The following is a 72,089-nucleotide window of genomic DNA, read 5'->3' as shown; positions in this document are numbered from 1 at the left end:
TTATATATGTACTAAAAGAAATGTGCCCCAAGTGGTTCTGCTGAGACAGACTTCAACTGAGATTAAAATGCATATGTGCAGCTTTAGGATTTGTTTGTTCTCAAAATAGGCATTGATAGTTGGGGTGAAAGACATGCAATAGCACAGTCTGGATTAAAATTCATAGAATCACAGAATTGTTGAAGCTGGAATATATACAATTTAATTGAATATTCATAATCTCTCCTACATTTTTTCCACCCTCAGTTAGAACTATTTTTTTTTTTTTTTAAAGCAGCACTCTTTTAAACCATAAAAATCGTATTTATAGCCCCTCAGTTTCTGGCAGGTGTTACACACAGCATAGTCTTCCCATGCAAGCAGTCAAGCAAAGGTAGAAGAGGGCTGTTCTGGCCTGGGCTAGGTCACACTCCAGCTTCAACAGTAATCCCAAACCACTTACAAAAAAAAGGTGGCTTCAGGCTATTCACCACTGCAAAACATGCAATGAATGTTGGGAGCAAACACAAGTTTTACAGGAGGAGTTTTCTAACTTACAGAGATACCTGCCTGAGATTTGCCTTTCAATCTCACAGTGGACCTCTAACAAGACTCTACTAAAGCAATCAACAGCAGTCTTTTCTTATAAATATGAGAAGCAGTGTGACGGGACATGCGAGATTATATCTCACTTATGCGACAGCTTAATGTGGCTTCAATTTAATCAGAATTTCCACGAAGGGGTTCAGATGAGAATATTGTTTCCTGGTCTCTGCTGAAAATGCGAGTGTAACACCACTGACATATCTCAGCTGTGACTTTCATCTTTCTTCCTTTATTACTTTCTTCATCTTCTCATCTGCTTCTTGGCTGACTTCCTAGCCATTCCTGCAAACTTGAGGGAGAAAAAAAAAAGTTGTGATCTTACTGTATTTGCCATTTCCCCTTTCAAATCCACCGTATTGTCACTTGAGATGCTCACTCTCCCTCTTGTTCCCGGTAAGCGTTTTGCCACCAAAGGCAGGACAGCTGCCACAAGGTCACTGGACATCACCAGTGCAGTCTTCCCACTTCCACCCCACTATGATGTCCTGAAATGGAGACATGGCAAAGCCCAGAAGGATGAAGGGCCTAGAGGGGAAGACGTATGAGGAGCGGCTGAGATCACTTGGCCTGTTCAGCCCGGAAAAGAGGAGGCTGAGGGGAGACCTCATCTTGGTCTACAGCTTCCTCATGAAGAAGAGCAGAGGGGCAGGTGCTGATCTGTTCTCTCTGGTGACCAGTGAGAGGACACGCGGGAATGGAGTCAAGCTGTGACAGGGGAGGTTCAGGCTGCCATCAGGAAGAGGTTCTTCACCCAGAGGGTTGTCACACACTGGAACAGGCTCCCCAGGGACGTAGTCACGGCACCAAGCCTGTTGGAGTTTAAGAAGTGTTTGGACTGTGCTCTTAGACATATGGTCTGAATTTTGGGGTAGACCTGTGTGGTGCCAGGAGTTGGACTCGATGATCCTTGTGGGTCCCTTCCAACTCGGGATATTCTATGGTTCTACGATTCTATGAAGGCTACCAGGTGAGGCAGAGCCTCGCACAGACTGTGAGAAGTACACGAAACCAGAAGACAGTCCAGGGATGAAAGAAGGGCACAAGCCCCTTCACCTCACTTCTGGCCAGCTGCTGGTTGCACTGGCAAAACACAGCCCACAAGGCAGGACCCCCAACCCTCGGTGCACACGGGCGCGCCCCCATTCCCCTCATGAAGAACGGCTGAAGGGCAAGAGGGGAAGGCACTGAGCCCTCGGGAGCACAGCGGGCAGCCCCCGGCTCTCGGGGAGGGACAGCGCCGGGTGGCTTCGGACCAGGTCTGAGCAGATCTAATCTGACGGGCTCGCCTCGCCCGGGCACGCACGACATGGCGGGCGGGGCGAGGCGGGGCGCGGCCGTTGGGGCGGGGCGCGGCCGTTGGGGCGGGGCTCGGCCGTTGGGGTCGCGGCCGTTGGGGGCGTGGCGTGTCCGTTAGGGGCGTGGCGTGTCCGTTAGGGGCGTGGCGTGTCCGTTAGGGGCGTGGCGTGTCCGTTAGGGGCGTGGCGTGCGAGGGCAGGGCCGCGGCGGGCGGGCGCAGGTGCGCAGGTGGGGGGGCGGCGGCGGCGGCGGCGGCCGTCCTGCGGCCATTTCCCTGTGTCACGGCTCCGTCTCCTAGCAACGGCCCCGAGGCCGGCCGGCAGCCCCGCGGCGGCGCAGGAGGCGGCGGCTCGGCCGGGCCGGCCCCGCGGCGGGAAGGATGCGGCATGGCGAGGGGGCAGCGCTCCCGCCGAGCTCCCTGAGGCGGCCGGCGACGGCGACGACGGCGGCGGCGGCGGGGCTGGGCCGAGCGCCGGGCTCCCCCTCGGCCCCGCCGCCCGCCCGCCCGGGGCCGTGAGGGGCGGCGAGGCGGCGGCGGCGGCGGCGGGGCGGGCGCCGCGCGGGGATGCCCGCTCGGGCCGGAAAGTTTCTTCCCCGCGGTGTCCGCCTGGCCGCGGACTCCTCGCCGGTCTTCCTCGGTAAGTGAGCGCGTCCCCCCTTCGGCGGCGCCGCTGCCATTTTGCGCCGCGGTGGGGTCCGTGGGAGACCCCCGGGGGCAGGTGGCGGCCCCGCGGGCTCGGAGCAGGAGCCCTTTAACGCCTCAGAGCCTCCCCTCTCTGCCCCTCCGCTCCTCACGGACGGAGTTAAAGCGGCCCCCCGCCGAAGCAGCGCCTTGCTCGGCGTTAAAACTGTCTCTGGCCGCTGCCGGGTGGCCGTGGGGTAGCCCTGCAGCGCCCAGCCCAAGCACCAAGCGGTCCTCGGGGACTCGTGTGAGGAGCCGGCAGCACTTTGCCGGTGCCCGGAGCTCGCAGCCGGTTCGTACCGATGCGGTCTGCATCCCCGGGATGTCTCCCCGAGCCCTGGGCTATTCTGCTGCGTTACGGTCGCTGGTAATGGCTGGGGGTCGTACGATGCTCTCCACTTTTTCTGTAAATCGGAAAAACTAAGTGCCGAGCGCTGCCGATTTGCAAAGGCTGCTCCGAAATGATTGCCATCTGGTTTTGTCGTCGTAGAGGAGACAGGCTCCTGTCTCGTGGGGCACTAGAAAGAAAGGGACCAACGAACCGGCAATTAAAGCAAATCATGCCCCGGTAACCACACTTCTCACCAACAAATAATGCTTTTTTTTTTTTTTTTTTTCTTTTTTCCCTTTTGTTTTTTTAAAGTGAATGGTTCAGTGATAGGAACGAGAAGGCAAGTCTCTGCTCTTTGTTTTGAGTATGCAGTACCTCAGAGAGTAATTTAACAATGTCCTTGCCGACAACAACCTTCTTTTCCAGGGAAAATACAAACGGAGTAAATGGGACACAACATTATTGCATACGTGGCAAATCAGGGAATAGAATAGAAAAGAAATGAGATTTAAAAGCTGAAGAGGGGCACGATTTTTTTTTAGGTGCTTACTTAATCATCTTTCAATGCAATGAATAGAAGTTTATAAACCAGATTATATTTGGTGCTGTTATCTTTTGCTCCCTAAAAAAAAAAAAAAATCAGCTAAAAAGAGAAAGGGGGGAGGGGAACCTTCTCGGCAGCATGAAGGAGGATTCTCTGGAAAAAGAATTGCAACAGCGCAGGAATTGTTCCTACATGGTGCATTTTGTAGCTCAGATTGCTGGGACATGCAGACGACTCCTGATGGTCCAGGGAAATGAAAGCCATAAATGCTAGCTGTTTAGTCCCCTGCCAGTTTCTCTACAAGCAACCCTTGCTGTTTCCCCCAGGTGATTCACAGGGGTTCGCTCCTCCTTTAATAAGACGTGACATGCTATCTCGTACTTGCCAGCCCCCTTCTCCCCTTTCTGGGGGCGGGGGGAACTGGCCGGGGTTACATAACACTTACCTTGAATGTCGCACATGTTCCCAAACCAGGCGGCCGTCCTGCTGATGCTCCCCGACCACAGGCGGGAGATGGATTTCTGTAATGTTGCAGATCGAATGCAAAGGAAATGGCTAGGAAGAAAGTTTGACAGGGCACCGCTTTCTGGTATTCAAATGTTTCCCTTGTGCATTTCACAGTAATTCCTTTGCCACTTATTTAGGAAAGGCAAGCAATATGTTTAATCCTCCCTTTTCCCCACAGCAACATGCAAGTAGTGTAATAAAATAAGTGGTATCCGTAGATCAAATATATTGCCTTCCTGCTTTTATTTCCCTCCTCCCCTCAAATCCAGTCCCTGCATGACATCACTAACCACAGTTGCCGTGTAGCATAACCTGACCCCATGGGAATGGGGCTCGAGGGTAGGGAAGCTGTCAGCCACCTCTGAATCCTGGTGCTTTGTAAGCTCCTTCTGAGAGCAGCAGGATCCTTTTTTGTTTACACCAGCAGGTACCATCCCATCTATCGTTTACCTGAAGTATAAATAAACTAATTAGCTGTTTGCCAAGGCTCTAGTGGGGAACATGGCTGCTTCCCTTACCAAAGTTGCCTAATTGTCTGTCTCATGGGTCTGCCAGTCTCTTTATCACACACAGGAGCTGTATGGACAAGGGAGATCACCCTGTTGGTGTCATCCCCTGTCCCATTTGTTGAGGGTTTTAACTTTCAGGAGGTTGAAGGATAAACAGGAAACAGCGGCAGCTGTTGTGCTGTAGGTCTGTCCTCGGTCCTCACCCTTTTCTCTTTTTTTACTGCAGGAGCTGGAGCGGCTGTAGGGAGCAGTGCTCTGGGTAGCCAGCCATGATCGCCACTGGAGGCCTCCTGAGGATCTCAGCTAGGAAGCAGGACCCCTTGCGACCCCAAAGCCAAGCTCCCAAACGCAAACGTAAGACCAAGAAGAAACGCAAGAATGATGTGGTGGTGGTGAAAGGCAAACTCAAGCTGTGCTCCCTCTCGGGGCTTATCGCCCTCTGTGGCATCCTGGTACTGCTAGTGGGCATCGCCTTGGCGGTAGTGGGCTACTGGCCCAAGCCCAGCCAGGTATACAGAGAAGGTGGCGTCAGTGGGGGCAGACACCTGGCACCGCAGGGTGGCACCCCCAGGAACCGCTCCCGCAGCCAGGAAGGGGCACAAGCAGACATCCATCCGGAGTCACCCCCCAGAGCCAGCTCCTCCACCACCGCTGCCGCCCGGGGGTTCCCGCAGTCCCGTCCCACTTCCTCATCCCCCCAGGCCTCCGTGGGTTTCCTTTTCCGTCTTTTCTCAAGCTACTTGCATTCAGACAAGCTGAAGGTGCTGGGCCCCCTCATCATGGGTATCGGCATCTTCCTCTTCATCTGTGCCAATGCGGTATTGCACGAGAACCGCGACAAGAAGACCAAGATCATCAACCTGCGTGACCTCTACTCCACTGTTATCGATGCCCACAGCCTGCGGGCAAAGGACGGAGGCACCCCGGCCTCAGCCCCTCTCAACGGCTTTGTCAACTACGTGCAGTCCCGGGGCCTGGAGCTAAAGCCTGGTGGTGAAGGCCTGGGGGCCACAGCCATGCTGGCCAAGAGCTCCTGGCCGCCAGGGCTGGGTGCTTCCCTTTCTCCACCTGACCTGGCATCCTCGCCACGGCGTTCCTCCTTCTGCACCCCACCGCAGCCTCCCAGCCTGGCCGAGGCCGTGTACAGCATCTACCGGGAGCGTGCTGCCCTTACTGGCCGCACCTTCACCAGCCCACCCTGCAGCCCACCGGAGAGCTGGGGCCAGCGCAGCACGGCCAGCTCCATCGTTGGCTCTTCACTGAGTGCTTTCACCCTTCTGCCCTTGGCGCAGAGTGGTGGAGGGGGAGGCTGGCGGAGGCCCCCTGGTGAGGGGGGAGCCCGGGAGATCCCACGGGGGGAGTTTGAACTGAGCCTGACTGACCTTAGCAGCGGCCACGTCAAGGGAGGCTACGGGACAAGGAGGCACAAGCTGGTTCTGAGGCGGCAGAGCACCAGCTGCTTGCCTGATGCTAGGCGTCCCCTTTCCCCCGAGCCACCTCGGTCTCCAGCTGTCAGCAGGGGCCTGGACTCCAGCCTCTTGGCAAAGGCATCTCCTAGCTACTCCAAATCTCTGGATCTGGGGGGTTCACCCCCCTCCACTCCCCCTGCCGTCACCAGGACGGACTCTCAGAGCTCCCAGTCTGATCCTTCCAGCAGCAATAAGGGCTACAGCCACCTGGAGGAGGCTGGCACCTCCTTGGAGTCAGTTGCCAACATCCCAGCCAGTAAAATCCAGGACTGTGAGGAGGAAGCGGTTGAGAAGACAGACCCCCTCAAGGCTACCAGCAGAGAACAAACGGGGGAGCAATCTCAGCAAACGCAAAGACAGTACACAAATAAAGAGAAGCTCTTTATGATTTCTAGGTCGCACACTGCATTAGGGCTGGAGGATGGGGAACTGGAGAGTACTGGCATCTAAACGAAACAGAGAAGGCACGAGGACACCTTGCAACCCTCCACACCTTTCCCCACTTCTCCAATGTTTTTGTGGACTTAAGAAACCAATCAATATCCAAAGAGCTGCAGTATGTCACCCTTGAAAATTGAATTCAATAAATCCTGTACGTGACTTCAGGAAGAAAAAGAAAATCCTTCTGTCCGATTGTGATTGTATGTTCCATGCAAGCCAAATTGTATTAAATATCCACAGTCCAGTAAGTTCTTCGGATCAGATTAATACAATTTCGGACAGTATAACTGTGCACTTTACTTGTCTTGATTTCCAAGTGCCCCTTCTCCTCTGATTTCTTTCTTGCTGATTTGCCACTAACTGCTTGAAAACTGCAGGCACCTTTTTAAGCTCAAGAGCAACGTGGTCTTCAGATCAAGAAAGCCGAGCTCTCTCTTTGTTTTGGTTCAATCACTCTAAAAAGTTTGCAAGGCCTTAAGGATGACGTACCTTGACAAAGAATGAGTTTGTTTAAATTCTGGAAAAATGACATTTTAGAAGAGACTGGAGCAGAACAGAGCTCTGATAATTTAGCTAAAACCATTACATTCCTGAATCCAAAATACCTACTACGACGTGATACTTTATTAAGTATTATTACACATGTATTGACTAATAGCATTAAAGGCTTTTTTTAATAAAACATTTACAAACAAAACTGAGAGACAAACAGTCCTTTATTTTGGTAAGTACATACAGAAACCAGAAACCTCTGTTTTTATACTGTGAATGATTGTAGAGATGCTACAAGGCTAAAGTTTGTTTATGCTTTTAAGTGGATAATAATAATTTCGGAGTAGTTTCAAAACAAATAGTGGTTCGGACTCAGAGAAACTGCCCTTTAGTTCAGTCAGCAGATTGTGTCTGCATTTCTAAGAGTGCTTTGTGACAGTGGAAGAAATGTGAGATTTAGACATGCAAAAGAAAAAAAAATTAAACGTTTGACCGATCAAAATTCTATTTTTGGTGAGTAATGCATTAATCTCAAACTGCAGCATGTATTTTTCTGGATTTTTCACTTACAACTGTTGCTTTAAGCCTTCCTGCTGTTAAGGGTTTCCAATTTTTGAATGCATGTGCATAAGCTTAATTTTAAAGCATAATGAAGGTCCTGAAAATCTCTTAGCTGTTCTCCCTGTTGAAGTCATGGATGTTTCTCACTGACTTCGATGCGGTGACAGTTTCTTCATGAGTGAGAAAAGCAAGTTTCCTTAAGGCTGGGCTATGCAATATCATCTGTGGGCAGATTTTTAGTAAATTGATGAGTTGTTTCATTTTCATACCTGCAACATGACAGCCATTCTTTTATTTTGCTAAAGCATCTAGCTTTAGCAATCAGAAGATTTGGTCAATATTTCAGATTCTAAATACGAATGTGGCATTTCATCGGTACAATAGGAGAAACTGACATTAAACAAATACAGTGTGTAGGCAGGAAATAGTTTTTCTGTTGCAATTAAAATTTTTGTTATGGTTTCATGTTTTAAAATGTTTAGTTATAGATTTAAATACTTATATTACAGTACATTGCAAAATCAAATATAACTGTCACAAAATGCAATGCAAAGAGTAATCCAGCAAAATTCTTTATTAAATAAGGCTAATTAAAAAAAATATATATATATATATATATATATAAAATAAATGATTTGCCGTGTCAGAATTCCAAAAGTGGGGAAGCAGAAAGTGCTTGTTCTCTTGAGCAACGGGGACATCCAGATGGCAATATCTTTTCTCCTGTCGGTGGCAACCAGTAAAATGACAACACGAACATCAGTACGACATTTTTTGCTGTCAAACTGCTAGCACACAGCTGGCAAAAAATGTTTTAAAACTGCAGGGACTGGGAGGGGATTGATGAGGCCCCACATGAAGTGGTTGGCCTTCCCTGTGAGAAGGCAGCTTAGCTGGAACTGACGTTCACGCAGTTCTTTCATTTCAGTTCCAAATCAGCAACGGACCTGCGCTTCTGCTCAGTGCTCCTCCTGTGATTCCCAGCAAGATTTATGAGATGTATCTGAGCAGTGTTACCTGGTGCTGACAGAGATGCTGATGGCAGCGTTATTTACACAGATGAAGACACCCTGTTATTTTCCACATGAAAACTTCATAGAGGTGCAGGGAAAGAGGCTAGTCGTGGAGGCTGCTTCCTGGAGGATGAGGTCCTCTTGAAAGCATAGCAGGTTATTTTTATTCTGAAGGGCAGACAGAAGTATTTTATATATATACATATATATATGTATTCTCAGTAAATATTTCTTCAGTCATCTGAATTTACAGTGTGCTCTGAAAAAAAACCACACAACTTTAAAAAGCCTCTGGGTACTCCTTAGACTAATTTAAAATAAAGCAGTCCAGTAATTCTTCTGCTGATTAGTTTTCCACAAAGCTTTCTGAATAACAAAATTACAGTAAACTTTGTATTAATAAGTACATTTTTGGCTTTTCCCTGTGTTGCCAAGAAAAAGGAGATTTGAAACATGAACTTCCATCAGTCAAGCTGGATTTTTAGAACAGCAGCTAGAAGTGATTTGTAACATACGCATTAATAAGCAGATAAAGCCTCTCTGCAAGTAATAAAAAAAAAAATCTCTCTCCTTAGTTTTATGAATGTATTAATCAAATGTATTTGTTGAACAACATACGCAGTGGTGGATTTGAAATCAGAAAATTTTGTTTAAAATTCAAGATGGGCAAATTAGTTTAACGCATCAATGTTGGCAAATGGGTGAGAAATCCAACCCTTGTGCATGACGTGTGACTGCTCACAGTACCATCAGCTTTGGAGAGAAAGAGAGGTTGATGAGGAGCTGAACCTTTCCTGATGACACCAGCAGGAGACGCGAGTGCTCAGTTTTGTGCATTAACCTCTTCTTGATCCTCTCCCAATTGACCCTGACTGCTTCTCAGGACTGCCAGACTGCTGTTTGGCTATCGTTTGCTCTTTTTACTCTTGCTTATGCATTTTCCTCCAATCTAGTCTCTTCCTTTTAACCTTCTTCTTCCTGCCACCAAGTGCTTCCTCCACACGCCTTGTCAAGAGCTGAGACGTTGCTTCTGCTTACCGGTATCTACCTGCCTACGTGTTGCAGAAAGAGAGGTGCTCGTGTACAAAATACTTTTTAGGACGGAATTGTTAAGCTGGAATACCCAGACATAAATTCTTATTATGGAAAAAAAAAAAAAATAGCTTTTGGTACAGAGATGTTTCCTTTAGCATAGAAGAAGTGCTATGATGCTTATATAAATTTTCCAGAGGAAAAGAAAATTTCTGCCTGAACTCTCAGAATATTCCCATCACTAGGTACAAGGCTGCATCTGTGCATTATGAGTATAGATGCTTGGACAAGTCTGAGGACATAGGCCAATGCCCTCAACGTACTTCAGTTGTGCTGCTGTTTATTATAAAATCCTCAGGACTCTAGCAAAGCTGCTCACGTAATCATATTGTAACCCAGTCTGGCTCAGTTTTCACTGTCTAACAAAATATTTAAAATCCTTGTCTTAACCTGGCTCACTTGGCTCAGCTGATCTGCTGAACGCTTCCAGAAGCAGCTCAGCTGACAGACCTCAGCAGGTGGCAAAAAGGGCAGGAGTAGCAAAAGCGAGGAACGAGGGGGAGACAACATCACCCCCCATGCAAAAGTGTCTCACACTTTTGGCCAAGTGGTGAAACGGTTTCTGTTTCCCAAATCAGAGGAAAGGAGTTTGAATGCTGTATTGTGAGGGGGTGACACAGTGGTTATCAACCACACATAAAAGGGAAAGCAAATGTTTGTCTTGGGTGGGATGTGTTCAGATATAAATACAGACGCGTTTAGGGAAGCATCCAAGGTTCGTAAAAGGTATTTAATGCAAGTTTTGATACGCTTAAGTCTATTAGGAACTGTATTTGTAAACTGTAACCCTTGTATCCAACCGTTGCCATATCAGTTGTTCTACTACAAAAGACAATAGCCCAGATTTATTGCACTGTATTATTTAGATACATTTTTTAACAGCCTTTTCAAGAAACATGCTGTCCAACAGTGAGTAATAGTGCATGTACAAACATCTAATTAGATAACTATTAACCTAGTTATAAGTCTGCAGGCTGTGATAGAATACTTCCATAATAGCCAAAACAGTTCCAAAATGTACACAGAACATGACTTCAATTAAACAATAATTTTTATTAAAAGTAATGGAGTTGACACAATAACTGATAAAAATTATTGGATTCCAATGTGATGAATAGTCTTTGATAAAATGTAGCAGTTTTTCTTTCTAAACAAGAATATATTCAAGTGGATGCAATAAAACAGGACTATTTATAGTGAGAAATGAAAATTGCTCATCATGTAAGTAGATCACCAATTAATGCTTTGCATCATTAACATATTTCAGTCTCTCAAATTTCTCTTTCCATATGAAAAGATGAAGAGAGAAAGAAAGTAACACCCAATCTCTGGCCGTAACCAAGCCAGAAATCAGACTTTGGTACACGAGAAATACAAAAAATACAAGTTCTCGGTGGAAGCTGACAATTAAAATCTTAAAGTATTTAGGTTGTGCCTTTTTTTTTTCTTCTTCTAAAGAAAGTGCATCAAACTTCCCACAGAAAAAAATAAAATTAAATTAAATTAAAATAAAATTAAATTAAAATAATCTACCTTCTTTCTCTCTTCTCCAAGACTGTCACAAGCAATAATGGAATGTTCTTTCCAGTCTGCTTAATTATTATTTTTCTCTACCAAGGATGAGTCAAGAATTCAGTTTGGGCCTGCAAACAGTGAACAGAAGCACAGCGTGTGCAGGCACAATCTGAGAGGATAAATAGGGTCTCAGCCACAGGAAAAAATCTGCCATGGGAGGGTATGCTGTTATCTATTTTAGTTCAGACACTAGCCTGTTTACCAGTTTTTAAATTGCCAAAGAAGAAAGATCTAAGTGCATGAGAAAATGACTCCTACCGTTTAGCTCTCACTGTAAGAGCGGAGGTAGAGGCAGGCCCTGGAAGCCCAACAGAGGCAGAAATGATCGGGTGAAATGGCACTAAAGTTTCTAGGTTACCAGAAATGAGCTGACTGGATCAGGCACTGGAGGAGCATGGCCCCTGTTTGTCTACTGGTCTTTTACTTACATTTTAATCATAGACTATGGCATGTGGGAGCTACCATACCTACTTCTAAAGTTGTTTTTTTTCTCTGTAGTTTTTCAATTATTTCACAATGAGATGGAAAGCTTGTTTGGTAAAATAGTTCCAGGAAAGAAGGTATCAAAAGAGATGCAAACATGAACTCAATGCTTTCTTCTGGCAGACTGGCAGTCAGGCACTCCCGAGGCAGGGCCCTCTCCATTTAAATTACAGAGTCAAAATCTGCCAGTGATTCCTCATGTTCAAGTTACCAAGGAAGAAGTTTGGAAAAGTAGTTTGAATTTTAGAGAGCAGCAGAACAGTAAAAACCAGCACTTAAACTCATCTCATACAGAATTAAAATCTCATACTATTAAAATCTTAGCCCACAAGTCCTTCCCCCCCACACACACACCCTCCTCTACATAAAGGACATTCAGTCTAAGATTTTGAGAGTTACTTTTTTTTTTTTTTCTCTCCACTTTCTTGCCATAGGAGGTGAGAATACATAAGTGATAATCTCAGGCTGGAATGTAGAAGTTGGGAGAGATGGTCTGGATTTAGAGAAATGGTCAATTCCAAGCTAAGTTTTACAGCTAACGTCAAAATTTTAAGAAAAAAAAGTGATTATTTAGCATTTTTGTCTAATATACTAATATATTGTTTTCATAATAGTTTTAATGAACTCCAGTTTTGAAGAAAACAACATACAAGGCCAGAGTATAATTGCTGCCAAGCAACTGGAAGTAACATCACACTAGTTACTGAGATATCTAACTGTATATATATATATATATTATTTTTAATATTTTTAATGGGTACACACAGACAGGGAACTTAGATGGCAGATAAAAATCAGTAAAATACATACTAGAAAAAAAAAGAACAACCTAGGCCAATCACTTACTGCAATAAGTATATGCATGATGGTGGCATGTGCTATACTTCCATATTCTGTGCCTAACTGCAAAGTTTATAGGCCTAATTCAGTAGCCAAAACTCTCATTGCACATACAGGAGAACTTTTTTTTTTTTTTTTCCACCCTGGCAAGTCTTTAGCTTACAAGTCTTTGAAGTGACAGCCATCACATAACCTAGGAGTGCTGTTTGCTCATCACCCTTAGTAAGATTTGGCACGGTGCTGACACATCTTCCCTGGCCTGTCTGGGAGCAAAGTGAGGCCAAGCCACACAGCTTTTTTTTTTTTCATGCAGTTTCCAAGCTGATACAAGCCACATCAGCCATTTTCAAAGGAGCAGAACTTCACAGCTTGAGCACAAGTGCTGGTAAGAATTAGAGCTAGTAATGACTTTGCAAACGGAGGTGGCACGCTACAGGGTGTGCAGTGCAGTTTGCTTTACACCTCAGAGCGGCACAGAAGCCTTCTGTAGGGTCTCTCAAGAGACTACCTGGCAAACTAACCTTTCTGAGATATGGCACATAAAAGTCACCAGAGGTGGCTACATCAGGATAAATATCCAATGAGCTAATGTGGTACTTCTACAACACCATAAAATTGCCTCTCTCTATCCTGAAGTGTACTTTAGGTCTCTCTCTGAGGGCTGTAGCATATGTTTTTTACTTCACTGACTTTACAATGAAAATGCACTTTAAAGAAACACAATTTAGACTCAGGGCCTAATAGAACCCTTTTAAAATGCTTATAGAGTCCCCATTAAAGTAGCATCAGATCACCTCACAGTCCTTAATGTATTTCTGTCTAACATGCCTTGGGAACAGAGAGTGATCATCTTCTTTAAAAACAAGTCACAGAGACACAGGCACAGACCAAATTTATGTTTTTTAAAGGGAGAAGAATGTAGGCACCAGTATGCAATGATGACAGCATGCAAATACCTGCCTCTGAGTGACTTTTCCAAACCATGCAAGGAGCCTGCTGAGGAACAGAGCCTTTGAGTGCCTTTCTTCAAAGAGGAGAGTCCTCCCTCATCTTTAACATAGCCTCTTTCTGCATGCAAGGCACTGAAGTGTTAATCTATTTCATTATCTTTCAGATTCATTGCACGCAATATTACAGGAAATGACAAAACCATAAGATTGTCCTAAAACATCCCTGAAGAATATTTAAGGACAGAGGCACTGCTGGACAGCTGATGCCATTTTGTTTCAAATGGGTAAATTAAAAGGGGAACACGTCCAGAACTGATTATTAGTTTGCTGTGGTAACACAGGAAAAGGTGATGATAGTAGCAGCTCTTTGGGGTTGGAAAACTTAGATCTGCCTACTAGCATTGCCAACCACGCTACAAGCTACCTCGGTGCTTGAAAATGCAGCAGGACAGTTCATGTCCTTGTGTCCATCTTTGCAACTTGTACAGCATCTGGAGCAGCAGCACTAGAACAAGGGCACAAGCTAGGGCTGCATCTCCCCGCATCTCATCAGAGATTAATATAAACAAGCTGTAGAAGGAAGTTGTCTCTTTTAGACCCTTGAACTAGAGTTTTGGTCCATCATCACCTTAATGAATCAACTGAGCTTTTCAGGGAAGTTTTCAGACTAACACGCAGGAACCGTGAGCACACCTTCTTAGCAATGGACTCTGCAAGGACCTAGTGCCCTGCCTCTGGCAGAGGAACACAACCCCAAATGAATGACAGAGCACAGGTCTGGGATCCATGAGCTTCAGCAGTGCTGTGCCTCAGTAGCCCTCTGGCTGGTCCACACTTGACACAGGTGAGCTCTGCACTGATACTCTGGGGTGAAAGGGAGAGGGGCACATGACTAGCTATGGCAAAGTCTGCAGCTTCTAGCTGTCACACGTTCAAAAGGCTTTCTTTCCCTCAAATGGGAGAATTTAGTGCAACAGCTAGAAGATGTCACCTCCCTGCTCCCTTTCCACTTATTTCTCTCTGTGAGAAGCTGGACGACCCCAGTGCCACCAGGGTTGCAGCAGGAATTTTCACCCAGCTTGGCACACGCATCCCTCCCATGTAGCTGTTTGCCTAATGAGGCCAGTAGAGTGAAGTCAGAGGAAGCTCACACATTTCAAGTAATTACACATGTAAAGCAATATTATGATAGTGTCTACTGTATCTTTCATTTCACAAGCACGTTGGTTCAGTCCTCTGCTGAAATAAATGTTGTATGCTGCCTGATAATTCACCAGCAGGTTGAACCAATTCTCATATGGGCAGCAGATAGTTCAACAGCAATGTATTCCTGCAAGGTGCAGTAGGTAAGCATCCAAAATGTACAGTAGAATATCTTGGTTTATTTTACAATTGTAGATAATCTCATTGATGATTTAGATAATCATACTTTAAGTAACTCTGCCACCATAAGAATAGGATAGAATTACGCTTTTCAGCAAACCTAACCACGTATTTTGTTCAATTCCCTCTTAGAGAAATGGTTGGGTAGGAGACAAGGGTCCGATTTGGATCAACAGTGATTTCCATACTCACCAATACTATTTTACAACTATCGCTTACTGAGATAGAAGTGGCATTTCCACCGCAGTGGAGTTCAGAAATCCCCAGGTACTTTGGTAAATTTGAGATATCACAACATTAGGAAATTAAGGCATAAGTTATTCAAGTTATTTTAAAATGAATTGCAGATCCCTCTGAGCACCTGGAATGCATATCAGTTGAAGGGAAAAAAAAGATTACCCTTATTTAGGGGGTAATACTAGGAATATTTTAGATATTCCTAAAACATTTTCTTCAACACAAAAATGGAATACAACTAACAATGCTGGGGATGAGAAAGGTTTTATCAGCAGGAGTTTCAAGTGTCCTGGTGGTATCAGTAAGTAGCATGCCCATTTTGAAAATATGCTGTTAAGTACTCCATGTCCTTACAAGGGATTGCTTGATCTCTTTTGTTTCCTACCACCAGTGATGATAAATGATAAGTTATTTGTATTACACACAGTAAATGGGCACACTATCCCCTATGCAGCCCTCTCTTACGGAGTCTGTGGTTGACGAACATAGACAGTACTTGGTCTTCATGACTCTGAAACAGCCATTAATGCACATTTACCATATTGAAGTATAGAAGTGGTAGCAGGTCTTGTTCTGTCAACGAGAGGCCTTTGAATTACTTGGCTCTGTTTCTCCTCTGACAAGGGCTATAACCTAATCAGCCTTTGTTTAAATGAGTAATTCTTTTACAGTACAGAGTGTAAGCAATTACATTACAGGTGCGTGAATCCACATGCTGCAGCAACACAGCGTATATAAATCATCATGTTTATGCACAACTAAAATGCATTACTTCTACACAGCCCTGAGAACTGAACCAAACGATGAAAAACTGGAATTCTGGTGCAACACATGGAGTAACATATGCACACAGGGTAAAACAGGTGTCCCAGACAGAGAAGGTAACGAGGAAATAGCTGATCTCATCATAGCAGTGATTTAAAGGCATGAGCATGGTAATCAGAGCTGTTTGAAAAGAGAGGTTAGACTGAACCTGCCAGAAGATACTCCAAGAAATAAAAGTGCAGTAAATGAAGGCATAGCCAAGGAGCCTACCCACAGGCCATGAAAGCAGTGACACCCTAAGAGGAGTTTCCTACTAGAAGTACTTCTGCTCCAGCAGACCTCTCAGGCACACAGGTTCCTGTAAGGCAGCAGCAATTACCACAGCAGCAACATCCTTTGTGGCAAGTCGCTGCTTTTAGACATTGCACCACTGTGGCTCTTGCATCATTCTGTCCCCAGTGGGCATTACTCCTTCCTTCAGAGACTGGTGGAGCATCGCCTGCCCTCGCAGACTCTGGCAGACACCAACTTTCAGCAAGGAGCTGGGATGCTGGCAGCAGCAGTCTGAGTACAGCATCCCTGTAACAGAGCCCAACAACCTCAGGCACAGCAATGTGGCAGAAACATCTCCTCCTCCATCCATTCTGCACTGGCTCCCCTTCCCAGCCACAGTAAGGCAGGGGTACACTCAATTATTCTCCGAGTAGGATTACAGGAGCTTTGAGACCTTGTGACAGCCCAGTACTCCCATTACAATAGGGGCTATACAAACCAGAGCAAAATGGGCTTACAAGCAGCAGCCTAACAGTTGCCAAAGTGAGCTCAGAGCCCCCATGAGCTCAAAGGGATGATGAGTGGTATCCTCCCCTAGAGGGAGAGGCTGTCATGAAAGACTCCTAGGGATAGAGAACAGAGCTATTCTTACCCAGCAGTATTCACTACCCAGAACAAGGAACAAAGGGATACAAGCTGGCAATGTCAAGAAGCATCATGAAAGAGGCACAAGTGCAGGAACCCAAGCCAAACTAGATAAATGCTGTGGAGGGAAAGTAAAACAGGAGCAGCATAGAAAATAAACAACAGAAAAAGACAGCATTAAAGGAAGGTCCAATTGCAGGGTAACAAAGCAACTTTGGAGACTCTACAATGGGACAAGGAGATGTGCTTTTGTTTTTCTAGAGGGACAGTGGAGGAAGGGAGGTAGATTTTAGTGTATCTCCTGGGTATAAAGCAGCTAAGAAGAGCTGATTTGAGCTGATTTTAAGAACCACCTTCACAAGCACTGCTAACTGCTTTATATGCAGAATAATATGGGTCATTTAAGCAATGGCTCTCACTTGCAGCTCTTAAAAACCAGCACAGTGCCACTGCAAGTCCTGCAGCCAATGAGGGGAGCAGTAGTATTAGGGTGGTGTACAAGCCGGAAGCTAAGATGTGCATTTAATACCTAATATTTTTTTTTTCCAGAAAGTATTTTGATCTCCTCCTGCAAGTGTAGAAAATATGCTTTGATCTAAATACGTAGGCTTTTTAGAGTCTCTTTATGAGACTTGTCCTGTATTTCTGCTGCACAGGTCAGTGACTAAACTCCATGGTAGGAAGCCAGCTTCAGAGGTGTTAAGCCTACACAATGCTTGGACTTGAGCCCATCTGGGAGTGATTTTGAGAAGGAAACTGCACAATACAATTATATGAAGTCACTTAGGATTTATGGGCCTGCAGATGTGCGCCTTCCTGGCTATAATCCCAAATAGCCACTTCCACAAAGAGAATATTTACCAGAGTTTAATAGTCTTCATCCATCTCAAGACTTGAGTACCGTAAGTGAGCTATTCTTGGCTACGCAACTGCAGCCCTTGAGTTGGGTTTAGGATAACTATGTAAAAATGGATCAGGTGAAGAAATTGTTTCAAGGCTAAATTCAGATTCTGTCTCATGAAGATAAAAAATAATCAAGAATAATCATTTAAATATATTTACACACACTCACTGAATTGAGGGGTTATTCCATTCTACCTGCACCAGTAAAAAAAACTAAGGCTGTTATTGTATGGCATACTACCAAGCAGAAGTTTTGACTAATAACAGCAGAATTTATGCATTAACATGAACTCCAAGAAGAACAGGAATGAAGAAAGGCAGATTGCTTCTCACCCCCCTCTCCTAAAGCTACCTGCTCCTAGTCACAGGATCAGGCATTTTGGGTACCTCAACAAGATGATCACAGGACTTCACAAAGTAGAGCATGGCATTCTCCTGACATGAGGTGTAGGTGAAGGATGTGTTTCTGCTGTTGTGTATAGAGCAAGTACAGGACTATGGGACGAAAAAGCCAGCTAGAATAGCTAAGATTTTTATTTTAACTTAGCAGAGATACAGGGTTCTTGCTTAGTTGCATTTTGCCCCCCAAAATGCAACATCCAGAACCAAACTACCCCAGCTGTTCAGATGGTAAGTGCCCATCTGATTGTCTAACAGCACCTAGTAGCAGAGCACCCGGAATAAGGTATTTATGGGACACTTTCTTCAGTTTTTACATCCTGTTTATTAGAACTGCTTGTTTAATGTATACCCAGTTTAAAAAAAATCAGCCAAGAAATGGGGAGAAGCTACTGTTAAGGCCTCCTTTCAACTTACTTGGAAAACAATTATCACAGTAGTTCAGTTCAACATTAAGACAGTTCCTTCAAAAAAGATCACACAACCAGTGGGTAATATTTAATACAAGTTCTCTCTCACCCTGAAGTTGTACCATTGTTTCAATAACTCAAGTTACATTAAGCTAAACTCAATTAGAACAAATTAGCAGATTGCCTTTATCTTCTACATAAACTACTGGTGCTTGTAAAACAAATTACTTAAAGTGAAAAAAAATAGGCGAGTTAGAGGCTATGAAGGAAAAAAATGTCATGAAAAGAACAGTAAATGCAGGAATCAAAAAGAATAAAGAATGAGTCACATTCACTTCTGAACCTAGATTTTAATGTTGTTTCCCCACAGAAGTAGAAGGGCAATTAATCTGCTTCCTCAGTGCAGTTATTTCATTTTAGAAGCTGTTTCCCACCTGCCCTACCCTCAAAAACACCTAATAATCAACTGTATTTCAATTAATTTGAATGAAAAAACCCATGAGATAACAAACACATGGATCCCCATGTCCAAAGCAGAGTACCAACGAAATTTAGGACTTGTTCTCCATCACGAAGCTGAAAATATGTTATGACTTGAACAGCATTATAGAAACTCATTTTGAATTGGCTGTCATTAAGGACTAAAGAACTGAATATTTGGTAGACATTTTGGTTTAAGTGCTATTTTAAACTATCAAGATAAATTGTAGTGACATAGCTTTAAGTATTTATTTTAATTTAATGTACCAAAACAAGAGTACTATACTCCTAAGATAAGTGAAATTAATTACCCTGCAATCATCACAATAATCCTAAAACAGAATTAAACTTAAATTGGAACCTGCAGGCATTAAACACCCAAATGTTTTTGAGCACAGGTTCACCACACATTTGCTACACTCCAGTGCCATCTGTCTATAAAAAGATAATTAACATTTTCAATAAGAACAAATGCAGTTTATTGTAAAGTGTACTTGGTCCTAGGCCATTGAATCCACTTAAATTCATAAGATGAATGACTCTACTGATCCTCTTTTGAATTAGGAAATCATTAAGAAACACTGTTTCCTCAGTGTATTTAAGGCAAAGTTTTCTGGAAAACCGATTCACACAAAGTGTGCTGATACAGAGATGCAGTACTGAAGCCTCACTCTAACTACTCTTCAAAATTAACCTTGAAGCCTTCCTCTAGCATTGAGCAATTTAGCTGCATTTTGAAGACCCCAGAGCAGCTGTGAATAACTGCTCTCAAATTTGCATTTAGAAGACCATTTGGGGACAGGCTTTTGAAAGCCCACAACCTTCCGCGGAGTGACAAAAATAAATGTTCTGCCAAGCGCTGCAACACGAGGCGCCTGACCCAAACCTCGGCACAGAGCACAAAGTGGGTTCATTAAATGCAGAGCCTTCCCTTTCCTCCTGCTCAGGGGCAGCCTGGTAGGTTTGTCTCTCCCTCTGCTCCCCACTAAAGGGGCACAAATCCAGGTTTATAAGGCCAGTAACAAGCTGGACGGGTTTACGACAACCTGGTGTTAATTTAATAAAGTGCATCCTAAACACTCTGCCCAACGCCGTATTCCCACACCCCACGTACGGAAGCCAAACACCATATGCTTAACGCTTCTTCTGGGAAAAACTACTGGAGGACACTTTTCTCCCCCCAAATATGCGTGTATTTTCTGAGGAAAGATTGAGTTTTTAAAAAGGCCAGATACCTCTTTTCAATGATCGGCTAAAGCAAATCAGAGAGATGCAGCATTTTCCAGGCATCCTGCCGCCTTCACCCGTGCCCATCTCCCCCTTTGTAGCCCCCCAAACCTAGGGTGAGCCGCAGGGGCCTCGAAGCAGCTCGTTCCCTCTCGTCCCAGCTGCAGCTGTTTTTCCAGTAGTGCCATCTACTGGCTTCGTGCTGCCATGAGGCTCCGCAGAGAGATGATTTCCCGTGCAGCAGGCAGGGCAGGCTCTGCTTGGGAGCCACAAACTATCTCCTTGGCTTCAGTGAACAGTACGCAAAGCAAGGAGGCTTCAGCACCAGCAGTGGTACAAAGCCCTTCATCTCTTCCTGCCAGAAGTGAATACCGTTCTGTTTTGTCCTGTCCATCGCTAACTCATGCATACATTCAGGACTACGACATTACTTCAGTTTAGTAAAAAAGCTGCTCTGCCTCATTTCCTCTAAGGCATTTTACAGAAACAGTTCATTATGGATTCCTCTTCCTCTGCTGCCATAACTTAGTGGTTTAGCTAAAGAAAAATACTTTGTATTACAATATTTCTGGAGGGATAAATCAAGCTATTTCCATAAGTCAGACAAAATAATTAAGTAGCTACTATTTGAACTGAAGCGCATATTTCACAGAAGCATGTTAACAACAAGAGTCATACCACTTACAACACAAAATGATTGATTGCTTGTGTCTTTGTCACAGTAATGGCTTGGAGCCTTAAGGTCAGAGCAGCTGTGGGGATCAGGCGAGCAGGGGTCTGTAGGCACTCCTGGGAGAAAGAAGGCAGGCAGGCATAAAAAGGAGCAGAATTGGGGGAAGAGGCAAGGCAGTGTAGGAAAAAAGAGATGGGACTAAGGTAGAAGTGTATATCTGGGCAACAGAAGCGTCTGACAACAACTTTGGTGGCAAAGCAGAGCTTCTGCCCGACCCTGTACGCCAAAAGAACGTTTACCTTTCAAGTACATAGGCTCTCACACACCTGCAGTTTAGGTTCCTGTTTAGACCTAGTCATTTCACCATTTGGATGCAGTATTCAGTAACATTTCCCCTCAGAGTTTTTTCTACTTAGTTTTATTAGTCTCTTCGAAAGACCGTTTTCTGCCAAAAATTAATCAACCTTCCATAGCCCCATCCAAGCCCAATGCAGCTGAGCACCACAGTGACTGCCTTCCTTCCATCACCAAGGGTGGGCTCAGCTCACTGAGGACTACAGCAGCTTTACCCTGAACTTGTTGGCAGATCAGGTGCGCACTCTGTTGCTTCAGTTTTCTGCAGTCTATTATCTGTTATCTTTGCTTTTTCTTGATTCCCTTCCACTCTCAGCAATGCATCTAATCTTACGGGCAGCAGAGCAGGCACTGACTCTGAGCAGATCTCTCCAGCTGCAAGAAAAGTCTTATCTGTAGCTTCAGGCTGTCCATTCACCTCATTGATTTCTTTCTCTTTACTTGCAATTAAAACCTCAGCAATATTTTCAGATTGTTTGTCATCAGCTGCTACTGGATGTGAGGCAAGGTAACAGCTTGCAGCAGTTGCTCCTGTTTCAGTCCCTGCAGCACTACTTGGAGGGTCTTCACTGCTTGTTTCTCCCTTATCTTCTGTCTGCATTTCTTGCTCTTTGCTCTCTTCTGTACCTCTGGATCCCACATTAATAGAACACTCGCAATAGTAGTAACCAGATTCCTGTTTCTTCTTACGCATGGCACAGAGATCAATTTGACTGAAAACCTCCGTGCCAAAAAAACTGTTTTCATATTCTTTATACAGATCCGAACAAATTTTCCTGAAACCCTAAAATATTGGAAGAGCAATTTATAGTATGTGTATATACACAAATTACACACACTTCAGAAAAGCACATGACATATCAAGTAGTATCTTATGAATTCTTTTCTTAAGAAAACTTAGGAAAAAAACACCAACCCCATTAGGGTAGCAAGTACTACCAAATAAAGTAGATATTAAGTTAATACTGATAGCAAAGTGCTAACAGTTGATTATTTTTGTTTGTCTTCTGCTGAATCCCTCACCTACCCTTCTTCCCTCAACAAGCCACAAACACACCAAAAGAACGAGAAATAACAGCAGACCCATTTAATCCTCTTATTATTGAAATGCATTCATGTAATTTTAGATATTTCAAGCAATTTAAAAGTCATGACATTAACTCAAACTACTCCTTAGTTTCCTGAATTGCCTTTAGGTGGAAAAAAAGAAATTCTCCTAAAGTTTACTTCACTCAGTTTCTCATCCCACTGCTACTTTTACAGACTGAAAAAATGCACCCTTCTCCTTGGTGTGTACATTTCACAATGGTAATTAAATTGCATGCTAGAGACAGGTTAGAAATACAGCTGACAAAGCTGTACAGCTGACATACATTAACAAAATAGTCAAAAAAATTTAACTCAGTGGCTTATTGTGAAAGCAAGCCAGACAAAAAAGAGAAAGCCACAGCAGCTCTTAGATAACTACTAAACACTGCTAATATCTCAACTGCTAATATCTCAACAGCCAAACACTACCGTAGTCACAGCATATAAATATAGGTGCAATATAGATCCTATAGATGCATTTTGAATTGCTTACATGTTCTTTTCAGACTTAAAAAAAGGCAGCTTCCACTGCCATAATCAAGGCATTCACAGATTCACAGATTTTTCTAGGTTGGAAGAGACCTCAAGATCATCGAGTCCAACCTCCGACCTAACACTAAGTACTCCACTAAACCATATCCCCAAGCTCTACATCTAAACGTCTTTTAAAGACCTCCAGGGATGGTGACTCCACCACCTCCCTGGGCAGCCCGTTCCAATGCTTAATAACCCTTTCGGTAAAGAAGTACTTCCTAACATCCAACCTAAAACTCCCCTGTCGCAACTTTAGCCCATTCCCCCTCGTCCTGTCACCAGGCATGTGGGAGAATAGACCAACCCCCACCTCTCTACAGCCTCCTTTCAGGTAACTGTAGAGAGCGATGAGGTCGCCCCTGAGCCTCCTCTTCTCCAGGCTGAACAAGCCCAGCTCCCTCAGCCGCTCCTCGTAAGACTTGTTCTCCAGACCCCTCACCAGCTTGGTCGCCCTTCTCTGGACTCGCTCGAGCACGTCCATGTCCTTCCTGTAGCGAGGGGCCCAAAACTGAACACAGTACTCGAGGTGCGGCCTCACCAGAGCCGAGTACAGGGGCACAATCACTTCCCTCGACCTGCTGGCCACACTGCTTCTTATACAGGCCAGGATGCCGTTGGCCTTCTTGGCCACCTGGGCACACTGCTGGCTCATATTCAGCCGACTATCCACCAATAGATATCAGAATATATAGTATATATAATATATAGTAATATATATAGTAATATATAGTATATTATATTATATATATATTATATATATATTATATTATATATATAGTATAATATATATTCTATATATAGAATATATATAATATAATAATATATATATATAATATATATATATATAATAATATATATAATATATATAATATAATAATATATATATTCTATATATAGAATATATAGTAATATATAATATATATCAGATATCAGAATATTTGCATATCAGAAAGCATTGTAATTTAGGACTGTCAAGATGGAAATCATTTCCAAAGGATTATTTCCCCACAAGCCAAGTTCAAGTGCAGCAGCACTGACTCCCCTGTACAGAGATCACCAGGGATGGCCAAACAATCCCTGCGTGTTTCCACCAGCCACAACAGGCTGCCAATTTGAACTAGGGTTTAAACTCACAAAGCATTTAGCCTGTAACAAAGCTCACATCTGAGGGGCACGCATGGAGGTGAAGGACAGATGAATCATTAAGCAACAAGGAACAGTCTCCACCTTCCCTTAACTTAAGGAGAGCACACTAACAAGACCCTGAGGAGCCCCTTGCAGCACATTCCCTCAAAGAAATCTCAATTATTTTCAGCCTTGCCCCCAGATGCTCAGGAGCGTATGTTTAAAAACAACAACAGATCTCTTTACAAGCTTCCTTCCTTGTAACAGCCTTTTTGGCAGGTCTCTGCATGAGTAGGCATGCACCATGGGGGAATTGCAAGAGATAACTGGTGTCACCTGAACAGAAGCACATGTAAAAAGCTTCAAAAAAAATCAAGAACTTGAAGCTATTTAGACACTGTTGCACCTCAGAGCAGACCTGATGGCCAAGTCACTTCAAAGTTTAATTGAACAAATTGCATACCTTCTCCTGTGCCCCTGGATGTACCTTGTGGCAGCCAGAGCCAGGCTGTTGGTTACACAGTAGCCCAAAGAGGGCAGGATTAGGACTGCCCTTTCCATTAAAAAGCCAGAATATTTTAATACAAGTGATTTTCATAGGGTTGCTGCTCTCAACACCCAGGATAGATAGCAGCTACTCACAGACCTGCACTAAGTAAATCTACCTTGAGTAGCATAAAAGCAGGAACAAATGTTTTCCCCTTTCAAGTGGTGGCACTTAATACACAGCTTTGGGCAGTGCCCATCACTAGAGACTAACAACCTGCACTGACAAAAGAAGTCACTGTGCTGGAAAAGGCTCTTCAGCGTCAGGTACATATTGAAGTGGATACTCTTATGAGGGGAGCTGTTCCCTTTTGGCTCTCTGGAAACACAGGTCAGAAAAATTTGAAGAGCCCCTATTTTTATATTTATGCCAGAGGTGTGCTACACATTTTGAACCTCAACAATAAACAGCAAATACCATTGCTTCTGCAGCTTGTCAAGCTAAATAGTACACAAATAAAGCCCTCTCCAACCTTTTGAGGTCTCTAGACGCAAAGTCCAACATGCATAATTTCCTGAGCTCAAACTTTGAACATGTAGAAGTTTTAGAGAGGAATGAATCCTCCTTCCCCACAAATATAAACAAGGTTTGCAACAATGTCATAGATCATGTCTATCTTTTTACTAAAATGTTCTTGAGAAGTAAAATGCAAGCAAACATTAATAACTGTTTCTCAAGCTTCACATAGGAAGCACTGAAGTTGCATGAAGTACCTAAATTGCATCCATATTAAAGGGAAACAGTTATTTATGATATATAGAAAGTAATTACAGCCAGTAGATGGCATCATAATAACTAAAACAATATTTTCTCATACTTGGCATCTTCTAGTATTTAGGAATTTTGGTTTCTCTCCTGCTTCTCCTGCTGTCTTTAAGAATGGGCTATTATAGATGTATACAGTTTTTCTTTAACCCATTACATTTTGCCTTTGGAAAAGACAAAACAAGTACTTAGTATTTTCAATTTGGTATGTCAGATCTCAAAACTTGTATACATTAATATTCCAGTCTGATCTTTGAGGTTAAATCCTGTGTCTAGGGCTGAGCTTTATTAACTGTGGTGAGACTGTATGTGGACATACAGCATCCATACAAGGAGAGTGCAAAGAGGATGCAATCAGGCTCTTTTCAGTGATGCCCAAAACTTTGTTTGACAGTAGTTAGTAGATAGTAGTTAGTTTGGTAGTAGAAGGAAGCGTGAATTACTCTAGACAGAAATCAACAGTAATTCCTGCATTCTTACTATACCTTTTTTGCATTAGACATTGCTGATGCCTGTACTGATGAAATTCTCTGTAGGCAGTATAAAAGCAAAAAGCTCCAACACAGAACTATTGGCACTATCCAACTTTGATTGTACCACATATACAGAAGGCAACTATCAAGTCAATTTGAAGTACTTGAAGTGCACAAATACAAGGTCATTTTCCTCAGCTATTATAACATTTTCTGTTTTCTTCATGCATGCTCCTTTAGTGTTTCAGGTTTGCAATATATTGACCTCATAAATACAAGAACTATTCCTGGAAACAAGCAGGACAATATTCCACTGGGAAATGAGCAATCTAATCAGAGTTGTTTTTTACTTTAATTGTGTGTGATAAACCATACAATGCTGCAGTAAAGGTTAGGAAAGCACATCACACATTTCTAGCATAAATCAAAGCACCAGCCTAGCTTCCAAAGTGACATTAATCTTGTTCTCAGATAAATATTGCTTGAAGCCATCCTGTCCTATGGAAGCAGCTTGATATTGTATTTCCATGCAGATTCAACTGCCCATGGCAGAAGGAAAACACTCTGTATTCTACCATTAGAGCCATATACAATATGAACAAGAAATCCTATCTCTTCTAATTGAATATGAAGAAATAACTGTTTTGGCCAGTTGATATAGAAGCTTTGTTAAATAGATTTTTTTCCTGTAGTTGAAATGAAAATCAGTGAAGCATATAGCCCCCTGCAATATCATTAAAAGGAAGATAATCTCTAGAAGTGATACCAGTAAAAAGTATTTAAAACTTAGTTACTCACCCTTCTTTTTAATCTTGGTGCTTTGGAGAGCTTTAGAAAAGTAAGGTGGGGTTTGAAATCTTTGCTCCCTGAAATGTCGAGATTCATTTCATTAAAGCATTCTTCCACAGCTTCTGGTAAAAAGATAAAATAAGAGATGAAGTAATAACTGAGAGATGGGGGAACATATTTACAAGAAGGTTAGACAAGAATCCCACCATTCTTTTCTTGAAGACAGTTAAAATACAGTATGAGATAAGTAGTTGTCATACCATCAGGGGAAGCAGACAAAATTAGTGAAAACAAAGTTGGGCACGACAATACAGCCTTATGTTGCAAACCTGAAAATAGATCCAAACTTTCATGTTTGCAGTGCTATTCTCTGCATTCACAAAACCTCCTATCACTAGGGTAAGTTTGGGAAAATATGTGCCCATGGCAGCCCTGACAGGAGCAGAATGCATCAAGCAGTGGCCACAATGGGACAGTTCTGCAAAAAACAATATGAGGGGCAAAATGCTTTCAAAAAAATAGCAGCAAGATCCACAAAATAAGTGCAGATCTGCAAAGACAAATTCAGAAGGAAAAGTTGCACAGACATATTCCTTTCCCAGAAGGTAAGATAGGAAGCATTTACAGTGGTAATTTTTTAAAAGCGCTGACTACAATTTTAAAGCAATAAGGTTTTATTCTCCTTCGAATGAAGTGACTGTGAGCAACTCCAGAATTTATATTCAAGGTCTTTCAGCTTCAGACTGCAATGCCCAGAAATACTAAATCAAGTTGATCTATTCTTGGTTGTCATGAACTTTGAAATGGGGGATGCACATGGGATGGGAGTCTCACAAGGATAGCAAGGTGAAGCCTGCAGCAGACAGACCCCCACAAATCGGGGGGACAGGAAGTTAAACAACTGTTGCACAACAAGAAACACTTCAACAGCGAAGAATATTTCCAAAATAACACTGAAATCCTTGGCTAAAGGTGGAGCATTTAGGATGTCTCTGGCATTTTTTTCCTATTGACAGAGGTCTTTATAGCTTGGATCTATAAGGAAGATTAAAGATGTGAAAACCAACACCTGCCCCGAGAACCTGCAACATTTATATGTTGCTTCTTTGCCAGACCCCACTCCTTTACACTAATCTGTTACTCCTAAATTACCCAGGCACTCAGAGAAGCAGGTTCAATGTAGAAATGTGTGTTTAAAGAAAAGCTATCACATATTTGATAAGTGGCTTGCTTGAAGTCACCCTACTTTCATTTTATGTTACCATCTATCAGGAAGTTTAACTACTGTATTTACCAGTTTGTCATAAGCATTTGTATCAAGGCCAAGTCTCTGGCTTGTAGTTTAGCTAATTAATACATTAAGATGTTTCATCTCCGTATTTGTGAGGGAACAGCAGCTGTGACTGCCTGGTCACTTTGCCAAGGCAACCGCTTTATGCTTTCCATCTGGAAAATATATGAAGAATAGGCCCCAGTTGCCTGAATAAGCTCCCAATGCCATTTCAGATACCCTACAGGATGCCCACCTGCCCTCCAGCTGCCACTGCCCTGCAGAAGGGTACAGCCTTACTGTAGGTCCAGTATAGACATAAACAGATACTTTAGGTCATCTAAAAACTGTACTAGGCTATTATGGTTATGTATCAAACCACCCCTAAAGTGCCTCTGGCACTTCATGGAAAAAATATTGATAACACGAAGAAACACTGATAAAGTCTTCTTGTGCCCATGCCACTAGGTCAGAGCACAACAAGCCCCAAAATATATGTGCAGCAGCAAAGTGTCTGATCTCCTTTTAGTAAAGATCTGTTCTCGCACACTTACCTGGGCAAATGATACCCTGGGGGTGCTCAAAAAAAAAGTAAGCCAGAGCTTAACCTATCAAAACAATAGATCGTAGTCTCCTCATGTTCACCTAGCACCACTCCTACCAGTCAGCAGCAACCAGTTATTGCTGCAAAGTGAAGGTCTTACTGCCACGAGCAGAGTTTCACCAGGAAGGCTGATGATGGGAGGAAGGTCAAGGCTAGGAAGTCTCTTCAAGAAGTCAGTTTAGGAACAAGGCTTGTAGCTGAGGTTCTGCCCATGTCAGGATGGCACTTAATTTCCCAGGTATGCTTCAGAGGTTCCAAACCTTCATTAGAACAGACTGAACTGTTAAACTGTTGTTGACAAGTTATCAATAACGACACTGAGGCAGAGGCAGCTGGCAGGAGTGGCTTGATCTTTGCCAGTCAAATAATTTGCCCATCAAGCTGCTTTATAAAGCAACATTTAAAAATCCACATCTACTCCATGAGCAACCAAAATATTCATTCGAATTGGTGGAAAAAAATCCTATCCATTACATAACAATTGATTCTATGCTGAGGGGGAGGGGAGGAAGAAAACTGGAAAAACATTCCTTCACAGATATCATTAAAAAGGATAGATTTTGATATATTTGCATAATCCACAGACTCATTAAACTCTAGGAATGGTCAGAAATTATGCAGAAAGGAGAACAATGAAAGTTGCGTCTCTCTGAATAGCAAAGCCATTGGTGACAGAGTTAACAGCTTGAATACTGGCAGCTTGTCTCACAGTCAAGGAATGATTTTAGGCAATCAGTGAACAATCATATTGCATGAAATAAGTGCAAGTACTGACAGAATATTCCTGGGGTTTGCAATCAAAATTATTCTCTTCCAGTTTATTAGGAAAGAGGTTCAGACCAGAAGGTAGATGCCAGGTTTGTAGAACCCCAAAGATGCAGGTGATCCAGGCAGAGAACAAGAAGGAATCTGCCACCCACTGTTGTAATGGCTTTCAGAGCTAATGCAGCTCCAATACCCTTTAAAAATAATAAAGTAACGATCATCATAGCATACATTCTGCAGAACCAAATTTAAACATTTCTGCAGATGCTAAAATAGCATGCAAGATCAACCTCTATCATGCTATGATTCACTGGGAATAAAATCCTCCATAAAGAAAAACAGAGTAGGGGGAAAACAGCAATAACCAAGGGAAAGGAGTAAGTATTCACTTCTGCATCGTTCAGAAGTGATAGAGGAGAGTGTTAAGATGAGGGGCATCAAAACAGTTAAGCAGTCCCTTTTTCCAATGGAATCAAAGCACATACCTCGTGGGCTGACATGTACGAAAACTGATCTCAAAAGAAACTGCATCATGTGTCTTGTACTTAGTCATCTTTCAGTCCAGATTATTTTGTGTTAAACAGATTTTAGAAAAAACAGTTTGGGCACGGGGAAGGTTTTTTTGAGGCATTAATCCTAATAAGTAGGGATAATGTCAGACTACTTTCAACAAAAGCACAGCTGTTTTGAGTCAAAATTATCTCTGACATCAATGGCACAATAAGGGAAATGAAGGCTAGAGTCAAGCAAAAGGTAACACAGTGAAATGCCTAATTTTATCTAGAAGGCACAAAGAAGCTGGTCATATTATGAGGTATTTTGTCTAGTTACAACACTAGTTAAGAGAAAAATAAAAGGAGAAGAGTGCAGGACTAGTAGTCAAAGCTAAGGACTGGAGGAAGTGTGAAGCAGCCTTTACAAAAAAAAGACTATTCTGAAAAAATATATACTTTGAAGATTATGTAGTGTCTTTGTACTGCATGCCTTTTGAGAAACACTAGTTGAACGATGCTTTTTTTTTTTTGCTTAGTATGAAAATAGCAAGCAAAAAGCATATATTGATTATTTATGCTCCGTTGGAAGTTAAAGCCCAGGACACAGATTAGGTTCTGCATTGCAGGCTAAACCAGCTTCTAAAAACAGAACAGGGTGAAGGGAAGGGGAGAGTATCAAACCCTTCAGAGATTGTGTTCAGATGGAGGTAAGTTGGTCACATCTGGAACATCTTCATGAACCCATCACAGTTTTGGGAAGTTAAAACTGAGGATAGAAGCTATTATTGTACTTCTGTTCCATCTTCTATAATGGAAGTAAAAATTGATCTGCTGATGATATATGCGACCACTATTATTTGTCATCTCCTGTCCCATGGATAATAATTCCATGCATACTCTAATTTACAGAAGGTACTTTTAAACTCAACTGAAGTCAACGCTTGCAAGGCTTCCAGTTTATTAGAATGGATAGGGCACCAATTTTGAGGTGTCTCTTTCAAAAATTATGTACATCACAGGTCTGCAAGATCCTGACTGCAGGGCCTGCTAGAGTAGCCTTGCTGTGTGATCTTGACAAGTCAAATGCCTGTGCATCTCACCCATTCCAAATTAGTGCACAGAACTTATTCTAGCTCTCAAGCTCTGCGGGATCTCAGTTACCAACTTCATATTTAACAATTAAGAAAGAAAGACAGTGAGAGGAAAGGCAGCACATTATAGGCATGCACAGCAGCTCAGGCCAGCACGTCAAAGAGCTGACAGACTGCAAACTTGTTTACCACAAGCAGTAAAGATTCAAGTTAGGTACTTACTTGCAATTCTACTAAGCATCTTATGGTTTTCCTCTGACATTTTCACATATATCACTTGATTGTTAAACTGTCCAATCCCATGAAATGTCATAATGAGGTCTTCACCTTGCAAAATGGCTTCAACTTTAGCCTTGCTTTGCTTCAGTGCCAGAACAGCCCTTCAAAAATAAAATAAACTCTGAAAGAAGGTTATTTTACTATTACACCTGGAAATATTTTTACATTTTTAATATCAGATTAAAATGATTTTGGCAATTCTGCAAAACTATACAAGGTGCAACAAACACACTATATTCCAGTGCTAATGCTTTTGTAACAATTAGCAGATGTGCAGACACTTAAAATAAACTGTCTTTTAACCTCAATCTTAGTTTATACATTAGAAGTGAGTTTTGCTAGAAAAGTGAATGTTTATGTTGTTAACATTCCAGAAATGGCTATGTGAATATAGTGTTGCTAAGCAGTCAAAGGGATAAACATTGAACTTATGTTCATCATGAAATTTAAACCTTTATCATTGCAATTTTCAGCTGGTTCACTAGCTTTATTCTTAAACCAATGTAAATCCATTCTCCCAGCTGAAGTACATCAAACATTTGTCTCCATTATATCTTGTTATTCAAGGACAGTTAACAAAATAACCAAATCTTATGTTGAGAGCTCTAGGTTCCATTTTAACAGAGTTAAGATGTGCACCTTGCTGTGCACAGAAGCATCACCAAAAACTAAGTTACCTAATGATATAATACTTCAACTATTTTGTTTAAAGATTCAAAAAAATATAACTAATAATCTTCCAAAAACAAATACCACTTTCAGTAACTGAATATTCACTAAGGTGTCACAAGTACACCTGTCTACCTTGGTGTCACTGGAAAAGGGATTCTGTCAGACTTCAAGCCCGGGGTCTGAGCAGAAGCCTTCTAATAATGCCTACACCTGTAACAAAACACTGTGCAACTAAGGACCACAAGAACCCGTCCAAGGGTTGCTGTGGTTCCTGTAGCTATATTTACATTTTCTTTAGCATAAAACCTAAAAAGTTTTGACTACCTTGCTTCATTATTTAAAATAAAATCTGTTTTTACATTATCCAAAAAGAAAACCAGCACTATAATCCACATGGCACAAATTCTGTGCCCTTATCCTCTTAGGAAAGTATTTCATTCATACAAAGGCTATTTTAGCCTACAGAAGTCAATATTATAACTTGAATACAGTAGTGAAGACTGGTCATTAGTTAATTATAACATGGGACCTGCTGCTTCTTGAACCTCCTGTGGACTGTGCAGATGAAGATTTGATGAGGACAGCACTGAAGATGGAAAGGGGATGAGTTTTCTGCAGAGGATCTTGCTTTTTCCACCTTAATAACAAGCAGGGATAACTTATCATTTAATACCATTATGTCTAAAATACCATTAATCGCTGTTAGAGATCTCATGGCACAAGTTCTTCAAGATGCCTTCCTCTCATTGCAAGGGGCTAAGCATGCTGTTTCAGCAGTGTAATAGGCTTGAGAAGTGCTTGGCTTAACAACTAAGGCGGTCCTTCACACCACAGCACAGAGCAGTAGCCACTGAACTGGAGCCTATTTAGTAGAGCTCTGCAGTTACATAGAAGATAAAGGATGAAAAAAGTTTTTGGCAAGTAAGATCTGCTTTTCATTAGGTATGCCCATTATTTTTTTATATTACAGACACACATCCACTCTTAAGTTCATTAACACTACTTAGCTCCACTCACCTCTCCAACTGATTGATTCCTATTTTCACTGCTGCTCTCCACTAGCTTTCTATCCTCTTGGATGACAGCCTGCCCATTCAGCAGCACTGGCAGGGATTTTTACTGCCAAATTGCTGTACATGGTGACTTTCACACACATGCTCTTCAGCCCATATAAAGGTTCTCCTACCTCTCCCCTCAGGCCCTCCAAAAAAAGCTTTGAATGAACAATAATGCAGGTCATTTTATAATAAGGCACATACAAATTTGTCACATGTATCTGCATCTTGGTCCTGTTTAGCCAACTCTACCTGTATGGGCAGAAATTTTTTAAAAAACACTTGTACAGAAAAATACACAAGTTCCTTCCAGCAAGACATTCTGCTTTATGTCCAGGCAGATCCTGTGTCTTACCTGCACAATGTTGAGGCCTTATTCTATTTTGCCATTCCCTTGCTAATGTGTGCCAAGGCCCCTGGAGAAAGCATTACTCTGAGCAGATTCCCACCTCTACCTTGCAATACCTTCCCTGATGCCTAAGGGCCTCCCTTCGCTGCCTCCTTGCGCCAGAGACTTGTTTCCCTGTGTAGTACCATAGAAGAAGGCTTAGAGAAGAAGAACAACATATTGGCTATTGGCTTTTCTTGTGCATCCACTCCAACAGCTTTAGCCTTCCTCACCACAGGGTTGCCTTCTGAAGTCATCTTTCACTATCCCCATCATAACTCACGGGACCCTACTGAGAGCCCCCAGCTTTAAGTAGGCAAGCGCACAGCTTGGAAAGGAACTAGTAAGACTTTTGTTTTACTTAATGCAAGGTGTCCTATCAGCTAATGTTTTCCAGCTGATACAAGCATGGCTGATCTGAAAAGCTGTGTTTTCTCGATGAATGTAGCTTTTTGAGTTGATTTATGATAAGAACAGTAATAATAGCTTTCACAGACATGCTGCCTTCTCCCCCACCCCACGACAGATGGGCAGAATTTCAACCTCTGAAACATCCCATTTAGCTCTTGTAAAGAGATCTCCTTACCATGTATCAAGAGCAAAACAGAAACCGATCAGAAAATTATGAGAGGAAAACTGTGGGTAAGCCCTACTGAAAGTTGTTACTCACCACAGAAAAAAGGTTTTCAAATTTACAGTGAAGTTAGCTGCACTTAAATTTTGCAGAATTCTTACTTTTTTACTTCTTCTTCTGTTGCCAGGTGAGCCACTATTATAGTGAGGTGCATAGTTTGAACAGGAAGAAAAGCTCTCAGTAAGTCAGGCTCTTTTGTGAATACAAGCTCTTGGACATCTTCAATTCTGTCCAAAATCTGCAATGCAGTAAACAGGAGACAGGGAAATAAAGCTTCATTGCGGGGTGCCCAGGTGTTGCAGGAAAAATTCAGAAAGCTACAGCATCTCACACAAAAAATGCAGTTTCTAGTTTGAATCAAACAGCAACCCCCCCCCCCCAAATCTATCACATTACATTACTTCTATGTTTCTATTTCAAATTAGTTTTTTTTTTTTTAAACAGATTGATTGATCTGTTTTCCCTTTCAAAGCCTACAGGCTAAATTCATTGCTCTCATGTGAGTCAGCACCCCAGATCTTAAACTAGGTCTGAATCTGACCCTAAGCATGTTTGAATAAAGCTCACAACACTGTAAATATTAATGTGATCTTCATGCAGTAGTCAGTTGTTAATAGACTGTGGAAATTGAATAGCATTTCCATAATTAATCTTATGCCATTTTCTGATTACAAGTTTGATCACAGATTAAACTGATGTCTCTTCCCAAAAGGAAACTAACAGCGAAGAAAGATCAACTCAGTAAACATGTTCTTGTCCAAGTACATATTTTCTAGAGCTGCATGGCCAATTTCTAGCTCTTCTGGGTCCATTTGTGCTTTTTCCCAATTAGCTCCAAGAGCTGGTTACAAAGAAAAAGAATTTTTAAAACAATCTGTTAAGGCTGAGAAACAAGTCACAGGAAGAAGGTGGGATGGAGAAAAATTCAAACACTTCAGGACTAAGCATTTGGTGGAAGCCCTTGTTACAGCCAAGGTGTTTGTAGACTTTCAGATTATTTCAGTGAGCCAGTGCTGACTTACATACCTAGATGCTTACACATGTTTGAGCACTGCTTTATTCTTACATAGGTTGAAACAGCTGGGTCAATATATTTTTGTTTTGCAATCTTTCTACATAAAGCCTTGGCAGTCATTGTGCAGTCCAGCTAATAGTATCACAACCTAAATGGCAGAAGAGATTAGTATAACAAGTTTCTGGTAAGTGTCAGGATAAAGACAGATACAATTAAAGGAATCCATTTGAAGATTAAAACAGTGAACTCCTTCAATTCAGATGCTTACAGTACATTTCTCACTATGTTAATTTCTCACTATGTTAAAATCATCATTGAAATGACCCTTAAATTAAAGCATTTCTTACTGTGACAGGCGCAATTTATTATGGCCTGCTTCTTGCAGTTTAGTATGGCCTGTACTTCTGCCTAGATCATGAAAACAGACCAGGAGTCAAGACATCAAGTTTTCTGATCACACAACCTAAAAATCTTTCCTTCAGCAGAATAGGTTGAGTATTGACCCAATTCCACAAGTCAGCCTTACACTCCTCCTCCGTCCCCCACTCTGAGAACACTCTTGAAAGAAGATCATTTGAGACTCAGTTTGAGGCTCAGACAACTGGGAAACCAAGTCTGAGTCTTGAGTCAAATTCCTTCGTGTAGATACCTGACCGTTGCAGAACCGTTCTCATGTGTTTTCTTGCCTTTTTTTTTTTTCCTGTGTCAGACAGTAAGCTTCATAGAAGTGCCTTCAGAGCTTCCTGCCTCTTTTATGGAGCCAGTATAACCTATCCCTACATCTGAGCTCAGAGGTGTTTTGGTGGATCAGTTTGTAGCATTTCCCTATAATATTATGCTTTTAATGGGGGTGCTGTGTTAGTTTTTTTTTTTTGGTAGTGGGGGACAGGAAAGAAATACCGGTAATAGAGTATCAAAAATTTGAGGCTACAGAACTCCTAGATCCACCCCAACCCATTACTGAAGCTGTCATCTTGCCTCCTGAAGCCCTACAAGACAAAGGGAAAAGGACTACTGCAACTACCAGGACTAGAACAGGATTTTACTATTGTCTCATTGAAAAGCAGGAAAATGGAGATAGCCCTGGGCCCTATCACCTCCAGATCTCTTAAAAATAATTATTTAAGGGAAACTGCTTCTACCCAGAAGACTTATAACATCTTTAAATCCCTTCCACAGGGGGACTACAAGAACTGCAGTACACCAGTGAAGCATGTGATGTGATATCTTCCTTTTGTAGCGTCAAAACCTCTTCTTTATAGAGGAAAGTATCTGAAATTGTTGAAAAATATTACATCTGCACATATACATTTTATACACCCTCCACGTACACACATACCAGGCATGTGTACAGGGAACAGTGTCTTTACCCTTCAGTGTTTCCCCTCATACAGACCTTTACCCAAGGCCATCAATCACTGCTACCATTAACAGTAGTACTTGAAAGAAGCATGAAACAGGAATATGTTGGGCAGAGCAGCCAGCCAGGGACAGAGCTGCCAGATTACCACAGCTGGTGCAAGACCAGGGAGATCTGGAAGAGCAGAACAGAGAGAAGAAAAGCAGAAGAAAGGGAAGAATATTCATAGAGTTGTATAAGATGTGGTCACAGGCCACATATTAGGACACTCAAATTTCATTAAAATAGCAGAATAAGTTAGGCACTCGTGTCCCCTCAAGCTATTCCATGATCTCATTCCTCAGTTGGCAGGAAATTTTCTAGTTTCCAGCCTAGATTTATTCTTTGCCCACTACATACCCATTTGTTCCTCTGCCAGCATTGTCTTCCAGCTTACACAGTTATTTTCCCTTCCTGGCATTTATCTTCCTGATGTGCTCTGCACTTTTGTTCACCTCTCAAAAGCCAGTCATATGTAGGAATCACTGAAAGTTATATGGGGCCATCCTCCAGATAACCTTCAGCGATTATTCCACTCAAGACAAAGCCAGAGCAAATAATTGCCTACCAAGAGGAAGGCACCTTTGACATCTCCCTCAAACACATACGTAAAGGTTTCTAATCTTACTTAAGGTAAAAACAAAAAAAAAAATCAAAACCCTGCCAAAGCAAGCTACTGTACTACAGCTTCTTCCCACATTGGAAAAAAAAGATGTATAACAGATACAGTCATCCTACTTAATTATTGCCTTTCAGTGTTGTAAATACAGTTGTTCCAAATACTGCATGGAAGCCTAAGCTAGGGAAAAAAGCAATCAATTTATACGCTGCAAGAAATAATATCAGTTTGGTTCACTGGAAAAAGAACCATAAACTAAGAAAAGCTGTTAGCCAAGAGATATATGTAAAAAAAATCTGAATGTTAACTCATATGGATGTGGTGAAAATGTTTTGTAGGAAAAGTTAACAAGGTGCATATATGTTATAAATATTAATAACTCACACTAATTATCTCAGTTCTGCTCATGCTAGCTGGGATGCAACAGTTAATGATTCAAATCGAGACTTCCCTCTGCCTGCTTCTGCCAGGTGGGATAGCCTCTTTCTTGTATTTCCATCCCAAAGCTTCTCTTTGTTTCCTGTGCACACACAGTGTGGGGTCAAGAAGGCTTAGCCCAGGCAGGGCTGCAGAGAGTGCACTGGATGCTGGTACAGAGCACGAGAGCTGTCTGCTTTTGTACACTAAACAAATAATGTGACATTACCATCAACAAGTCACAGCTCTCTATAGGAGACTGAATGGCAGAGGAATTCCCAGTAAAAGTACCAACACTACTGCTTCAGGAATGTAGCACTGTAGCACTGTTTGCCTTTCAGAAGACTATGTGAGCTTCAAGACTTGTACCAGCTGAGTGGGAATAAGTAGTTCAAGGTGAGGCAATGTCTTTTCCCTTACATTACAGGGAAAAAATATGCATGGAGTTATGCAGAAGTTAGAGGCTTCAAACCAGTCATACATAACCAGTTAAAAAGCAAGGTGTGCAGTCTGTCTCCAGCTTTCACATCATCTTTGGAATTTACTTCCATGAATCATAAAACAGTGTCTGAAGTACCCAAGTCCTACAATGCTAGCTTGACATATTTTAGAAATGTCTTCTGTGGTAATTGGAATGCTTTAGGGCACTCACGAAGCCTCTAGAAATATTTTTCTCTATCTGGATTTCTGCCATTTGCTTCTGTTTAACAGTGTGGAGTTGAAAATCTGTTGCTTTTTCATGGAACTCACAGAATATAGCATACCTGGGTGAAGAATGAGCATGCAGACTCTACACATGGATCCCTGGAATTAACTTTCTACCTAAGATGTCAGGATAAGTTTGTGGGTAAAAGAGAAGAAAATAGAACAACACCCCTTTTTCTCTTCTGTAGGAGAGAAGCAAGTTCTCATCCTCCATTGTGAACCTCAGCGGAGAAGGAGATAAGTTCCAGTTTCTACTGCACTAAATATAAATTTAAGCATACAGGAATGGACAACACAAGGTGGTGAAAGCCACTGCTTTCTTTTAGAAAACTATTATAGACTAGAAGATACTATTGCAGAGACACATCCAGTCAGAACTTAGGAAAAGAACAATGTCAATCCTCAAAGTAATATTTAGCCACTTCAGGCAGAGGAGCAAAATTTGATCGTTCTAAGCTTATTAACAAGCTTGGAAACAAAGGCAACTTTTTTTCCCCCCCTTCTTAAGGCTTTGTTTTAGATAGAAGTTCTTTAAAATACCTGATCATCCGTGATTGGTATAGAGACAAAGTAATTTGGAGTTTCTCGTGGGCGTTTCTTAGGCACTTCTTGCTCCAGGTCTTCCTGTTGCTCTTCAACCAACCCCTTGAACCCTTCTTGGATGTGGACATCACTTTGGTCCTGTTTCATCTCTGTATCTCTTTGACCTTCCTGTTGTGGTGACAGGTCTGCTTTTAACTTTTCCTGCTCTTGGCTCTGGTCCTGCAGCTTCTCTTCTGTCACCATCCTATCCAGGCCTGCTTGGTCTTCAACCCGCATCTCCTGCAGTTCTGTCACTTCTGCTCTTTCCTCGTTTTGGCTCTGTTCCCGCTGGAGTTTTATCACCTCTCCTTCTTGATCCTGCTTTTGATTCCAAGCCCCCTGTGGCACCAGCTCCATCTCAGCCAGTTCTCTCTCACCTTCAGATCTTGCCATCAAATCTCCCTGGTTTTGTTTTTGTATCAGCTGCTCTCCATTCTCTAATACTTCCTCACCTTGGTCCTGGACACGGGTCACTTCTTCTGGTTCACAACCCGAGTGCATCTGCACAGTGACCTTGATGCCAGCCATTCGCTGTCCCTGGACCTGTGGCTGTACCTGCACAGTGACTTGTGGGAGAGCTGGTCCTCGGCCCCTCTGCTGTAACTGCACTTGCACGGTCACCTCCGGCATCTCCCACCTTGGGCTCAGCTTCTGAGGCTGCACTTGCACTGTCACCTCTGGGGCCTCCCACCCCTGGCTCAGCTTCTGAGGCCTCACCTTCACTGTCACCTCTGGGGCCTCCCACCCATCATGCATTTGCTGTGGTTCCATGTTTGGGACCGTACCTCCTTGGGCTGTCTGCCTCTGGACATGCACAGGGTCCAGGCCCTGGGGTTGCTGACCATGGACCAACCTCTGTGGATGTGCTGCTGGGAGATGGCCTCCTCCTTGGCCCAGCTGTACTGGTAAGCACACTTGCTGAGATCCGTCTGGACTGTCATACACCTGAGCCTGGTCCTGGACCATTTCTTGATGTCTATGCCTGCACAACTCTCTTTTTACCACCTTCATCCCACAATGCCAAAGCTTCCTCCTCCCAAGCTGGGGCTTCACCAAGATCTTCCTCTTTCTTTGGGGCTTGCAGTTGTTTTTTTAAAGGAACTGGAAAACAAACAAACAAAAACAGTCCAGCAGCTAGCAAAAGAAAAAAGTGGCTTAGAGTTGTCCAGTCTGGATTCAGGTCTGCAGAATGTGAGACTCACAGATTCACAGATTTCTCTAGGTTGGAAGAGACCTCAAGATCATCGAGTCCAACCTCCGACCTAACACTAAGTACTCCACTAAACCATATCCCTAAGCTCTACATCTAAACATCTTTTAAAGACCTCCAGGGATGGTGACTCCACCACCTCCCTGGGCAGCCCGTTCCAATGCTTAATAACCCTTTCGGTAAAGAAGTACTTCCTAACATCCAACCTAAAACTCCCCTGTCGCAACTTTAGCCCATTCCCCCTCGTCCTGTCACTAGGCACGTGGGAGAATAGACCAACCCCCACCTCTCTACAGCCTCCTTTCAGGTAACTGTAGAGAGCGATGAGGTCGCCCCTGAGCCTCCTCTTCTCCAGGCTGAACAAGCCCAGCTCCCTCAGCCGCTCCTCGTAAGACTTGTTCTCCAGACCCCTCACCAGCTTGGTCGCCCTTCTCTGGACTCGCTCGAGCACGTCCATGTCCTTCCTGTAGCGAGGGGCCCAAAACTGAACACAGTACTCGAGGTGCGGCCTCACCAGAGCCGAGTACAGGGGCACAATCACTTCCCTCGACCTGCTGGCCACACTGCTTCTTATACAGGCCAGGATGCCGTTGGCCTTCTTGGCCACCTGAGCACACTGCTGGCTCATATTCAGCCGACTATCCACCAATACTCCCAGGTCCTTCTCGGCCAGGCAGCTTTCCAGCCACTCATCTCCCAGCCTGTAGCTCTGCTTGGGGTTGTTGCAGCCCAGGTGCAGGACCCGGCACTTGGCCTTGTTGAACTTCATGCAGTTGACCTCAGCCCATCGCTCCAGCCTATCCAGATCCTCCTGCAGAGCCTTCCTGCCCTCGAGCAGATCGACACACGCACTTAGCTTGGTGTCGTCTGCAAACTTACTGAGGGTGCACTGGACGCCCTCATCCAGATCATCGATAAAGATATTAAAGAGGACCGGCCCCAGTACCGAGCCCTGGGGGACTCCACTAGTGACCGGCCTCCAACCAGATTTGACTCCATTCACCACAACTCTCTGGGCCCGGCCATCCAGCCAGTTTCTAACCCAGCGAAGCGTACGCCAGTCCAAGCCCTGAGCAGCCAGTTTCTCGAGGAGAATGTTGTGGGGAACGGTGTCAAAAGCCTTACTGAGGTCAAGGTAGACCACGTCCACAGCCTTTCCCTCATCCACCAAGCGCGTCACTTGGTCATAGAAGGAGATCAGGTTCGTCAAGCAGGACCTGCCTTTCATAAACCCATGCTGACTGGGCCTGATCGCCTGCTTGCCCTGCAAGTGCCGCGTGATGACCCTCAAGATAATCTGCTCCATGAGCTTCCCCGGCACTGAGGTCAAACTGACAGGCCTATAGTTCCCCGGGTCTGCCCTCCGGCCCTTCTTATAGATGGGCGTCACATTGGCTAGCCGCCAGTCAACCGGGACCTCCCCCGATAGCCAGGACTGCCGATAAATGATGGAAAGCGGCTCGGCCAGCTCCTCCGCCAGTTCTCTCAGTACCCTCGGTTGGATCCCATCCGGCCCCATCGACTTGCGCACATCCAAGCTCCGTAGCAGGTCGCCAACCATTTCCTCATGGATAGCGAAGGCCACATCCTGCTCCCCATCCCCTTCCACCAGCTCAGGGCACTGGGTGTCCAGAGAACAACCGGTATTGCCGCTAAAGACTGAGGCAAAGGCGGCATTAAGCACCTCAGCCTTTTCCTCATCCTTAGTAACTAGGTTTCCCCTCGCATCCAGTAAAGGATGGAGATTCTCCCTAGTCCTCCGTTTCGCGTTGATGTATTTGTAAAAGGATTTTTTGTTGTCTTTAACAGCAGTAGCCAGATTGAGCTCCAGATGAGCTTTGGCCTTTCTAATTTTCTCCCTGCACAGCCTCGCTACATCCTTGTAGTCCTCCTCAGTGGCCCGCCCTTTTTTCCAAAGATTATAAACCCTCTTTTTTCTGCTAAGCTCCAGCCGCAACTCTCTGTTGAGCCAGGCCGGTCTTCTTCCACGCCAGCTCATCTTTGGGCACGTGGGGACGGACCGCTCCTGTGCCATCACGATTTCCTTCTTGAGGAGCGCCCAGCCTTCCTGGACTCCTCTGCCCTTCAGAACCGCCTCCCAAGGGACTCGGCCAACCAGCGTCCTGAGCAGCTCAAAGTCAGCCCTCCAGAAGTCCAAGACAGCAGTTTTACTGGTCCCCTTCCTGGCCTCGCCAAGAATAGAGAACTCTACCATTTCGTGGTCACTCTGCCCCAGACAGCTTCCGACCACCACATCTCCCACCAGTCCTTCTCTGTTTGTGAAGAGAAGGTCTAGCGGGGCACCACCCCTGGTAGGTTCACTGACCAGCTGCGTCAGGAAGCTATCTCCCACGCTCTCCAGAAACCTCCTAGACTGCTTTCTCTGTGCCGTGTTGTGTTTCCAGGATATGTCCGGGAAGTTGAAGTCCCCCACGAGGACAAGCGCCGACGATTTTGCAACTTCTGTCAGTTGCCTATAAAACTCCTCATCCGTCTCCTCATCCTGGTTCGGTGGTCTATAGCAGACCCCCACCAGGATGCTAGCCTTGCCGGCCTTCCCACGGATCCTAACCCACAGGGATTCAACCTTATCATTCCCAGCCTGGAATTCCACAACATCAAAAGATTCTCTAATGTAGAGAGCCACGCCACCACCCCTTCTGTGCTGCCTGTCCCTCCTGAAGAGCCGATAGCCAGGCATTGCAGCACTCCAGTCGTGGGAGCGGTCCCACCACGTCTCCGTGATGGCAACCAAGTCGTAGCCTGCCTGCTGCACAATGGCTTCCAGCTCCTCCTGTTTGTTAGAGACTCACTACAAGAAACTCCAACTATGACAAATAGCTCACATCCCCCTCCCCCAACACACACACAAAAAAAGGAAAAAAAACTGAAGAGCCCACTTCTGGATTGAGCTGCTATCTCTAAACAGTGTTCTCTGAGTAGCTACTGTATTGCTGTCTTGACTTCTGCCCTGTTTAGGTTTCACAGACTAAGGTAGGAGTATGCTATTTCATAGTGCACAGTGGTCTAGAAACACAAGCCTTGTCAAGGGATTGCAAAAAGTTTATCTGAAGGAAGTTACCTACAGAAACACGGATTAAGAGAATAAACTGCAAAAAATCCTCAGAAATTGAGTATCCCAAATCAAGTTTGCCCATGAAGCTTTGGTCTCCTCTAAGTGCAACGTTACCAAATCTAGTCAGACCAGTACACACTGCTTTTTCTTCCCCTTCTAAGTGCATATTAGCGTTGTTAGTACCCAACCCTTTGTCATATCTTTTCTCTTAAGAGCTCCCATTCATCTTATACCATTTCCCTCTCCATTACAGAGAAGTTACACAGCTTCTCTCATCCACAATGTTTAGATACAAGCAAAGACACAAAGACCAAAGAGATTTTCTGCTACTTGTTTCAGTGACCAACTCCATAGAAGCTCAAAAAAAACAAGAACATTTATTCATCAATGAGTGCTGCAATGCAGGTGGTCTTCAGATGGCTGCTGCACTGAGCAGAAGTGCCACCTTAGGCAAATAAATTACAACCTTCCTCAACTTCAAAACTGTACAAGTCACAGCAACACTGAGGTTTTCCCCAAAGCTACAAAAATGTAGGCAGATATTTTTCCACAAGTCTGCTCTCCAAGATGACCAAAAGTGTTTGTTCAAAGCTTACAGGAAAACCAGAAACCCCACACCCACAAAGCCCACATCCATGAAAAATTAAAAATTAAATAAGCAACACCTGAAAAACATCACACACTAGCTAAATATTTAAATATTAGGCAACCCAAGCCACAGGTATTATGACTCTCCCTATTTGAAGAAAAAAACAAAAAACATTGTGGTGGGCTAGAAGTGAGAAGATAAATAAGCTCACCCTGAATCCTTATGAATACCATTATACTTCCTCTCAAGAATCCAGATGTGGGGGAGCTGTTCTACAAAAAGGACTAGTTTTAGAAAAGAGATCTGAATGCTTGCATATATGTCATGTGCAATTTCACTAATCAAGTATCTCCATTTCTTGTGTTCAATTATGCTTTAAGAAGTTTGTTGACTGTATGTCAAATCCAACGCCTTACGAGACTAATGTTTTTTTTTTTTACGCAAGAGAGAAAATGATTATGGAAACAGAAGGATCCTACCTCTGGAGAGGAAACATTGTGGTCATAAAATGATTATAAAATCAGCTATTAACCATGATATTTGTGTCTGTGCTTCAACAGAAGATTTTGTCCTTCTGGAAGAGTGTTTAATCAAGGACATGTCAAGTCCCTGATCAGCTAGTAGATGATCCTTAATGAAAGACAAACTACCATAGTACTCCATCATGAAATATTAAATTTACTTTCAAATACCTCCCTGACATCAACTTTGATAGAGGGAAGCTCTGCCGTTGCTGTCATGTTTTCACTGTCCAAGTAAGAAACTGGAAGAAAAGAATAATACTGAAGTCTTCCAGACAGTCCCTTCCAACCACTACACTGCTGTAGAACATATGTATATATTTAGAGTACTTGCAATGGGATAGCAGATGCTGAGGGGAGCTGCACTGTTACACTCCCCTGCCTTCAGTCAAGCTTCTTGAGAAGCCAAACCACTTTTTTTTCTTTCAGAAGTCACCACAAAAATTAAGTCTCAAAGCTATGTAAAATCTCAATAGTTCAGTCAGATTCAGAGAACGTACCATCTAATTTCTTCCCAAACAAGCATTTAGATGCACTCAGAACAATCAAATAGTGTTTAATATATATTAACAACAGAATTCATGCCCCTAGAACTTCATAAGTACTGTGGAAGTCTCTCTTATTCGATAAATGCAGCTGAGGCATAATATAACAGGTTTAGATGAGCCCTTATTTGTAATCAGCATAAGTTTGTATGTGGAAATTTATTAAAACTTACCAGCCTGTTAAAACAGGTTACAAGCTACTATAGTGGTGGATTTTTAATGTGTTACTCTTTCTCCTCCTGATTTCCCTCCCTTCCGCCATGCCAACACTGAACAAGCATATTAGCTCTGCAGATTGCCACAAATGGAACGAAAACACCCAGGACAAATATAAAAGGAGTGAGTAGGCAGAAGCTTCAGCTTCCTTTACAGTGTAATGGACAGTTTTTATGTTCGTCATTACATAATATCAGAATAGTCTTGTCAACGCTACGGTTTTGTTCTATACTATTTTGCTCTTAAGCCTTTATGTTTCATATGCACACATCTGCAGAATTTTCTGTAGACATCCTCACCATCTAAGAAGAATTTGAGCAGCAACAGCTACCCAGCCATCCCTACATTATTTACATGATCACAGAGTCCTTACAGACATTGTGTGGTTGTCACCAAGCCTAGAATTAAGGATTCATGAAGCAGGAGGGTGTCAGGGAAGTTAAGGCCTTATATTAGCATCAGCCAGCATGCCATGCCATCCCACAGTATGCAAGAAGTATAGGGGAAGATGTGGAAAATATCATGGCAAATGTGTATCACACACATCCCCTAACATCTCCAAACATCTTTCAAGATGATTTTTCTTCCTCTAAGTAGAGCCTGAACTCCTCAGAGTCTGATGAAGGAGGACATTCAAGGACATCTTGGTCCTTCAAGCACTTCAGCACGTATGTTTAAAACGAACAAAAAACAATATTGCTGTAGATCTTGAGTGCTAGCAACATCCCCAAGGTCTCTGAGCTTCCCCTAACTCCCCTGCAGACCCTGCAAGTGGCAACACCAAACAGTTGCCCTCCCCTGTGACAGGCTCCAGTGAGATAGGTGGTTGTGAGCCAAGTGCCGAAAACTCTGAAGTCTATACAAAAAATAAAGATCCTACCCCTGTAGTACTCAAAAGCTCTGAAATATGCTCATAGGAACACCTAAATAAAGCTGGAAGACCACCCAACCACATCAAAATATTTCAACTGCGGACAACTATTTTAAATACTCCCCCCACACACCACCATCAGCCTTTAACAGACATACACCTGCATCCCAACAAGCACCACTGAAACAGCAAATGTGCAAGCCCCAAAAGAAGCTCCCTCCACCCCAAGTCCCATGCCCAAAGTCTGGAAACAATTATTGTGTTCCTAACTGGTGCCACCCTTGATCACAGGGATCCAGAAACATCCAGAAGAAAAACTGACCTGTCCCACACAGCTGTAGACAATATCTCAAACACCTCAGCCTATCCTCTGTTGCTTCTTGCCTCTTCAAGTTTAGAGGAATCAGATGTTCAATGTAGTGACAATACATAATTAAACTCCACTGCTCTAAGCTTTAATTCATCCAGTATGAAACAATTCCCCTTGGCACAGCAGATTGTATTGCCAGTGTTAAAATACCATACAATACAGAAATCCTAGAAGCCACAAAATGTTTTCTTCTACTCAGAAACAAAGTTCCTACACTCCAGGGAGATGTCACTGGAAACTGCTGAGTGTGTACCTTCCCTTCTCCCACCCCCACAAAAAAAATGTTTCTTGAGGCCTTACTTTTGGCCCCAAGTCCTTCCCCTTGCTACTCAACCACAGCAGAGCAAGATGAAGATACAGCACAACAGTGAGGGGCAAAGATTGTAACCCATGTCATAAGAGGCTGCTTAGGCAGATTTGCCAACCTCTCATGTCCTACCCATAATCCAAATGACTGTCTGAGGCCTCAGAGCACTCCCCACATTGTTCTTCCCTACAAATCTGTCTGTTTACTGAAAAAATCTGATATCCATAAGGCAGAAGGCATCTGGAACAACCAGACCCAGGTACAGCATGAAAGCGAGTGTCTAAATTTTTTGCTAGCTACATGCACCTAGAACATCTAACTCACCCAGCCTTGACAGAAGACAGTAGTTATAAAAGTCACTTTCCCCAACGCACAACATATGTGTGGTCATGGGGCCCTGTTTCCCCCCGCCCTCCCCAAGTAACTGCATGCTTTGCTAAGTGGAAGCCTCAGATATACGCCTGTAAAATTTAGATGCCATTTCAGTATTCATCTCTCCCATTATTAAGTAGAAGAGAAAGCAGCTGGTCAAGGAACTTGCCATAAAATCTCCTAGAAAGAGTGTTTTTTATGAAATTGTATCACCTGTCATCACACTATGCCACAGAGTCTGTTCATTTTATTCCATATCAATTAAATCTAAATTAAGTGAAAGAGAAGAAGCCGAGTTCATTGGGATTGAGTTTATTATCCTTACCAGTTATTGCACTTTAAGTATGAAACTTTGCCACAGTTGACAAAATACTAGCAAAAGGAACTAAGAAACCAAGTTCAAATACAATAAAAAAGTAGTCCGTACAATATGACTATCTATAGAGCTTGTTTCCACTGAAGTATATTTTATCCCATCTCATCTCACCTTTTGGTAGATGTCATACAAAGGGAGAAGGAAAGGTGAAATGGCCACAGGGAATAGAGGGCCCCAGTTAAATAACACCACACAGAGTAGAGAGTGTGAGCAAAAATCTCCATGATCCCAGGTCTGCATGTAGGGTTTCTTCATGTTCTAAACCCAACTCAGAGCATGGAATGTTTTCATCTGTTGCCTACTTTGTGCGTAGCATTAATCTGTTAATCAAGAGGGATTGATATTCTTGATATTTTAAGTTATTAGCTTCATTTCCCCCATATAAAAGTGGTAAAGTCAGTCAACTTACATGTCTCTCAAAACTGATACTGTATTTGGGGACATCTCAGTTGTTACTTGGACTACTAGTCACACAAGAGTAGTAGGACATTCTAAGTTTATTTAACAGAAGGCCCCTGATTTCTTACCAAGAAAAGAAATTACAGGGTTTGTTCACCTACAAAGGTAAAAACAAGGAAAATGCATAGACAAGGAAAATAGTAGAGGTGAAAATAAGAAAAGCAGCAACTATGAACTGAACAATATTTATACTTGCTGGAAAAACATTTGAGTGATACACCCACCATTCATAGAGGCAATATGCACCTTACAAAGACACTTTTTCCTTAGTGGCTTATTACAATTCAACACATTATCAGACCACACTGAATGGATTGTTCCCAGAGTACAGATGAAGGATAAGAAAGGCTTGACTTGTATTTAGTGAATCATCATTAACATACGTGTATGTGGGTAAAGTTTCAGCCTTAAGCATGCAGTATGTGTATACCAGTGACCAGTGCCTCAATGACCACCACTATGTAGCTGAGAAGGAAAATAACCACTCCACCTCAGAGAAATGGTATTTGCTAGCTTTTAAACAATGGTGTGTAGATTGCTTTATTATCCATTGCTTAGCCACTTTAATTAGAAAAAAGTTAGATATGCAAGATAAACCATTTTCCCTTGTATAATACACACTCCCGTGTGAATTGTAATGATTACACACTGTATTAAAAAGGTTTTTGTAGAAGTTTCTTTACACTGAATGAAACCATATAACGATTGTGCCACATTCCCATTTCAGCAAAACTGACACACTCATAAAAACAGTGTCCCAGTCATTGCTTTTCTCTATCAAGATCTCTGAGCAGCCATTAAACAGTGATCATCTTTGATGCTGTACTGATCTTTAATGTATAACAGAAACAGAAATTCTACACCTTCTCATCTGGTTTAAATTGTAATTCCCCATGCCCCAAGTGAAGTAAAGTTTGGTTAAGGTGTAATTCTTTTTGCCATGTTATTCTGCATTTCTGACTGCATCTCTGTACTCCCTAGAATGAAACAAGGGTCTTACCCAAGATTAATTTAATGTTATTTGCATAAAATAATCAGTTAGCACACGCTTGAGATTACTTTGATTTTAGTAGGCATATCATTTATGCAAACAAAACTCATTCTTTAGAAAGGTAAGATTCAATCAATTCTGCTACATGAAAAACTAAAATATCAGGATCAAAGTAATAATTAAAAAAGGATGCAGTTACACGAAATCAGTTACTCAACAGCAAGCCTTGCAGGGATGTCCCGATTTCTTTACCCCTTCACAAGGGGTGCCCCTAAGCGCTCACTAAACAGTCAGCTAGGACCTCTAAGCACACAGCTACTTTGGGAACCCCCTCCACCCCCAAGATGATAAGCAAGATTTATTTTATGCCTGGACACCACCTGCCACCAGCTCAGAAAGACCCAGTGCTGCTGTGTCCATCTCCAATTGGCACCAGAATTTCAGCATCCATGAAACAACTTTCCCACCACCAAGCCAGCTCCAGATGGGATGGATACCTCCTCCTTCCTCCTAAGGAGCTTCTGTCTTCATTACAAAAGCCATGCAAAGTTCAGGAGTAACGCTGCCAGCTTTACACCACAGCCTATACTTGTGGATTTGAGACAGCAGTCCAGACACTGCCCTGTTACTTTATTACAGACAAAGTCTCTTTGCACTTCAAATTCAGTCATCTCAGCAGTATTTCACAAGCCAGGATACTACCCCAGGAGTTTTCTTTCCAGCTGTCAATGAAGGAGGTAATCTCTAATCAGAAATATAGTTCATCACAGCATCTTTACTTATGATGGTCTCTAGCAGTAACCAACCATAACGATCATCTGCAATCTAAAAAATTTATTCAGTAAACTAACGTCTTTTAAGTACCTCATCCACATAGAAAACGAAGTATAAATTATTTGCTCCTTAAAAAAAAATATTTTCCAAGAACACAGCAATATTTGGAAGCTTTCATCATAAGCGATTTAGTACCCAAACCCTGGAGAGAGAGAAAATACAATATCTGAACAACTAAGCTTTCACTACAAGTTTTAACATGCATACTTCCAAACTCAGCATAAACATCCAGGCCTCTTGCTGTCGTGTCCTGAGCTTATGCCTGTAGCCTTACTAATCAGCTAATTAGACAAACACAGTTTGAGTAATAAGAGTGAAAGTACTCAGGCTACCATGTTTTTTAAGCTAGAAGTGCACATGGCAGAACACAGACAAAAGAAGGCAATTTCTCAAGTCCACTGAACAATCATCTTATTTGCTTTCACTTACCTGGAAACTAATCAAACTGCACCTACTTTGCAAGGTACACTTTAAAAAGACTTTTTACTCTTTTTTTTTTTAAAAAAAAATCAGTTGCTATACTAATTGCCTGAAAGACACAGTAATGGTCACTATTTTTGACATCATACTTTATACATAGTGTCTGTTTTGCACATACTGTACCACCATGAGGAAAGTAACTGGAAAATTAATTATGCAAAATTCAAGTGGTTGTGAGGAAACTATACTTTTTGTATTTACACAATAATTTTAAGACAGTAGGTTAATTATTTCTTTGCAAAGAGAACCCTATTAAACATGCTTTTGTTCTGTATCAGGGCATTAGAAACAGTATTTTCTATCCTTCAGTTGAAGCAATATAACAGTCTGTACCTAACAGAGTGAGCCTGAATATTTTTCAATAATGTTTAATAATCTGTAATTTACATACCTCCTTGGGAATATGTTAGCCATCAATAATAAAAACAATCTTGAGTATTGGTGTATGTAAACAAAATGAACCATTGAGTTGCAACTTGGATGGTTCTTTCGCCATGTAAACAAAAGCTTCTGCAGAGTCACACTCTTGTTGCAGCTCATCCTGCACCGAGGAACTGCAGCCCTGTTCAGATAGGAAAGCTAATGCTTTTCTTCCCAGCCTCCCTACCTGTATGACTCAAAGGAGAGGCCAATAAAATGAATGCATATGTATGGTGCAAGAAAATGCTGGTTCAATAAGCAGCTCACATTATGCATGCCTTCTGTTAGAGCAACACCAGTCCTCCTTCCAGAGATGATATAAAAGCATCTGAGCAGGGGGATGGAAACTATGATGTAAGAGGCAGCTAGTGGAAAGACATATGGAGGTAGAGAAATAAGAAAGATATCAGCGCTTGGCAAGTCTCCTCTTGCATTTCACATTCATATGCTCGCCACATTTAGACACAAGGACTGTATCTAACACTCGAACACCAGAATAGGGTGGGTTTCCTGTGCACCCCCCAACTCTCCAAAGAGAGACATGCTATTGCAGACCAGCCCAGTACAGAACAAGAAATCTTCCTATGTAAATTAATAATGCTGCATCGGTAATCTGCATTTTGGATTAAAGCCAGGAATAGTGACAATACACTGGACTACTGTGAAATTTTAGCACTTTACTATTATACAACTTTGCAAGTATGAACTGGCAACTGCTGTTCAATTTATACATTACTTTTCTGTCCTGTGAACATATAGTAGGGGAAAATAAACAGAGTAAAAAGTGTTTGTGATTCTTGACTTGAAAGTAATTTGCTTCTCAAATTGAAGAATTGTTATTGGTTATAAATAAAATTAAGTTATCCCTGAAGCTCTTTTCTCTATTCACTGCAGATGAAGCCCATTAATTTTCCCTTATGCTTTTTTTTTCCCCTGTTTCATTTTTCTTTAGGACACATTTCTACCTGCATTACTGCAGTATGTCCAACAGAGAGAGTCAAGAACTACTGCTCTTATCCCACTGAGTGCACGTTGTAACATGTTTGTGTCATACTCTCCTTATTATGATGTTTGTATCCTTTTGTCTGAGGGCAAAAAAAAAAAAAGCTATTCCCTTCACTAACAACAAAAGTGTTAAGAACAACCTACTCCCAGTTATCATGACTAAAGCTGTTGCTTAGACTGCAAGTTTAATAAAAATAAAACATCTATATTACCTTCTTTGTTTTCCACTGTTAGCAGGATGCATTGGGGTGGGGTGGGGAATGGTCCCTCAGTGTACACAGGGAAGAAGCAACCAAAGCATCTGCAACAACTTTCTTGACATGGGTTAGTACGGGATCTTGTGACAGGTTGGGGGGGAAGGTTACCTCCAATCACCTCCTGGCAAGTTGTCACAAAGGAAATTAAGGTTTATTACATAAATCCAGTGTGGTACTACAGAACTTTTTATTAAAGGACTTAATACAGAGTTATAGATTATAGAACACACCTAAATCAACTGTAATTTTGGACATCTCATTTCTGTATTTAGATACCCATTTTACCAATATTCAGAAGCAGCAGATGACATTGAATATAAGGCTTTTCTCCTCCTTGCTCCTCAATGTTTATAAAAACATCACACTGGAACATCTCACATTGTGGATATCAGTGATGATGAATTCCCAAATGAGACATCTAACAAGTGTCCCCTCATTGCAACTTATTAAGGACAAGGTCCTGAACATGGGCTGGGGCAATCCCAAGCACAAATACATGCTGGGTGGAGAGTGGATTGAGAGCAGCCCCGAGGAGAAGGATCTGCGGGTGATGACAAGCTCAACCTGAGCTGGCAGTGTGCGCTTGCAGCCCAGAATGCCAGCCTGTATTCTGGGCTACATCAAAAGATGTGTGGCCAGCAGGTCGAGGGATATGATTCTCCACCTCTGCTTTGCTCTTGTGAGGCCCCAACTGGAGCACTGCATTCACCTCTGGGACCCTCAACATAAGAAGGACATGGACGTATTAGAACGAGTCCAGAGGAGCGCCACAAGGATGATCAAAGTGATGGAACACCCCTCTTACTAAGGCAGGCTGAGAGAGCTCAGGTTGTTCAGCATGGAGGAGAGAAGGCTCTGGGAAGACCTGATAGCAGCCTTCCAGTACCTAAAGGGGGCCTACAGGAAAGCTGGGGAGGATATCTTTGTAAAGAAGTGTAGTGGTAGGACAAAGGGTAACAGCTTCAAACTAAAAGAGGGGATATTTAGATTAGGTATTTGGAGGAAGTTCTCTGCTCTGAGGGTGATGAGGCACTGGCCCAGAGAAGCTGTGGATGTCCCATCCCTGGAAGTGCTCAAGGCCAGGCTAGATGGGGCTTTGGGCAACCTGGTCTGGTGGGAGGTGTCCCTGCCCATGGCAGGGGGGGGCAGGAACTAGGTGAGCTGTAAGGTTCCTTCAAACCCAAACCATTCTGTGATTCTCTTACCTAAGCTGGTGTCTAATTATCAACTATAATGTTTTGAGAGCTGTCTGTTTGCTACAGTTCTAGACATAAGCATAACTAAACTACTCATCAGGAAGATATTAAAGCATATTACTGCCAATACTTGAGTAAAACAGGGACAGATTGAACAAGGATCAAAATATATCAGTGTAGTTAGTCTTCAAAGACAATTCTGAAAGACAATACATCTTATCCATGAAGGAAATCTTGCTTTGATAGAGTCCTCCTGGGGAGGATTAACAGCTTATTACATATCATGCAAGAAAAAAATCATACATGCTGTGGCTCATGCAGCATGACAAAAGTATTGTGGATACTTACTGCCCTAAAAAAACACAGCCATGGCACAAACACCTTGGAAACACTTGTTTTCTTTGACTGAAGTTCTCAGGTGCACTCAAATGGCAGGTCAGATGAGTGGAGGCTTTTTTCATAGGTCAGCCACCTCTACCTCAATATATGATGCTACATATATGAAGTTCAATGCACAAGAGGATAGTGGAAGTGTTGAAGAAAAGGAAATTTACAAACTAGATAATATACTCTATGGAACAAAAAATAAGTACTTTTGAAGTGGCAAGCATGTTTCTGTAGAAATTCTAACAAGGATATTACTCAGAAACATTCACATGAAAAGAAAATATTACTTAATGCTACAACACGAGCAATTACTACATATTTGTAGAATATACGTTCAGCATATGTATACATTCATACTTTCTCTACAGAGTGCTTTGAGTTTTGCTCAGTCACTGAAAAGAGAAATGACACTATATTCTTAATTAACTGCTCAAAAGAACCATAAAAATGTTACAAAAGTTAGTTTGTCTTTACTATGGATTTTTAAGAAGCAGTAATTCACCTTTCTATATGAAGAAGTAGAGAGAGACCACATAAAGCTATAAATACTATTAATTGCAGAGTGAGGTATAATGTCATTAGAAGTTATGGAAACCGTCCCATCTTCTTTATTCCTTTTGTTTCTGACAATCAAGTTTAAGAGAAAGGGTAATTGAACCTTTCCATCCTGGAACCATCCTGGAGTGGATTAAGTCTTTACTAAGAAAGAACTAACATTGATTACTTCTAAGAACTACAGTTATAGAGCTGCCTTAGAAGCATGGAATAATCCCAAAACCTCAGAAGTCAAGCTCTGAATGAACAAGGAACTGCATCACCAGAATAGAGGAGACAAAAGCATATGATCAGTAGCTTCAGAAGCAATTCAAATAGATCAAGACATCAACTGTACTTGCTCTATTTAAATTCATGAGAACATATTTAGAAAAACGGAAGAGAGCTGCAGGAATATAAATCTGTTTGAATTAAGTCTTACAGAAAACTTATCTTTTTAGAGTCTGTTCAACATCTCAACAGTCTGACACCATTATGTGCAACATCAGTATGAGAAATACAGAAACTACAAACCTAAAAAGGTTAGGATGAAGGAGCCCTCCTCCTATGAAGGAGCCCTAAAAAATGTTATGGGTTGGGAGATTGTCCTTTTCCAGAACTGAGAACATGGCAACAGGAGTTTTAAGTTACAGATTGTATGCATAGACACACACACTGTTTGGATGCATATGTATACACATACATTTATATAACCTAAACATTAATTTTACTCATACAGGCTGTTGATATGTATCTACAGTATAAACTGGTTCATTTATACTGCGGAGGTCCTTTACATCCCATATTCATGTTTCTTTCAGAAATAAAAAGATCGCAAAAGAAATTAAAGACACCCTTGCAGAGACCAGCAAAGACTTATTCCTGTTAGCAGGCTGCAGAGGTCCCACCACTCCACTCTGCAGGACCAGATCAGAACAAGCAACTTCAGACCATTTCACCACTCTTCACATCCCCTTTTCGGCTTTCCAGATTAAGGCATCTCCCAGGACCATGCTCTTACTTAAACAGTCATTAAACCTAAGGAAAGTCACAGCAGACTTACTGCACAGTCAAGTGAGAAAGAGGCAGATTGGATGAAAGACTTATTCCATAGTTACCTATGGAGACATTATCCAGTTATAGGTAGGAGTTACCTAAGGAGACATATCCAGACGGGCTCTTGGGGGCAGCAAGGCAGAACAAACAGCTAGAGATCAGTGAGGGACAAAGGCAAAGAGATCTCATTATATCTTACCCAAACAGCACTCCTCCATCCAGCAGCAATACTGTTAATCCACAAGACTTCACTCTGGAGGTGATGAAATGCTCTCACAGCTACAGGCTACCTTCCCCTGAGACATGCTATAAAGTACTCTGGGGGCAAGGTAGACCTGCATTACCAGTACTCATTACACTTCTTGGGCAAACAAGACAGGAGATTTACACTTCAAAGCTACTGATCTGGCATTTCTCCAATAAATACCAAGTTCAACTTGAAGTTGTTATCAAGATCAGATGTTAACCCTGAAGAACAACCTTAAAGCTGAGAAAAGCTTTTTCTTTTTTCCCCCCCTCCTATGGAAAGTATCATGAGAGCAAATGCTAAAGCATAAACAAAAATAACACACACAAGTTACAAACAAAGAGGCTTTTGCCATTAACTATTCCCAGTGAAGGTTATATGTTAGTTCTATAGCCAGTTGGTGACAACGTTAGATTTACGTTATAATTCAAGCTTCCAGTCTTTGAAGGCCTGTTAAAGACAACGTCAAGATAACCCAGCATATTAAATAGCACTATCTTGAACAGTCAAGTTTCTAGAAACATTCATTAACTTTGTGTTTAAAGCCAATTTACTACAAGAACAGACATTAGCAAAAGAGAAGAAAAATATTTTCTATGATCATCTCCCCCTCCCCACTGGGAAAACATATCTATATTCAACTCAAATACACAGGTTCTGCCCCTCTTAAGTTCTCCAATCACTTTAGCTTTAGAAGGAGACAGTCAAAATATTGAGAACAGGACTTAAAACAGGAAAGTTATAAACAATTCATAATCTAGAGTCATAGCAGACTGCAGCTCCTGCTAGGTATGACAGTACTACAATACATTTTATACCTCAAGGAACGCATCCTTCAGGTCAATTCCCCTTAAAAGGGGAACATTATCATAAGGCATAACAAAGAACAATAATAAAAAGCCACAATGCAAATACACTGAGCAATTAAGGTTTCTGTCAATAATTGATTCATTTTACTCTCAATAATATCATATTAGTTCAGACCACACCATTTTCATTCTCCTCTTTCATAATCCGCAATGTCCTATTGCCCTTAACCATTTCTCAAATAAATTAGAAAGAAGCTTGCCATTTCTCTGGGTGAAGCGGGTTTGCATAATCAGCTGCAGATCTTTAAAAAAGTATTTAGCCAAGTTATGAAGTAAAAATTAACCAACTACTTATTTATCTGCTTGTTACTAGACACTTACATGTGAATCCTCTAAGATAGAGGAAACATCTTCACTTGCAACACCTACAAGGTACCCTTTTTTCAAATCTTTTAATAAAACTTAAGCTACCTATACAGAGAATTAACTTCCTGACTTGGATTTTTATATGAAGGCCAATTCACATGACTGAGCCTTTCACATGAATGTGAACTATCTGAATAAAGTGGTCATTCAGGAGAAAAAAAAATGAGGTTGAGCTACTGCAAGTTAAAGCTTATCTGATAAACTGGTAAGGCAGCAGGACAAACACTGATACAGGTGAATCACCAAATATTTCCTCAAAAGATTGACTGCTTCAGCCTGTTTTCTTACTCAGAACACCTGAGGCTCTGGGATACTCTCAGGCAAGTGTTAATGAATAAATGCCTACGGCTGGTTGTGACCTACTTGTATAAGAACTTCTCTTTCACCATGCCTTTTTTTTTTTTTCCTTTGTTCTGTATGTGCTTGAAATTTACTGGAAAGGGACTCTTGGTGGCATTTAGAAATGAAGTCAAGCTAAGAAGATGTGTGTGATAAGGCTTTACAGAGAGAGTGAGTTCTTTAATGTATTGTAAGGGGAGAAAACTAAAGTGATTTGATTTGAGGCTTTTCTAGCATTCTGTTTATTAATAACTTACTAATATTAAATATGTGCCCCTGAGCAACCTATATGATGAGGCAGACTATTAGGTGTTTGGGCAATGATTCTTACATGAGTAGACTGACCTTTGAGCAGGCAAAAAAGCTGGGGCAGTAAATAATGGCTTTGCACAACTTGCTGTTACTACCAGATGTTGCTTTTTCTAATTGTGTTTCAAAGGAATAGTGTAGATTAATTTTCAGGAACTATCAAATCTTGTACGTTAATCCTTGTTGCAAACTCTCTCTCTAGTATATTAGGACTTTGCATATTTGTAATAAATAAAAATAAATTATAACACATTAGGTCACAATGACTAATACAACTTTTATACAGTACTGGTAAGTATTACACAGAAAACATTTTATGTGAGCTTTGCTATAGGTCAACTGAAAGATGGATTGACTAGTGAAACAGGAAAATCCTGAAATCTTCCTGTACAATATACCCTGAAGTCAAGGCTATCTTTTCCTAAGTAAATACAATTAGTGAGGCGTTCATCTGTAGCGGTGGGCCCAGGTGACAGGGAGACCAGAGCTAGGTTTTCTCTTTATCCCATTGTGGTGGTTTTATTCTGCTAAGCAGCTGAACTCCACCACAACTGTTCTCTCACTCTCCCTCCTCAAAGAAAAAAGGGAGAAAATATGATGAAAAGGGCACAAGGGTGGAGATAAAGACAGGGAGATCACTCAACAGTTATAATCATGGGACAAACAGACTCAGCATAGGGAGATTAATTTATTGCCTATTACTAACAGACCAGAGCAGTACAAGACTAAAAGCAAACTACAAGTGCCTTCCCCTCATCCACCCTCTTTCAGCCCCCCTCTCCCCCTGAGCGGTGGAGGGGAATGGAGGCTGCATCAGTCCCTAATGCCCTAGGTCTCCGCTGCTCCCTCACGGTCCCTCTCTGCCCCTGCTCCCCGTGGGGTCCCTCCCACGGGATGCCGTCCTGCCCGAACTGAGCCTGCGGGGGCTGCCCACAGGCAGCAGCTCTTCAAGAACTGCTCCCACACGGCTCCGTACCACGGGGTCCGTCCCCCAGGAGCAAACTGCTCCAGCACGGGTCCCCCACGGGCGGCAGCTCCCCCCAGACCCCCTGCTCCTGCGTGGGCTCCTCTCCACGGGCTGCGGCTCCGGCCCGGGGCCTGCTCCTGCGGGGGCTCTCCATGGGCCGCAGCCTCCTCCAGGCCACATCCACCTGCTCCACCGGGGGCTCCTCCACGGGCGGCAGCGTGGAGATCTGCTCCGTGTGGGACCCATGGGCTGCAGGGGGACAGCCTGCTCCACCAGGGGCCTCTCCACAGGCCGCAGGGGAACTGCTGCTGCCTGCCTGGAGCACCTCCTGCCCTCCTGCTGCACTGGCCTGGGGGGCTGCAGGGCTGCTTCTCACACTGATTTGCACTGTGGTTAGTAGGATCTCATCCCCACTAGTAACCTGAGCCAAACAGGATGTCCTCTGCTGCTTTCCTGTCAAGGAAACCCTTGACCCTGAAACCTCCCTGGGCACATGCGTGGGCTGTAGCTGTAATGGCTCATGTTTGAGTTGCATATGTCCATGTGGTGGGCTATAAGAGATACCAGCAGATATTAGTCCTTTCCTTTCATTTCATTTCATTTTTTTCTTAGTATTATTGCTTTATGCACTTTGATTATTATTGTTCTATGAATTTAGTAGATAAAGTGAGTATTTAAATCAAGCAAAGATTCATCCATGTCCTTAGTGCAGTCGCAGCCTTGCTAAAGTGTCTCCTGTCAGAGCACGCTAATGAAATTTGGTGCCTCCTGCGAGGGCAGGAGGCACTTTTGGTCATGAAAGGCATGAAGGAACAGTCTGGTGGGCAGTGAGTGGCTGCCGTGTGACAAATCTTCATCTCCAAAATAGTTTAGAATTTTCAAATGCTTCCACAGAAGGAAATAAATAAATAAATACATTTACTTCTTTTGTCCTACAACACAAACATATTTTTGTCTTTGGACTAGATCAGCAATAAGATATTTTTATGGTCATCTAAATGGGTTGCTCCAGAATTTAATCACTCACTGAAGACTTAGCCTTTTTGTTGTGAACACTGTCATTTGAACAGCTGGCTCAGTTACGTTTTCAGAAAGGTAGTCTTGAAAAAAGCAGTAGTGTTCAAATAAAGTGCTGCTACTCTTCCCTGTTTTATGTTTGAATTAACTATGTAGGGTGTCCTCCAGGAGCCGATAATGATTAGCTCTTTTATTGTGCTGCCTTTTAAAAATGTTATCAGAGCAATCCTTTCCTGAATGGAGTGTTTTCAGAAGAATCCCATGCTTTTGTGTGGAAATTGCATGCCCTTTACAGATTTGATACCTTTCTCTACCATTTATAGATGCTGTGGTGAACATTTAATCTCAGGGATGTTAACCTTTCTAAACTTTGAAGTATAAAAATCTTCAGTTTACAGGCTGAGCTCCCCATAAGGAAATCTTCAGGTTTTTGCACATCTGGTGCTTGAGCTGCTGTTTTTCTGTCCAAAGCAGTCTCTCATGGGCCCCAGCCAGGATGAAGACAGGGCCTTCACTTAGGTGAGCCCCATCTGGATCCTCATGTCAGGCATGCAAAAATAACTAATGGCTGATGGGCAAGTAGTTGCAATCCACTAGTCCCCGCTTTTGCTATATATTGGAGTTGCATATGATTGCTTCTTTCCTAGCAGACACAGGGCAGGATATGCTCAGTGGTCTATGCTTAGGGATTGTGTGTGAAGGCTATGCAATTTTGGACATGAGCCTGGACATAGCCCTGCACCAGATGTACAACATGAACTGGTTTTTGTGAGGTGCCTTATGAGACATGATGGAGGGATTGTGATGTTGATGCTGAGAAAGAGGATTAACAGTTAATTTTTCCTTGAGGAGAGGTTGAGAGAGCTGGGACTGTTCAGCATGGAGAAGAGAAGGCTTGGCAGATCTCATCGATGTCTATAAATACCTGAAGGGAGAATGCAATGAAGATGGAGCCAGGCTCATTTCAGTGGTGCCCAGCACCAGGACAAGAGGCAGGGTCACAGACTGGAGCACAAGAGGCTCCTTCTGAACATCAGGAAACACTTCTGTGCTGAGCACTGGCACAGGCTCCCCAGAGAGGTTGTTGGGTCTCCTCCTTGGAGATCTTCGGAAAAGCTACCTGGAAGTGGTCCTGGACAACCTGCTCTGAGTGGCTCTGCTTGAGCAGGGTGGTTGGACCAGGTGAGCTCCAGAGGTCCCTTCCCATCTCCGCCATTCTGTGATGCTGAATCTCCTACATATTTTCCCACTAAGTGCTTGTGCAGCATGAATGAAAGTGCAATCAAATTAGATGTCTCCTACCCATAGCTGGTAGTGATTTAAGCAGCTGCATGAGGAATGAAAGAGTCTTTTATATTTTCTAGCTTCTGGAAGTGGCAAGGGCCTTCGTAATAGAATATGGGATATACACAATGCTAAAGTAATTGCCAAGAAAGAGCTAGGAGGGAAAAAAAAAAATATATATATATATATATTTCTAGCCCTCAAGCTTGTTCTTTTCTTAACTAGTGTCTTGTGAGATTATCTTTTAACAAACAGCTGTTTTAAAACTGTCAGCCAGTAGTACTTGGTATCTTTCTAACTGACTTGGATTTTAGTCCATACTCACAGTACTCTTGAGACAATATGATATTCTCTTGGAGCATGGTTCTGCTTTGGCTAGTAGAGGGACACCTGGATGACCATATGTGCTAACTAGCCAGCTACCTTCTGCCACAGTAGAGAAGAGCAAGTGTGCAAGGCTACAGGTGAGGTACCCAGAAACTACTACATTAAATAGCTTTTTTTTTTTTAAGAATTCTTCAAGTCTGCCATCCAGGTATGAACAGCCAAAAATCACATAGGAGACCTAACAGTTAATTTTTCTTTAGCTGTCTCTAGGGATATCATTCTCTGATTTTCTTCGGTTCCTGAAGGATAATTTGGCTGCCTGTGCAAGCTTGATTTGAGTGTGACTCCACAGCTGCAGAAGCCCATTGATATGTGGTGGTGAGCAAATCACTGCATTTTTTTTCAGGGCTCAGCTGTTTAAAATATACTGAATGCAAAATCACTGGTAAGTTACAATGTGTTTAAATTACTCTAATTAAAGCTTCTGTAGTATGGCACAGTTCATGATATTTCATTGCAAATTATAGCTCATGTACCTACCATGGCAAGCAGGCGTTATCCCTTATCTCTTTATTCAAAAACTAGGAAGAATGGGAAGAAACAAACTTTTCAAGCTAAATTGCAGACTTAGTAGCTGAAGTCCTTTCAAAAATTTTTGAGCACCTCTACAGTGAGACAAACAGTTAAATTATGGGTCTGAACAGCTTCATCTGATGGTGGGAGAAAAAGAAATCCCTCCTAAGGAAGGCTTTGGTCTGTTTCTATTTTTAACAGGTTGGCTATACCATATAAAAAGGAGCATTGAATGTCGTTCATCAAGCTGTGTATCATATTGTGAAGACTGCAACACTTCCCGCTGCAGACAGGAACAAGTCAAACTCATTGTGGATGCTGAAGTGATGGGGATGAATGTTTGAGAAGGGTTGGTTTGGAGCTATCACATTAAGGTGAAGACTGACAGAGAGAAGCTTAGAAAATATTTCCCTGGCTATCTGAAAGTAGATGTTACAGAGTTTCTGCAGTGCCATTTTTATATTTCTTGCTGAAGCTTGAGTTGTGTTTTCTGTCTCAGCATAGCCAAAGATGGGCCTGTGTAAAAATGATTAATTGTAAAAAACGAATAAACAAAAAACTTCCAAGTAAGTGCCAACAGTGGTTTCCATCCAAAGAGGCTGCAGCCACCCAAAATGAGTATGGGCTTGCCCATTGCTGGTGGGACCATTGCCCAAGAATATGTACAGAATAACTGCATTTAAACTAACTGGTGAGATTAACTATAGGTCTCAGAAGGTTGGTCATCCTATGCTTGACAAACAGCACTCTGAACGGATGGATGTGCAGGCATGGCCACATTGGTCCACAGTGCTGCATCAGTGTTGACGGGGTAAGATTTAGTAGCTTAGAGTTTGATTAACATGTACTGCATCTAAGCCTGATCTGGCTTGGGATGAGTGTGTAGAATTTTGTACCTGGATGCTTGCCTGCTCTGAGACAGCATCTTATGAAGAATTTCATTTCTGAGTCTACACTCAGGTTTTATAGAGTATCTTTCATATATTGAAATTGAAAGTGACAGCAGAGGGCAAAGAGGAACATAAACATGCATAGAATGGGGAAGGAGACACTAGGGGCCCAAGAGCAGCTCCAAAGCTATTGTGTCACTGGGATTGGAGAGATGGGGCGATTTGTATGACTGGAACACTAACAGATGACTGCAAGATCTTTAAGAAGCAGAGTCTAGGAAGACAAGGAGGAGAAACTGTACCCTCTGCAGAGGAATGTCTCAAATGTGTAGGACTGCTATGAAAAAGGTAACAGGCCTGTCTAGAGCTTATGGGTAGGGAACAGAGGGGACAGTGTGGTGGTGGATGTCTGCAGCAGACTGTCATCAAGAACAATAACTGGGCAAAGCTTAATATCTGGAAGAAGCCTCAGAATCATAAGCCCTTGTTTTCATACTATACTTTAACCATGTTGATATCTGCTGGAAGAGAAACACAGCAAAGAGCATGCAGTTCAGGAAGGTTTCTTGAGTGTGTCAGAGACACTTATGTGATGAAGATGACTGATGGAGGACTGGTTATAAATAAGTAATGAAGAATCAGTGAGGGATTTGACAGACAGTGGCAGCCCTGGTTGCCACAACATTGAAGCTGCAGTGTTTAAGATTTTTTGGGCAGTGAGGAAAACAAGTAGCAAAATAAACCATGGACTTGAGCAGACTTAGCTTGACCACAGAAACAGCAGCTGGAATCCTGGGGGATATTGCACTGCATGGCAGTGGATCAGCAGCTCAGGAGAGCTGGTGGATATTCATATGCAGCCTTACCAAAGGGTAAGTAAGGACTGTTTCGATGCTCAAGAAAATGGGCATGTGTCTGGATGCCGGCTGGGTTGAGCAGATAACTCCATACTGAGCTCAAATGTGAAGAAAGGTGAAAGCAGGGAAAAGCTATCCAGAGTCAATGCAGAATTACCACCCAGAATTAATCCAGGAAGAGAGCTTGGAAAGGCAAAGCACAGCTGGATATGATTCTGGGGAGTTGTGAAGGGTATGAATAAGAGGTACTGTTGGTACTTTAGCAGCAAAAGAAATACCAAGGAAAATGATGGCTTACTGTTGTATAGGAGCAGGCAACCTAATGACAAAGGACATCAAAGAGGCTGAGATTCTCCAGGCCTCCTTTGCTTCAGCCTTTATTGGCAAGGTTTACCTCAGGCCTCCAAGTCTCCATTCTTAGTAGCAGCAGTTATAAGACTGAAGTAGAGGAGGCAGAGGTATATACCATGATAAAGAAGATGGGATTTCAAGAAGAGAGCTAAGACAACCAGCAAATGTCAAACAGGACTGCCTTCAATCAGGGTTGTGATGCTCAGGCAAGGTTTGCCATGACACATAGTAGACAAATATGGTGCCCACTTTCAAAAAAGTAACTAAGGAAAAATTGTAGCCTAGTCAGTCTTGCCTCAGGAAGTGGGAACATCATGGAGCAAATCCTTTCTGAAACCATTTTCAGGTATGTGAAGGACAAGAAAGTGTTTGGAAATAGCTAGTGTAGTTTTACCATGAGCAAATGGAGACTGACCTACCTGATTGCATTCTGCAATGAAAATGATGGGCTTTGTGGATAAGGGCAGAGCAGTGGGTGTTGTAATACCTTTATTTAAGCTTTTGCCTTGACAGGATCTCACATAATCAACTTGTAGACAAACTGAGAAAGTACAAACTGTGTGGATGTACTGCAAGGTCAATGAAGAACTGTCTGGATTGTTGGACTGAAAGAGTAGTGGTCAGTAGCTGGAAGTCCTGACAGAGGTATACAAGCAGTATTCCTCAGGGATTGTACCATTTCATGTCTTTTCTGATCCTCTGCATGAAGAGATGGAATGAACCTTCAGCAAGCTGGTGGTCAACATGAAATTTTGGGGGAAGCATCTGATAGATTGAAGGATGGGAGTATTACACCAAGGACCCTCAGGACACTGCAGCAGTGGGTTGACCAACAACCTCATTATACTCCAAAAACAATTGTGAAGTCCTGCATTTAGGGTGGGATAACCTGATGGGTGCATTGGGACTCACTGGCTATGGAGCAGCTCTGCAGGACAGGACCCGGGAAGCCTGGTGGACGAGTTTAACATGTCAGCAATATGTTTTTATGGCAGCAGTAACTATCTGCATAAGTGCCTTACAGGATGGAAAAGAGGATGAGCAAAGCATTTCTTGGCACCTGTCGACCACATCTGGAGAACTGTGTCCAGTTTTGGGCTCCCCAGCACAAGAAATACACACACATGCTGGAGCATGTCACAAAGATGACTGGGGCCTGGAGCACAGGCTTGTTCATCTTCAAAAAGCAAAGGTTAAAGGAGACTCAGTTGCTGCCTACAACTTCCTCAGGGGGTAGTTACAGAGAGGATGGGGACGGATTTAGCAGAGTGTAGTGACAGGGCAAGAGACAGTGCTGCAGCCCAGGTAAATCCCAACGGCTAAGCTCTGGAAGAGGCTGGCTGGAGCAGCTGAACAGTCATCATCCTTGGAAAGTGTTAAACTTCCACTGACCAAAACCAGATTGGTCTTTTGACATCTGCTTTAAATCTCTGCTGAACACCAGGGCTGATTATTTCATGTCATAGTCCTAAAGAGCATGCAGAACATTTCCTGACTATCATTTTTATAGCAAATATTTCATATTCTTGGATAGTCTTTTCTCCTTTCTCAGCAAAGTCTACTTCCTTTATCCTTTCCACTTCAAATGCATTTTAAGCTAATGCTCCCTGTCATTTTTTTTCCTCCTTGTAAGTCTGTCTGCATCTGGTCATATCCAGAACTGGACACTTGGCCACAACATGTGAAAAAACCTGTTTCCCATATGCATATTATACTCAGGTCATAACATACAGAAAGTCAGTTTTCTTTTGCTGAAATAGTGTCACATTGCCATGTACACAGTTCATGATCGACTAAACAAGCTAGTTCAACTTCTGTTGCAGTGCCATTCAGCTGCTTGGTTCCTACTCAGTGTTTGTTTTGTTTCCTGTCTCACTCCTCTGCAGCTTCATGTGTTGAATTTCGTTGTATTGATTTCAGGAGTTGTCCCTGTTTTCAAAGGTGCCGAGTTTGTGATGCTCTTTTCACAGTGCTCTCTCCAAATTGACATCTAATCCTATTCCATGGTGAACGTTATTAACAGAAATGTTGGATCATGGCACTGTGTTACACACTGCCAAGTTTTTAGCTAACATCAAGTTTAACTACAATGATTATCTTCTACTTCTTCACTAGGGCAGGTAACAGACAAAGAAAAGAAGTATTTGATATCATGATACTTTTTTTTTAATCTTTAAATAATTGCTAGTTTATAACTTGTTCTTCCGGAGTATTAAGTTAAGCTTTCTGTTTTGTTCACTGAATTTCATTTGTTCACTGAATTTCATTTTCAGAGATAATTTCTGAACTTTTCCTGTTCTCAGACCTTCTCTGTCCTCAATGAATATTCAAAGAGACTTGTTCCAAGATTATTTTGGCTTATTTCCCTAGACTCTTTCCTGGAATTTTATATATTCTGACAATTAAACTACCTTTAACTCTTTATGAATATTAAGAGTTTTCTTCCAGATTCTAGTTTGTATCCTTGTCCTGTGTATAAAATTTTATTAAATCTCTGGTCACAAATAACCCCAATTGCGGATTAGATACAGATCTAAAGCATAGACTCACTTAAACAAATAATGCTTAAAAATATTCCAACATTAAGAGCCACTGTTTTTGCTGATAATTGGCCTTTAGGTAAACACTTAAATCTAAGTTGTTTTTCTTGGATACTTCTGTTTGCTTTTTCTCTCTACAGCCTATATTAAACATGTAACTATGTGTGGTTTTACTGGCTTTAGCTTCTTCAATTTTTGTCTCAGAAGTATTCTTCACTGCACATTGATCAATGCTTAAGCTCCACACTGATATTCAATTCAAATTGGATGCTTCCTCATTATTTTGGTACAGCCATTTGCTACAACCTTCTCTAGAAAGTAATCTGGCATAACGGATATTTTACAAGTTTCATGTGGGCTGACATGATGGAGGCTATGCTCTCTGTTGTTAAGCTAGAAGTTATGCACTTGTTTTCAGAACAAACCATTGCTCTTAGTATTGACAGGAATTTTTCATTACAACAGGACAGGGATTTGGTCTAAATATTCATTACTGAGCCTGTTCTGTAAGAACAATAAGAAAAATCCATGGATGTTCTAGTGCTTAGTTACAACATTTTGCTATTAAACATTCTGTTTTGATAGTAAATATTCAAAGTCTATGAATAGGTATTGCTTAGGAATGTATTACTTAAATGTAAATATTCAGAGGCTAGTATGCATGTACAATCTACACTTCCCTCTTTCCAGTGAACAGGTGCAGCATAATAGTTAAGGAGAAAAACTGATAGAAGGGAAGTAGTCTGTCCTTCATGGGTAAATTAATGTGAAGAAAAAAAAAAAGGCAGAGAAACAATCTTCATAGTTCTTATTGATCTCCCTTTATATCATCGCAAGCTAGAAAACCAAGCTATTTATTGACTGAACTTTGCATAGCCACCTCTGATTAGCTCAGCTTTCACGAGCAAATCTTACAGTTCAGTGAAAATGCTGCATGCTGTCAGAAAGTGTAGGAAGATGTGAGGTTACAAAACAGATGTCATTTTTCTTCTTTACCAAATAAATTCAAAAATATTCAAGGTTAACCTTATCACAGTTGATGACAAAACAGAAGGTGTTGACATGCTTCTGAACTTACTTTTCTCTCATTTTTATTGACAAATGAGCTAAGATATTTGTCAAAGACTGACAAAATGCAAACTCACAAAAAGGGAAATATTCAAAGTACAATAATTTATCTGGATGGAGTCAAAGTTCTCAGATCAAATGTAGTGATGCTCCTACTTTCATGTTTAATTTGGCAAACATACCTGCAGAGGTAACATCACTTAAATTCCAGCCTGGCATCCTCTTGTCGCTTAGGTATCTCCCTGGGAAACTCTGACTTTGCAAAACACCTATGTTTGGATTCTGCATTGGCAAATTAAATGGGGTTCAGGGAGCTGCTCCTGGGGTCTGTCCCAAGCCATTGTATGCACAGTCTGTAGGGCAGATGAGGGAGGGCAATGCAGCCCTTGACATCTGACACTCCAAAATTTCTCAGTTGTCTATAATAAACTGAGGAATAAAAATCTATAAATAAGGTTAAGAAAAATAAGGTCAAGAAAAATCCAGGGCTATGTCTGTATCCTAGTGTTGTGGTTTAGCCCCAGTAGGCAGCCTGCACCGTACAGCTGCTTCCTCACTTCCTTCTAAGTGTGATGGGAAAGAGAATGAGAAAGCAAAAAGTGAGAACTTGTGGGTTGCAATAAAGACAGTTTATAAGGTAGAGCAAAATCTTTAAGTGCCAGCAAAACAAAACAAGCAATTCATTTACTACTTCCCTGGATGTTCAGCAGCTTCCAGGAAAATAGGGCTTATCACATGTAATGGTTTTTTGGGCAGAAAAAACTATCACCCTGAACGTCCTCCATTTCTCCTTCTTTCCCCTCAACTTTTGTTGTTGAGCGTGGTGCCATATGTTATGGGATGTCCCTTTGGTCGGCTTGGGTCAACTGTCCTGGCTGTGTCCCCTCCCAGCTTATCGTGCACCCCAGCCATTTCCCTTCATGGCAGGAAACTTGCCGTTCTCCAAAGGGTTTTGGTTAGAAACTAGACTGTGATCCACACAGTCTATCTGACTCCAGATCTGGTGATAGGTGTAACTGTGAACATTTGGGTAAAACCCATTAACTGTGTACCTGGTGACTTGTATATTTCTAGAAGCAATAGCAAATGCTGCCTACTTTCTCATTTTAAGTCTTCTGTCTAGTACTTTAGAGGAAGGATTAAAAATATGAGCTCAGATCTACAGGAAGAAAAATGTGGAATCTACAAATAAGTGGTGTAAAATAGAAAAAAGGAAATTAATAGCAAATAAGTTAAGCATATTATCAGCAGACAGGGAACAAGTGTCCTTTTAAAATCCCATAATAAGGCACTCAAAATCTTACAAATCCAGGATCTCTTCCTGGATCTCTTCTGCCTAGCTAATTAAAATCTACCCTAATGTTATTCAGACTGCTTATCACCACAGCTGCTCTGAAATACCTAGCTGTGACTCCTTTCTCTGAGTGACTCAACACACTTGAGTTTCAAATCTGACCTGGATGACCAATTTATATTTATCTAATCAGGTAACAATTTGGGATTTTCCACCTTCAGTCAATGCAGAGTGTCCAGTTCCCCCCAGTGAGATGATCAGCCATGGAGGGATCCAACAAGGCAGAACTACATTTTTCTCTTTCCCTTTGGAGCCCAAATATGAGTGTACATTTTCAAGTGCAACTCCTCTCTTCTGGTAGAAATTCATTTCCAATTTATATCGCATCAGTTGCGGTGCTAGAAAGTTGGTGGACTTTTGCTGGCATTTTCCTAAGCTTCTTAAATTCATTACAGCTTAAATCCAGTGGATAAATATTCACAGGATTTTCAGTTTAAAACTGCTCCTTTTGGGGTGCTTTTTTTAAGCAAACTTATAAAAGTGCTGCCTGGAATGAAATGCAAAGTAACAGCATCTTGGATTAACAAACATCAATTTTAAAAATAGCTGCTTTTAATTACTGAGCTCCAAATCAGAAAGTCACTGCAACATCAAGGGGCTGCTTTTCTCTATTGAATGTGAATAATATTTAAAAGTGAGATGTCTTCTAACCCTTTAATTTACACCTTCTAGGGACAGTTCTGACTCACAGTTTTAATTTCTCCCTATTTTTTCCTCCATGGGTTGCAAAAACACGTTTCAAAGCCTAGAATAAATGTAGAGACGTGATCCAAAATTCCTTGGCAAATCTCCCTCCTATTGTGAGGAAAACTGGTTGCCAAGAGTCCAAGACTGAACTTTGTAAGGACGGAGTTTTTCCAACACTCTTTGGTCACTTCAAACACCTCTTGAAAATCTGAGCTTTGTCTATCAAGTGGCTGAAGCTTTCCTGTTTGTATTGCCCCACAGCAGCATTCCTTTAAGTCAGAAAAATTAACTCAGAAAAAAAAAAATAATCTCATTTCAGAAAATGAGAGGACTGCTCAATTTCTAAGTGGATTTGTACCCAATACATAGAACCTAAATGTGCCCAGAATGTGCATAAAATTAAGGGTTTGTATTAAAAGTTACTATTGTCAATCTCTGGTATTCCTCCCAGAAGTATGAAGGGAAGGCTATTTTATTTATGTAGTGAATACCTTTTCCTTAACTGATTTTACAAGTCTCATAGTCTCAGTGTTGCTGTCACAGAGATGAATGAGAAGAGTCTCATTCACAACTGAGACAAGGTTCATTCAGTTATTTGTTACATCTTACTGATGACTTGCAACTTCCAGTAGGTGAGTTTTTTCTTAAATAAAGGAAGTAAAAAAAATAATAATTTCTCAGTTGTGATTTTATCTGAAGCCAATTGACTCCCGATGTGCAAAAGGCAAGTGGTGTGGTGGTGATCGCTAACCTTTTGACAGTGTAGGCTTTGGTATGGGGGAATGTTTATTAAACAAACAACGTTAACTTGAACTAAGACTGACTTTGAAGTTTGATCTCTAGCATGAAGACCTATCTAATGATTAAGCCATGGAATTAGTCTCTTAGGACCATAACTAATAAAAGCCTCGGGTGCTTATAACTAGGATGCTGCAATTCCTCATTCTAGACACATGCTGACCACGATGAAATCCAAGGACTGAGGGAGATGATTCAAAGCCGTTCACTGAGAAAAGGGCTCCTCCCAGACAGCTCAAAGAAAGAATAAGCAGATCAGTGTAGTCTGGACTCTGACCTTTTTAGAGGCGAGGTGCCTGAGGTGCATATGAGGTGTCTTGCAGCAGGGCAAGATTCAATGAACCAGAAGGGATAGCTTGACGAAGCTGACTCCGCTTTTCTCAGCTAATGTACACAGCTTAGAGCAAACAAGTTATCTGCTTGTGTAGGGCTGTTTTCCCCAGGTCAATCACAGAATATAGGAGTGGGAAAGACCCTCAGATCAGAGACCAGAACTTGGGGGTCCCCACCCCAACAGGGCTGCAATTTGGAAAGTGGGGTACTGCCTGGGGAGGGCAGGCTGCGTCGGGAGGAGAGGGGAATAGGAGTTTCATCGCTCACCCCTTTGCACATCAGATTGAGGTGGGTGAATGGATTGGAGCACATATCGTTGTCTCTTTTTCTCTCCCCTACCTGTAACACAAGTCTGGAAGCCTTACAGACTTCCTCCTGCAGCAGTGTGATAGGACTCCCAAAAATGCTTACAGCTTGTCAAGCCTAAGGGAAAGTAAGCACTGTTAGAGTGTGTTGTTTAATATGCCCTATGAATCTTAAAAAAGCTTTTCTGTAGCCAAATATACCACCTTTAACAAGAACTAAAATGGTTACGGTCAAGATAACTAGGGAGCTTTAGAGGTGAAGAATATGCAAATTTGGAGAGACCTTTATTCACAACAGATTTAAAAATAGCTATCAGAATACTTTTACCATTTGCAGTATAACGTTCTGTAATGATTTTGGTGCCACCAAAATTTTTTAGATACCAGAACCTGGATATTTGAAGACATTTAGATACTGCTATGAATGCAGCAGGGGCTTGGGGTGAGATTCAGGTGCCCAACCGGAGGTGGGCTGTGCCATTTCAGATGCCCAGTGGTACCCAAAACATCTTCACAGGGCAGGCAGACATGGCACAGGACCTGCAGGGGTCTTATGCTCTTATGCGGAGGCAGCTGAGCAGGATACCTTGTGACCAACACAATGGCTCCAGGTGCTCATGTCAAGGCACCTGAATCACTTTTTATTTTTTGGGAAGCAGTGTTTGCTGCAGATCCAGAGATGCCCATGCTGGCTCTACGTGAACGTTGCACTGAGCATCCTGCCTCAGCTCTCGCTGGGGATTTCGGTATCACACTGTGTTTTGTGGGGGAAGATGGTCACTGAAGTAGTGGTGAGAATCTGTGTCCAAATTCACAACTTCCCAAGTGAGAAATATTTCTGTTTTGAGCTATGAAAATGAGGATCTTAAAGATTATATTTTATTATGTGTTGAGAAAGCACCGTGAAAATGTTCAGTGCTTTATTAAAGGTTTTTAATATGGATGATTGCATATATCCCAGCCAAAATCTTCTCCATCCTACATAGGTATTTATCTCAGCTAGCAGATTTTGTTTGCTCAGATCCAAATTAGAAAGTATTTAAAGCAGATAGCACATCTCTAAAAATATACTGAATTTACAATGAAGCTTTAACATTCTCTTGCTAAATTTCACACATCTCATTTGATTTCTAAAGAGAAAAGGTAAATACAGAAATTTCCTTCACCAGCTCTCATGTACTGTTTGCAACAATAAAATAGGAATATTTCTCATATTGTGACTATGTATTTTAAGTAGAGAGCAAATGGCCATTCCCTTTACAGGAAAGGAAGTCAAATTCCTGACTGCAGTTTGTGCCAATTTTGTTCTCTTTATTGTTGGGAATGTATGCTCCTATGAAAATTGAACTGCTGGTGTTCAGATACAGTTGAATAAAACAGGGGAGGATGGGACCAAATTATTTCTGTCCATCTTAACAGGACTTTTAAATAAAATTTACTTTACATGGAACTGAATCTTGCCAGGTTAAATTATCACTTCAGCAACATTCACGTTCTTGTTAATGTATTTTAACCATGGTGCAAAAGGTTAGGGTAATGGGAAGCACTGAAAGCAGAATGGTTACAGTGAAACCCAACTGCTGCCTGAGTTTAGATAATTTTCCTTCCAAGTGACAGTCCATTAAATCCCTAAATTGTTGTCTTTGCTACTTATGAAAGTCTTTGCTTAGTCTTTGGGTGTCGGGAACTAATGAAAAAAAGCCCTTAGAAAAAAATCTGCAGATTCTGTAAAAGTAGAACTAATATGACGTGCAGAGCTTGTATAATGTTATAATGTTTGACTTTCTAGAAATGTGATACTGTACATCATATTTTTTTATGAGATTATAAATGTTTATTTCTCCCTTATTATTTTTTTAAGTTGTTTCAAAATTCAGTTTTAGCAAGATGTCCTTGTTGTTACTGTGGAAAAATTAATCTACATTACATAAATTTGGTATAATTTCATTATTTTTTGCTTCTGAAAAACAGCATAGAAAGAGGTTTTCAGTTTTAGTATCACACAGGTTCACTTTGGTTTGTATCACAGAGTCCAAAATAAATTATACTTGGAAATGCTCAGTTATCCAATGTTGATAAGTTTTTCTGAAAATCCAATTATATGAT

General features: G+C 42.1%; 2 protein-coding genes across 4 annotated transcripts; one reads left to right on the top strand and one right to left on the bottom strand.

Moving 5' to 3' along the window:
* Positions 1-2,079: 2,079 nt before the first annotated feature.
* On the top strand, positions 2,080-7,061 carry TMEM200C (transmembrane protein 200C). Of its 2 annotated transcripts, none has more exons than XM_083822347.1 (2): positions 2,080-2,519; positions 4,681-7,061. In XM_083822347.1, exon 2 carries the CDS (start codon positions 4,724-4,726, stop codon positions 6,371-6,373), a length of 1,650 nt encoding a protein of 549 aa, XP_083678473.1. In that variant the 5' UTR covers positions 2,080-2,519; positions 4,681-4,723; the 3' UTR covers positions 6,374-7,061. The 2 variants fall into 2 exon arrangements, with proteins under 2 accessions (XP_083678473.1, XP_083678474.1); XM_083822348.1 differs by lacking the exon at positions 2,080-2,519 and adding an exon at positions 3,790-4,027.
* A 13,892-nt stretch (positions 7,062-20,953) lies between these two features.
* Positions 20,954-56,111, bottom strand: LOC310893407 (uncharacterized protein). Of its 2 annotated transcripts, none has more exons than XM_083822345.1 (6): positions 55,940-56,111; positions 38,389-39,531; positions 33,795-33,931; positions 30,888-31,045; positions 26,451-26,563; positions 20,954-21,903 (listed from the first exon to the last, which is right to left on the bottom strand). In XM_083822345.1, the coding sequence occupies exons 2-6, from the start codon at positions 39,439-39,441 to the stop codon at positions 21,331-21,333; spliced, it is 2,034 nt and encodes a 677-aa protein (XP_083678471.1). In that variant the 5' UTR covers positions 39,442-39,531; positions 55,940-56,111; the 3' UTR covers positions 20,954-21,330. The 2 variants fall into 2 exon arrangements, with proteins under 2 accessions (XP_083678471.1, XP_083678472.1); XM_083822346.1 differs by having other exon boundaries at positions 26,451-26,560.
* Positions 56,112-72,089: the final 15,978 nt, after the last annotated feature.

This window comes from Anser anser (genome assembly GCF_964211835.1).
Source record: "Anser anser genome assembly, chromosome: 2".
Taxonomy (NCBI): Eukaryota; Metazoa; Chordata; class Aves; order Anseriformes; family Anatidae; genus Anser; species Anser anser.
The sequence above is the reverse complement of the archived record's forward strand: the minus strand, read 5'-3'. Positions and strand labels throughout refer to the sequence as shown.

What these genes read in the sequence shown, in the direction of transcription:
- TMEM200C (XM_083822347.1), top strand. Translation starts at nt 4,724, where the DNA reads ATGATCGCCACTGGAGGCCTCCTGAGGATCTCAGCTAGGAAGCAGGAC.
- LOC310893407 (XM_083822345.1), bottom strand. Translation starts at nt 39,441, where the DNA reads ATGAAGGTGGTAAAAAGAGAGTTGTGCAGGCATAGACATCAAGAAATG. An exon ending in ACAGAAGAAGAAGTAAAAAA is followed by an intron (nt 31,046 to 33,794) that starts GTAAGAATTCTG and finishes TTATTTTTGAAG; the next exon opens with GGCTGTTCTGGCACTGAAGC. An exon ending in GATGCTTAGTAGAATTGCAA is followed by an intron (nt 26,564 to 30,887) that starts GTAAGTACCTAA and finishes TCTTTTTACCAG; the next exon opens with AAGCTGTGGAAGAATGCTTT.